Raw genomic sequence first — 72089 nt, 5'->3', positions numbered from 1 at the left:
GAATAGGTTGCGGACTCGTTCATGGCTTAGATGGAGTGAAGAAAAGAAACCAAGAAAGATCGAACACAATCAGCATAGTTTAATTGGTCGAAAAGTGGAAATTCCGTCAGAAATTCCAGACTGCTTGTTGTCTGATTTCTACCAGTTTGGACAAGTTGACAAATCTTGTTGACATGTCAAAATCCAATTTGACAGGTTGACAGATTGAGTTAACAGGTTGAAAATCACAGAATTTCTAGTTTTAAGTCTCTCTCTCTCTCTCTCTCTCTCTCTCTCTCTCTCTCTCTCTCTCTCTCTCTCTCTCTATATATATATATATATATATATATATATATATATTGTTTTGACCTATCGACAACAGGTCGACGAATGCAGAAAATTTGTGCGATTTTCTCAATTTGCTTCCGAGTTTGATCAGAACTCTTTGATTACGATTTTAGGATTTGTTTAGGGTTATTTAAAGGGTGTTAAACTCATTTTTATGGATCATTAATTCATTCAATAAATCAATTTCTTAGAAGTTTTCTTCTTTCTTCTCGTGGATTCGAGGGTTTTTTTTTATGGACTCAAGAGAGCCTTGTGGATTCAATTGAGGAAAATGGTTATCGACCTCATCAAATCCTTTCCTGCATCAACATGTTATGGATGGATGTCTTAAATCTGTTTGTTAGTCTGTCGATGACATCGACCAAGTTTCGATGACATCGAAGCCAGTTGTTGATGACATCGAAGGTTGCTCGATGTCATCGATAATTTTCAAAAATTTTCACCCCTGGTCGCTGGACAGTTTTGCTCCGTTTTTTATTACATCAATGGACCTTCGATGACATCAAAGATTTTAAGCAGATTTTCTGTGGAAACGCAGATTTTGCAATTTTGTTTCCTATTCCAATTCTACTTCTTTCTAAACTTATATAAAGGGGTGTATGTGGGATTTGGAGGTATTCAAGAATATTCTAAAGCTTTCTAAAGGGGTTCTATGGTTATCAAAGGGTGTGGCAAGAGTGAGATTCGAGATTGTTCGAATCGGGTAAGTCCTCTCTCTTGTAATTTCTATTTCATAGTGGATTTCTATCGCTTTGTGCCGTGGTTTTTTTCCAAAAGGGTTTTTCCACGTTAAATCTTTGTGTTCTCCTGTGATTGCTTGTTATTATTGAATTGCTATCCTAGATCTAGATCTGTGTGATTCTGTAGTCCAAATCCCCAACAAGTGGTATCAAAGCGATCGTTGGGGCACAGATCTGAATCTGCAGGATTAGTAATAATGGAAAATAGCAAGTTTGACATTGATAAGTACTCGGGCAAAAATAATTTTGAGTTATGGAAGGTTAAGATGATTAGTCTGTTAACCAAGCAAGGCGAAATTAAGGCTCTTGAGGAGCGAAAATCTACCATAAAAGATGATGAATGGGAAAACCTTGATAGTAATGTTTTAGCCTCTATTCGTTTATGTCTCATGGATGAGGTTCTCTATAATGTTTTGAGGGAGAAAATTGCGGCTAGTTTGTGGGCGAAGTTAGAGAACATTTATGCAAAGCAGTCTTCTGAAAATTGCCTACACTTGAAGCTACAGTGTTATGCCTTCAAGATGGCAGAGGGTGAAGATCTAGAAGCCCATATCAGCAACTTTAATAAATTGATGTGCAAATTGCTAGATATAGAGGAAGTGGTCAAAGATGAGGAACAGATATGTATATTGTTGAATTCTCTTCCTACATCATATGAGTCTTTCAAGGACACGATGTGCACTGTAAATAAAACTCTAAGTATTAACACTGTTATCTCAGCCCTTCAAGGAAAGGCTATGAGAAAGCTAAACGGTGACATGGGGGCATCTTCTGATGCACTGATTAGGAGGGGCAGAGATTTTGAGTGAGGTACAGGGTCCTCAAGACCTAGATCCAAATCCAAGAGCAAGGGCAAAGGAAAATTAAATTGTTGGAATTATAGCTTGTCTGGACACATGAAGAAGGATTGTAGAAATCCTAAAATGAAGAAAGAAAATTTAATGGCTTCTTCCAAGGAGGGCAATGTGGTCACATCTGATGAAGAATCAAGTAGTGGTGATGTTCTGTCTGTTTCAATGATTGGTCACTTACACGACAATCATAAAGACGAGTGGATACTTGACACAAGAGCATCTTATCACATAACTCATCATCGGAGATTTACCAGTTATAAGGAATGTGATGGTTGATAGGTTTTTATGGGCAATGACAATGCCTGCAATGTTGTGGCTATATGGTATGGTGAGCATCAGGATTTTGATGGGATGGAGCGTACCTTGACTGACATCAAGCACGTTCCTGAGATGAAGAAAAGTCTGATTTTTCTCAGTGCACTCGAGGCTATAGGGTGCAAGTTCACCGGTACTGATGGTATCCTTAAAGTTTCAAAAGGGGCACTCGTGGTTATGAGAGCGTAGATACACAGAAACCTTTAAAGGTTGATTGGGAACACTTCAACAGGTGGAGCGGCAGCAACTATTGCAGAGTACACGTCTCTACGTATGTGGCATGCTCGTCTGGGCCACATGAGCGAGCGAGGCATGAAAGTACTTTCTTATCGATGTTTGATTCCAGCTTTTAAAAATTATGATTTACATATATGTGAGCATTGTATATATGGTAAACAATCTAAATTTTCTTTTAAATCTGGAAAATATGTTTGCAAGGGAGTGCTTGATTATGTGCACTCTGACATATGGGGGCCATCGCCAAAAGTTTTCATTGGGGGGTCGTCGTGGTTTGTTTCATTCATTGATGACTGCTCCAGAAAAGTTTGGGTTTACTTCATGAAACGTAAATTCAAAGTTTTCACTATATTCAAACAATAGAAAGCAATTGTGGAAAAACAATCAGGGTGAAAAATAAAGATTTTAAGGACTGACAACGGCAAAGAATTTACTTCCACTGAGTTTAATGAGTATTGTAAGGATGAAGGGATCATTAGGCACAACACAGTGTGCCACACGCCTGAGCAAAATGGTATGGCTGAGCGAATGAATCGGACTCTCCTGGAGAGGGCCAGATGCATGTTAAGTAATGTTGCGTTTGGCAAGGACCTATGGACAGAGGCCGTTAACACAGCCTGTTATTTGGTGAACCGATCTCCTTCAACAGCAATTGAATGTAAAATTTCAGAGAAAATATGGAGTGGTCAGAAAATCGACTACTTAGATGTACGCATATTTGGTTATGACGCTTACTCTCATGTACCGTCAGTTGAGAGAGATAAGCTAGACCATATGTAACATCCTGAATTTTCACTGTTTTGGATTTCCAAAAATCCTTGAAATTTCTTTTTTTGTAATTAACTTATATTGTTACTTACTGACCATTAGCACTCAATGTTAGTTTACGCACGAGTAGAACTAGTAAAGAACCACACAAGTCCAATTAATCAACCGTAGGAAGCCAACAAATTTGCCCGATCACTTGAACACCAAGTTTAGCCCTATAATTTACTCACATAGGGCCCAAATCTAACCGACCCACCGCTAATTAATTAAGACAATCATAACTAAAGTAAATATCTAACCGTAGCCGAGTCAGATAAAGCCCAGATCTTAACTAATAGATCAAATCAACTCCGTTACTCTTTTAGCCTAAAATCGAGGGTTTAGAGTAATCTTGACATAATCTCCACTTTCACTAGTTATAAATAGACCACATTATGAACATAGTTAATCCAAATCCTAATCATTGCCATGAGAAATCTCACTACCAAATTCATTCCAGAAATGCCCCGATTCTCCGAACGAGCTCTAAACTGCTTGTTGGTGGGCAACTGGTTCCAAAACTATAGAATAATGTCTGTCTTACTGGGCTTGACGTCCATCGCAGGAGTCGGACCTGTGTACTGTCTAGAACCGCTCAACTTGAGCCGAAGGACGAGTGCATGAGAAGTGCATATACCCTAAAGAAATGAGCTAGAACTTAAGTGAATTGAGTCGTCCACTCTTATGTAAAGTTGAGGATTTCGGACCGTCGATTTATGACCAAACTTTACCCATGGAGTAAGGATATTTCCCTACTCATATCCATATAGCCGTGGCCCTGATCGACTATCGGTGACCTTTGAACAGACTTCTAATCATATATATCGATTGGCGCATCCAAATGGCGGGCCGATCATATACATACGTAGATCATCATTAGGGCTAACTATCCTGCAGTGTATATCGACTTGTACACCCCAAAGTGGGCCCTAGAGGATAGAAAAACCCTCCCATAGGGTTAGTATAGTAAAAACCCAACACTTGAGGCCAAGTGCACCGAATCTGGCATTATAAAATGAGCTTCTTTAGGGCACCTTCTCCCCATAGGAATTTGCCCTAGGAGGAAAGGGAAAAAAGGGAGAAGAGAAAGAGGAGAAAGAAGGAGTAAGAAGAAAGGAAGAAGAGAGGAAGGGAGAGTGAAGAAGAGGGAAGGTGGGTTATAGCTCTAGTGGGGCCCAAAGGAGACTGATTCTTGCAACTCCTCATCTCTTCCTCAACAATCCATCATCCACAACCGGGAAGAACCTTTCCGTTGATCGTTTAGGTAAATCCCTCATCTCTTTTACTTGAAACCCTTGTGTTGCGAAGGGAGTGGCATGGATTTCTAACATACAAGTGCTTGCTTTAAGGATTCCAGTCGGTCGACCCCAAAGCCCTCATTCCTAGGTCATTTTTCAAGTCTCCAACCATCTATAGGTGTAGACTATTGTTCTTAGGTGGCCTAGTACCAATTTTAGTATGAGTTTAATGATTTTGCTTGCTTGGATAATGCGTTTGGAGAATCTAGACAAACCTAGGGAAGACCTTACCCTTGATCCTATCAATTCACATGGAATGGTTATGGAATGTTGTTGCCTTTCGTATGATTTGGTTTAAATGGATGATTGCATGTACTTGTCTTATTTGGTTCTCATATAATGTTGCCTCATAGCATGTATGATCCATTAACTCTTGTGTAATTTGGTTCTATTAGGTACAGGAAGTGCTTAGCTTCCTCACTAACTCACACAAAACACATGCATTCTTATTTCATGATATTGTTAGCTTTGCTTGATAGGAAAATCTAAATTTTATGTTGAGAAAATATGAAACATGATATTGCTTTATGCTAGATGATAACCGTGCTAGTTAGCATGCTATAGATTACCATAAAATCCTTGAGTTGGCTAGGAATATGACGAGAGTGAAGGTGGTCTCGTTGGTAGGACTGTCTTGAGGTTAAACCCATGGATTTGGGCGGGTGTGTGTGGGCGACGGTAGTTAGGCTACATGGGTCACTCATACCCGATGTCAAATGTCCCGTACTCGCCTAAACTCGTACGGTCTAGCCTACTTACCGACCAACCTTGTTCGTTAACCATGTTTGCTCACATATGCATGGAACCTGGAATACCTTTCAACCATTGGAGCTTATTGCCAACCATTTGAAATCGATCCACTGACTCGAGAGTCAAGCATGGTGGAATGGGACACTGTGTTCGAGCTGTCGGCCTACGCTGGGGTGACGCGTCTCCCCCTAGTGATCACGAGAAATCCCACATTTCAGCACTCCCCATGTGCTTAAAGTCGGGGATTGGGAGAACCCAACGGGATTAAGGATCGCGGGACTTTGGCCTCACATGTTGGGGGGCCTTGGCCTCGCAACCAATTCAGGGCATTGATACGTAGGGTGTATCAGATTTCTCAACCTGCTGGATGAATGGACCTAACTAAGAAATCGGCTAACATGATCACATTGTAACACACTAACTAGGGTGGCAACTTGGCAGTCGAGGTCGCTTTGAGGGAGTGTTGGTCATAAGCGATCGTTAGATGGAGTTACTTGAGGGAGTGTTGTGGCGAGGGCATGCATCATATCATCTATCATGCATACGCATTAATATGATTAATTAGGTGTTTATGAATGATTGTCTTTTATTAAACGCATAATATAATTGATACCTCTTACAACTTAAGACTAATAGCACCCACTGAGTTGATCACTCACTCCCACTCTGGGATGGTGTTTTAAAATACCAACCAGACTCTCCTATAGATGCAGGTGACACAGATCACGAGGAGCTTGACGACGCGAGTCATGACGAGGAGGACGAGTTGTCCTACTTCCAGTTGATGGGTGGTTCTCCATCGGCCAAGCAGACGGATTTTTAGATTACTGGGTGTTGGTCTCAGCATATTATTCTTTTTGGACATGTGATTTTTTTTGATGATTTTGTTGGACAACGCATTGTGCGACCCGCTTATATTCTTTTGGACTTGTATATGTTTGCCTTTTTCATTTTAGTAGACTAGTTGTGATTGTGCTTCATGTTCCAAGTAATTCCTTGCTGCGCATTTAAAACTGATTAAACGTAAATTAATAAAAATCGGTTATAAGTGATACTCGGGAACTTGGGAGTCGAGTGTGTGCACGACCCCCAATTTTCAGGGTGTTATACCATAGAGTCAAAAAGTACATCTTTATTGGCTATGGCATTGGTATGAAAGGTTATAGGTTATTCGACAAGGTCACACATAAGGTCATCACTAGTCGTGACGTCAGATTCGATGAAAGCTCCCTATTTCGCAAGAATGATCAAGAAGAGCAAGAGGAACCAGAAAGGTTGATCGTAGACGTCCAGATTGATTCAAATGATACTCAGGCAAAGACAGACATGCGGACAAAGGTATAGAATCAGGTGGAGTAACCACCTGTGAAAAGGAACCCACCACGTGATCGCAGGTTACCGATAAGATACAGGGACAACTCTAATATCGCATATGCTATAAGACCCGTATCCTAGTCCGTACCATTCCGTTGGCTTCCGTGGTTCTTCCGGTCGAATTTCGGCAACCCTTGACCCGTATCCAACGTTTCTGCGTGATCCTAAGCCGGGACCTGCATGCCGAAGTCTGCTCAACTCGAAACTTGTATCTTAGCGACCGCGTCGTCGCCGCGGTTCCAACGCCACAACTCGTGTATTAAACTAATACCCTGGCCAGGAGATGTAAGCCAGCATTTGTTTCGAAGAAACGCCGCGCGTTGCGAATATCGAGGGAATCTCTACGATATGTCTCATCAATCAATCAATCAATATCAAGTACAAGTCAAGTCACACCATACCCCAAGTACATCAACCCATCCCTTCCCATTCCCAAAGTCAACTCTCCCTCTCTCTCTACCCATTCCTTTCTTACCACCTATCACCCATCACACATCACTCCATCACCTCTTATCTTTCCCATCACCTCTCTCTCTCTCATTACTCAAATCTCTCAAGCAACCTAAAGCTTCACACGTCCAAGCATTCCCAAGTTTTTCCAAAAATATTAAGTGTGGCCCACCCTCTCATCTCTCATCTACACCATCAAAATCCCATCGACCACCACCAAAAGTGAAGGCAATGAGCATAGAAGGCTAAGGGAGCAAGGAGGAGGCCTAGAGGTGGGTGATCTTTGAGTTTCTACCGTTAATTTCATGATTTGTGAGCCCACTTGTTGGTGAGACCCATTTTGATGTATGTGATGTATCAATGGAGGGCCCATAGTGGCGGGGTCCCTCCTCTCTCTCTCTCTCTCTCTGTCTGAATGGTGTTGATGATGAAGGGGTGAGTGTGGCCCACCATGAATAATATTTTTCATATAGGACCCATCGGATGAATGTGTTGGATATCCAGCCCATTAGCGGGCCCAGATGGAAGGAAAAACATAAACATCAGGTGGATCAAACAGGTGGGCCACGTGCATGTGGGACCCACCATGATGTCCATTCTATGTGTGTCGTCCAGCGTCTCTAGACGCTGGACATGGTGGGGCTGGCTAACAGTGAAATGTAAACTGACATGGGAGTGTACTAACGAGCTAGCCAAAATAAAGGGAATAGTGGGCCACTCATGCAGGCTCCACCTCGATGTATGTATACAATCCACGCCGTCTATCCCATTGCTCAGCCTATTTTAAGCGTTGAGCCAGAAAATGGAGTCAATCCGATAATCGAGTGGGCCATACCATAGGGAATAGTGGGGTTAACCATTAAAACTCGCCTTGATGCTTTTATCCGCCACAACACGCTGCATATTGGACTCGATGAGTCTATCCCGAGATATGGAATTCAATGGCTGGGTCAGATTTGTCCAAGGCGAGCCCCACCTACTAAATACCATAGGAAAAAAAAACAAGCAGCAGCAAGCGCTGCCTGTGGCTGGCGGACGGACGGCGAGCTGGCCCTCACAGCTCCAGCTATGGGCCCCACCGTGATGCGTTTCGAACATCAACACCATGCATTTGATGGGTCCCCTCGGACCAGGAGGCCGCCCTAAAAATCAGCTGTATACAGAACTCAGGTGGGCCACACCATTTAAAATCATGTGAAGACATGCCTAAACATATAAAAACACTTGGTGGGGCCTACCTGAAATTTGGATGCGGCTGAAACTTGGTCTTAACCCTTAGCCAAGTAGGACACACATAATGGGTGGGCTGGATTTGCGAACCACATTGCGGTGGGCCCCTGACCGTGACCCTATGAACAGTTTGGGTGGCAAATAAACGTTCCAGTGGGCCCCCTGGTCCAGACCCTATCAACAGGTTGGATGCAAATAAATATTACAGTGAGCCCCCAGGTCCGCATGACCTTATGAATGGATTGGATGATAAATAAATATTACAATGGGCCCCCAGGTCCACGTGACCTTATGAATGGATTGAATGATAAATAAATATTACAGTGGGCCCTACCCTGATCCACGTGACCTTATGAACAGTTGGATTGAAAATAAACATTATGTTGGGCCCTAAGTTGGGTGGAAAATAAACATTATGGTGAGTCTTACTTAGAACCCACTTATGTATGTATTGTGTCCACACCTTTAATTAGTGTGGGCCTCCACCATGGGGTATGTGATTTATATATGCCTTCCATCCCTATGGGACCTACCATGATGCATATGTTTCATCCAAACCGTCCAACCATTTTGGAGGTTATTTTAAGGCCATGTGATAAGGCCCATCGTGGTGTATTTGTGGATCGTCCATTGAGGCCCACCTTGATACATACTAGGCCCACCTTGATTTGTATAAGGCCCATATTATGAGGCCCATTATAACGTATGCAAGGCTCATGTGATTAGGCCCAGCTTGATGTATTTGTGGCCCGCCCACTAAGGCCCACTTGAGATATATGAGTCCATGGTTTGAGGCTCATTTGGTGTATTTGGGCCCTTAGGTCAAGGCCCAACAAGATCTATATAAGGCTCATTGCAATATGTGATTCATGGCAGGCCGTGCCTTGGAAGCAATGATGGTTTGATGTCCACATTGTAAAGATGATGTTGGTTAAATGTCCTCATTGTCACTCTCTCCCTAGGGCCTATTAATAGGCTCATACTTGTAGCATATGGGCCGTTTAAGCCCATCTTCGTTTTGATCAGAGCTCATCACCACATAACATGTATAGTATAAATCCATGATTCATGATCATACGCATTATATGTATGCCTGATATGAGAAGTGACTAATCATAGCATATGCCTTCGGGCAGATCGTTTATGGGCTCCCTGACAGGCGGAGTTGCCCCACATGGGCGCTCGGTACGTACAGGATTGTTGCATGTCTGATAGCATGATTCATGCACTTGCATTAGTGTGATTGTGATTTCTGTATGCACTAGTGACATCAAGGCCATAGCCTCCACATACATATCGTGGGTGGCTGGATTGGATACTGAAAATATTGTTACTAAGCATCGGGGCGCCATAGATGTCCCTGGGTGAAAATTCCTAAACCCGATGGTACCAAAGGATGACTCCAACGTCGAGACCGAGTGGATATATGAGCTCACGAGGGCTGAATACCAGGAGGCCACATCTCCTACTGTGTCATTGTCGGTTGGAAAAGGGTGTGGCCTTACTCGCCCGAGGGTAGGGGGCAATACTAGGCTGAGTTTGACCAGCTCATGAATGAGTCCGCTATCGACGTTCTGGATAGGTATTGGTAGACTATTGGCCAGGCAGATAGTAAGATTTTTTATGCTCACTTGGACTGTGCGGCTAGGAGAGCGACAGTGCCATTTGGAGTATACTGAACTCCGGTAATTATCCAGAATGAGAACTGTACTGATATATGATGAGGATTGGCATGCTTGAGTTGCATCTCGCATCGCATGGCTGTGTTATGGCTAATAACATTCATATCTTGCACCGCATAGCCTTGGTACGGCTAATTGCATTCATGTACTCATCATCATGATTCTGCATTACTCTGACCTTGCATTCTGAGCACGCTTATAGTGCGCACACACTTACACTACCCTCTAAGCTTTCTATAAGCTTATGCACGATTAATGCGTGCAAGTGATGCCAGGACGCAGCAGGAGCGTGCAGTCGAGCTTTTGGAGTTTCTGTTATTTTCATTATATTGTATTTCTCTTTCATACGCCTTATACTTAAAAGTTTTTTATCATAGTGGATTTTGTGATGGTGTTCTTATGGTTATTGTTCGTGGGTTATGCTTTTGGTTGTGCTCATTACGAATTAAATTGATATTAAAAATCCTCCTTGTAGGATCCCAGGATCGGAACCTGGTAAATGGGTGCCGGGAGCTGAGAATGGGGTTCTACGGAGGCTGTCGACGCCAGATTCGGCGATCGAAAATTTTGTGAGACCGGTTTTCGAGTTCGAGGTGTGACATATGCGCTCATTACAGATGAAGGGGACCTGTCTACTATTCAGGAGGCTCTTGATGAACCTGATGTAGAAAATTAGAAGGCAACTATGGACGATGAGATGGACTCGTTGCACAAAAATCATGCATGGGAGTTGGTGGAACTTCTAGTGGGCCGAAAAGCGATCGGATGCAAGTGGTTATTCAAAAGAAAATCGGATATATACAAAGCAAGGTTGGTAGCGAATGGTTATGCTCAGAGAGAAGGAATTGACTTCATAGAGATATTCGCGCCGGTGATTAAGTAGGTATCTATCAGATTCATGTTGACATTGGTTGCCCAATACGATCTCGAGCAGAAATAGATAGATGTTAAGACTGTATTCCTACACGGGGAATTGGAAGAACATATATACATGAAGTAACCAAATGGCTACAAAGTTAAAGGAGCAGAGAAAAATGTTTGTAGGTTAATGAGGTCGTTGTACGGTCTGAAATAGTCGCCTAGGCAGTGGTATAAAAATTTTAATTCTTTCATGGTGAGTCAGAAATTTACTCGGAGTGAATACAATTACTGTGTCTATTACAAGACACTGAGTGACGGAAAATTCATCATCCTAGTACTTTATGTTGATGATATGTTGATCGCCTGTCATGATATGTTTGAAATCAATGTACTGAAGACTCAGTTATTAGGGACATTAGAGATGAAAGATCTGAGGGCTGCAAAGAGAATTCTCGGCATAGATATTCATAAAGACAGGAAGAAGAGCGGGCTTTGGTTATCACAGGTAGAATACCTTGAAAATGTGTTGATCAAATATGGGGTGGACCGAGCAAAGCCAGTGAGCATTCCACACGTGGCTCACTTCAAGCTTTCCTCAAAACAATGTCTTAAATCAAATGAGGAAAAGTAGGTTATATCTCATGTGTCTTATTCGAATGCGATTGGCAGTTTAATGTATGTCATGGTCTGTACAAGACCAGATATTTCACAAGCAGCTAGTGTTGTGAGCAGATAGATGTCAAACCTCAGCAAGCAACATTGGGAAGCGGTAAAATGGCTACTTCGATAAATTTGAGGTACGAAAGACTACGTCTTAAGTTTTGATAAAACAGGGATAAAGTTGGTAGGATATGTGGATTCCAACTACGCATGCAGTATAGATTCCAGGAAGTCTACTTCAGGATACTCGTTTGTACTATCGGGTGGAGCAATCAGTTGGATGTCGAAGCTTCAGTCCGCGGTGGCTCTTTCCACAACCAAAGCAGAATATATGTCAATGACGGAATCGTTTAAATAAGGTGTTTGGCTCAGGGACATGATAAATCAGTTGGGACTTCAGTAAGAGACCGTGCCGGTTAACTGTGATAGCGAGAGCGCTATCAATTTGGCTAAAAGTTATATTTATCACTCACGTACAAAACACATTGATGTTCGTCACCACTATATCCGACAGGTGCTTGAGGAAGGAGGTGTAACACTAGAGAATATTCACATCAGCACGAATCCAGCAGACATGCTCACCAAGGTCGTTCTTATAGAGAAGTTCAAGTTCTGTGCAACTTCTCTGAGTTTAGCGATGACATAAAAGAAGGACGGAGTATGCACGAGAAGCGTTGATGAAGCTATCATGAGATGCAGAGACAAGAGAATGGGACAAGAAGCTACACGGATGAAGATTGAAGACATGGTGGAGATTGTTATAGACAGATGTCGTAAATCTATCTGTTGGCCTGTCGATGACATCGAATGTTGCTTGATGCCATTGATAATTTTTGAAAATTTTCACCCTTGGTCGCTGGACTGTTTTGGTCCATTTTCAATGACATCGATGGACCTTCGATGACATCGAAGATTTTACGCAGATTTTCTACGGAAACGCAGATTTTACGATTTTTTTTTCCTATTCCAATTCTACTTCTTTCTAAACTTATATAAAGGGGTGTATGCGGGATTTGGAGGTATTCAAGGGTATTCTAAAGCTTTCTAAAGGGGTTCTAGGGTTATCAATGGGTATAGCAAGGGTGAAATTCGAGATTGTTTGAATTGGGTATGTCCTCTCTCTTGTAATTTCTATTTCATAGTGGATTTCTGTCACTTTATGCCGTGGTTTTTTCCCGAAAGGGTTTTTCCACGTTAAATCTTTGTGTTCTCTTATATTACTTGTTACTATTGAATTGTTATCTTAGATCTAGATCTGTGTGATTCAACGGTCCAAATCCCCAACACAACAAGCATAAATATTTTCAACATAAATTTGAGTTTGAATCATAGTTCTTAAACTTGGTGACTCGACTATAAACTACATTGATTCAACTTGAAACCATTGGAATTTTTAGCTAAGTCACTAAGAAATTCTTTCTTGAGAGGACTCAGTCTTGTCTCAGAACAACTCATTAAGTCAACTCTCTTACTGGGTTGACTCGAGATGATTCAAACTGATTCATTTAGATTAGAAAACTGACTTTGTGAAAAATTAGGAGAGGTTTTGGACCTTTTAAGTTTCTGGGGGAGAAGACGCTGCCAACATCCAGAACCTCGCTCCAAAGACTTGTTGAAGTCTTCAAGTCAACCCAAACTACGCATTGAGTTGAGACAAGCATCGGGCTATTGAACTATTGCTTGCATCCTCAAAATTCTAGATTTTATTAAATTGAAAATTATCTCTACAAGGATAATAAAATCCTTTTATGGTGGGTTCCTCTAATGCTTGATCTTGAATTATTAGCCAATTTTAATATCTGAACAAGAACAAGTTCAGGTCCTAGACTCTCCTACGGTTCTAACCACCTATTCGTTCACTAAAAATATTTCATTTGGACATGAGGCCTGTCTAGAATTTTTATTTAAAAAAAAAAAAAAAAAAGTATTTATCCATTGTTTGTCAATAATCATTATTTGAACATGTCACTAATTTAAAAAATAAATAAATAAATAATCATACATAGATATAATTATTTTTTAAAAAAAAAAGTGCTATTATTATTGGTTGTACAATCCGAATATAGAATTGGTTTTAGCTCTTTTTAAATAGCAAACTTTTGCATACACGCATAACACATGTGCCACATTTGTCATATAAGCCATACATATAAGTGAGTCGAGTGAGATTACTTATATTCAAGAACCCCAACTGTGCCATACAGTGCATGTGCCACATGCTAATAATACGCATTTTCAAAAAATTGATACGTGCTATCATACATCTTCAAGTATTCATATACCTCATATATATACTATATGTCCACACCTGTCAATGTACTGAAAACATGCAAGAACCACATACATATACCCCGAGTATTTGACAAATAAACAGACAAACATTATAGTTATTTCACACAAGTATATTCGAACACCATTGGGTTCGGTAGACGCGTTTAAAAGGTTTTTATCCCCAGGCAACTTTGATAATAACCAAATGGACCCTAAGACTCTAGTACAATGAAAGGAATTAAAGAATAGTGGAGAAAGAAAGTACTCGTAAGGTGTTTATATGTATTAGATGTCTTGCATGTCCTAAAATTGATGACTTGTTGCTCTTCTTTAATCGTTCTCCTTTTTACGGGCAACGGAAGTAGTTGGAAGTGATTATTGGGCCGTTCTCCATTTCAGGCGACAGTTGTAAGTTGGAAGCGGATTGGCTGGTGTACCCCATATTAGCTATATTGCTGCTGTATTGGTGTTAGTAAGTTCTGTGATTCTTATCACAAGGTATGTATTATATCCAAACCGTACATCTATTTTCCAAGCTCGTATTAAGGCTTGAGAAGAAAAATAAGACAGATCTAACTATCAACTGGACCACATTGCAAAAAGCAGTGGGGGATTGAACGTCTACCATTGAAACCTTTTTTGGGGTCACAAAAGTTTTAGATCAATATGAAATTTGTTTTCCCTCTTCATTTAGATCTTTGTGAACTTATGAACAGATTGGATGGAAAATAAACGTTATGGTGGGCTCTACAAATTTTTTAACCGCAAAAATCATTATCTCCACTGCTATTTATGGTGTGGTACAGATTATCTTTGGATATGATTCGATTTTTGGATAATGGTCTAAAATTATCTCTAAAAATAAACGAACGGTGTAGATATAATAAATACATCACTGTGGGGCCATACAACTTTGATCTCCTTTGAACCGTTTGTACAACTCGGAGCTCGAGGAGAGTCGGTGCTCGTCTTCGCACGACGTACCTACAGTAGCTATATAGCTGGTGCGTGGTACACCTGCCAATCCGCTTCCCAGTTGTAATTATATTACGGGACATGTTGCAGGCTACCCAAACACGCCCTATTGCGATGGGTCATAACTTGCAGGCCTTGAAATCGGATTGCGTACTGAGCTACTGGTACGCTCTTATCGTACATCGTGCTGAGTAAACGCAGTTGAGCCCACCTTGAATGTATGTACTCTAGCCACGCCGTCCATTCATTTTTCCATCTAATTTAAAGGGTTGAGCCTAAAATTGAAGCATATCGAAAGATCAAGTGGATCATACCACAGGAAACAGTGGGGGTAATGATTTCCACCGTTGAAACCTTGAAAGGCTCCATAGTGATGTTTATTTGTCATCCAAACTGTTCATAAGATCATACAGACATGGATGAAGGGAAAAAACAATATAAGGTTGATCCAAAACTTCCGTGGCCCCCAAGAATTTTTCAATGGTAGACATTCAATTCAACTGTTTCCAGTGGTGTGGTCCATGTGGACATTGTATATGTTTCAATTTTGGTCTCAAGCCTAAAATTATCTGTTAAAATGAATGGACATGGTGGATAAAATAAATAAATCAGGTAGACCTCACAGAATTTACTAAGTAGGCTAAGGGCAATGAGTTACTACGCAATCCGCTTCCGCAGGCCTTGATATGTCATCGCAGATGTTAAGATGTTTGATTTTGTGCTTCGGAGGGTGTCGATAGTGAACCGTTGGGATTGACCACATGAGTGTTATAGGACTTGGAACCGTTGATCGTAGGCTCTAAAACTTGATTTGGTACTATAAGAGTACTTGCAAGTAAATTAAGATGATCTGGACACTTTTAAAAGCCTGGATGAATGACCTAAAATCTTCTTCATTGCCATAATACAAATGCCATGAGAGAGAGGGAAAAGAAATTTAGAGCCAAAAAAAAGATAAAATCCCATTTTGGAACCACAGGCTTAAGTAAAATACATACATAAATACACACACACACACACCTGTAAAACAAAGAGAAGAAGAATATTGTCTTCCTTAGGTAATCAAGACCATGAATCTACAAGGTAAGGTCTTAAATCTAAAAGTAGTGAGATAGAAAATTTTAATATTTTATTACATAATAATTTAAAATTATTCAATTATATCACTTATATAAGTGACCCAAAATCGTACATCGATTAAAAATTATCCAAAATAGTAAAATCTCTCTACTTGACTAAATTTGCAAAAAAAATAGAAACGACAATTGGACTTTATTAAAGCATTCCCCGCATTCTTACAAGCAACTTCTAAAAAAGATGAACATCCTAAAAATCAAAAAATAGAAACATCCGACAAATATAAAAATTACCAAAAATATTAAAATTTTACTAAAATTTTGATTTTAATATCGAAGAATGTATTTTCTCGCGAAATGGGCATCTTTGATCGACATAGTGAGTTGGTTGACCCCAGACGTGTTCTTACATAAATATCAATAGGTCGTACGTTTCATGACTATGTTAGGATCAAAAGTTACAGTTATTTGAATTCTTACTATTGCTTCGGTGGTAAACTCTCAGGAGTATCAAAACCCGATCAAGGTAGTGAAATTCCACTACAACGTAAGTGTGTGGGGGTGTGTGTGCGTGAGTTAAAAAAAGAAGTTACCATTAGTTTACCATCAATACTTTGAATGGCAATTTTTTCATATCCAAAATGAATATCTTTAAAATAAATATGCTTGGACTAATTACATCATGTCTTACATAGAATTGGATCCAACTTGGATGGACAACTTCCACCTTGATTGAAGCTTCTTTTGGTCCAGCTTCGATGGACAACTTCCACTTTGGTTGAAGATTCTTTTGGTCTAGGGTGCCGGTTAGGTACTTCCCTCCCTCGCCTGTTCTGAGCTCGGTACAGGTAAGGCTGTAAGGGCCACTAAATGGCCACCATGATATATGACTTTTATCCACATCATCTATGAAAATATTTATATCATTTTAAAATACCGAACCAAAAATAAGATATAGCCAAGGTCAAGTGGACCACACCACATGAAGCAGCTATGCTAATGATGCGCACCATTGAATCCTTATTAGGGTCCACCGTATCATTTATTTTCCATCCAACTTGTTGATATCGTCATATACACATGTATGAAGTGAAAAATCAAATATTATCTTGATCCAAAACTTTTGTAGTCCCTGGGAATTTTTCAACGGTAGGAATTTAATCTCCACTGAGTGGTCCATTTGAGCTTTGGTTCTGCTTTAATTTTGGTATGATATTTTAGAACGATATAAAAAAATGAATGAACGGTGTGGATAAAAACCATACATCACAGTGGCCCTCGGTGCATTTTAATCTTTTATTCTATTTTTAAAGTTGACACCAGTCGGCCACAAGAACGGCGATATTGCTACATGACACGTGGTAGGGTTATCTTTCATTTGGGCAATGACCCATATTAATGGATGGACAATGATTCAAGGGACGCATGGATCGGATGATACTATCCATCTAAATAGCCTTGAAATCAATGGCCACCATTAAGTACTGGATAGTACAGGAAAGTGATGGCTATGATCTTCTGATAAGTTTGATATTCCAATCATTGTCCATCCCCACTGGTTGGACGGTTCAGATTGATGGATAACCCGGGCAGGTATAGTGTATGGAGATGGCTCTTCCACATTCCGGTTCTTCTAGCTCGCGTGCTTGAGCAAAAGCAACCTGGCCCACAGCTACGTGATTAGGTGGGTCCCTTACTCGAGGAATCATATTACCCAAATTACACGTGCCGTATGTGGGGCCCACCTTGATGTCTGCGTGACATCTGGTCCATCCATTAATTTCACCAGCTAATGTTACGATATGGGTCTAAAAAATGAAGTAGATCCAAAAATCAAGTGGGATACGATACCTGAAACAGTGGGGATTGAATGCCCACCGTTGAAACCTTCGCGGGGCCGGCTAGAGAGGTTTTGATGAGGATAACATTGGTGTTTTCAGTTCACGTATGTGATAACCTTATATGAACGGTTGAGATGGCATGTAAACATAATGGTGGGCCCTGAGAAGGTGTCAATAGTCCATCGTAAGCTGGCGAAATGACGGACAGAAATTCTCACGGACATTGCAGTGGGCCCCACATAGCTCGTCCGTACAGTAAGATCCTGTAGGCGGGGGCCACAGGAAAGTCGCATCCGAATTATAGCAAACAGGCGACCCGAGGTTTTGCGCGGGTTTTCAGTTCTGACAATCGGGTCCATGGTTTGGTGATCATGACCACGCCCCATTAATCCCATATTAGAAGATCCTGGCCATTGATCTTTTCACTTTTTCCATTTGAATTATGAATGTGGACCTTTGCCATGTTTCTCTTGTCAACATGGACCGTCCATGGTTAGAGGCAACATTTCAACGGTTTGGATAAACCGAACCATGGGGCCCACTTGCCTGAACTGTAAAAAGCCCGGCGTATACAATGCAATCCTTCCTCTTAGGTGGGCCAACCAGTTGGATTGATTTTCAAAAGTGGTGGGCCCATCCTAGCCATGTGCACAACCTCTGACATTTCTGTTAGAAATCGTCGGATCTACGGCAGCCGTCCACGTGGCCCACTTATTGAGAGACAAACTCCCACATGAGGGTAATGCTATAATGTTGGCTGTTTATGATACTGTGGCAGGACCGGAGCCTTACATTGTCTGTGGGGCCCACCTGGCGACGTATGAAAGAGCAACTATTATGTCGAGGGGAAGGTTTTTTATACTCCTTCAGAGTATGACACTTGATACGCTGGCATTCAAAATTGTATACGTGGCATGTATTAACTCAATTTGAACATACTAAAGTGTGTAATCCACCGTCGCTAAGTCAGAACCGCTGATTTATAGATACTTGTTTATTGAAACAGGGCCATTGGATCATTTTCATTTTAACCGTCCAATAAATGTCCACCAAACCGATAGTCAGGTAATCAAATAAGCATAGTGTTTGATTCCTGATACATCTAATTTGAATTACTTGTATGCCACGTGGAATTTCTCAGTAGCTTTTAATGCTTGCATATCATCCATCACACTCTGGCAGAGTATCGTAGGTTTCGTCTGCTTCAAGGACGGAGTACCAAAAGCCAAGAGGAAAGGTTCTGTTCGTAGATAGATACTCGCGCACGCCTCCACCGTACACTGATCCAACGATCCTGGCGGTTCGGACTTTCTGACAGAATTTTCTGATTTATGAACTATTTTAAACGGTCCGTTTAATGGCCACAAATCAGACAGGAGAGCGTATCACATGCAGCTAGTGGTGGTGGAAAGGTCCGTTCGATGATTTATGTTTGGGGCCCACAGTAGAGTGTGTATGACATCCAAGCCGTCCAGTAGGGTCTATCCATAATCAAAATTGGACCCAACAGAAGTCATGATGAAACAACCATCAGGTGGGCCACACCACGAAAACATAAGAGAACAGCCCAAGAATCTCATATCCACTTCGGGCCCGTATGATGATTGGATCGACCAAATGTTTGGAGTGCCCCGTTCTCACGTTGGGATGACTCTTTTGGACGGGTTGGATGCCATATACACGCCATGGTGGGCCCTACACGCAGCTAGTTGCCTGAAATTTCATCTACAACTCGTGTGTAAAATGTTCTCATCGGACATTTTTTTAAAAAAATGAAAATAATAAAATAATAAAAAAGAAGCAACCGATCAGATGGAGGGGGGGCACTATTTGGACGGTCTAGATTGGAGTTCGTATATTCAATGTTTTTGAAGACAAGCATGTATGGTATGGTCCACTTTGATATAATTTCTCTGGTGTTGCAAAATGGGATTCTAAAGATGAGGCCGGATCCATTACAAAGCTTCGTAGGTTGAGCTTTTGTACAACAGAAGGTGTGGGTCCCACCGTGATGAATGCATGACATACATTCCGTCCCTCACGGGCCACACCACATGGATCAGTTGATAAGGGGACATTGAAAAGCAACCAGATGCTGTTTGGGGCCCACCATGGATTGTATATGCCATCCAATCCGTTCAGATGAGAGCCGCTGGGATGAACGGACACCCCAAGAAGCAGTTCATTCAAAATAACAGGTGGGCCACAGCACGCAATTATAAGCTTTTTAGACATGATTTCAAATGGTGTGGCCCACTTGAGTTTTGTATCTGGCTGATTTCATATTTCGTGGGAGAAAATGAAAAGATTCACACGATGGACGGATTGGATGTCATTCACAAAGCACTTTGAGCCCCACACACCACGTTCTAGCTTGAGGGGAACCCACAAAAGGTTTTAAGTGGATCCGGCCACCCCAAATATCCCATTTTGAAATGAGAGTCGGGATTCCCGCCAAAAGCCTGTTTGGACGGCCGAACATACGAGTACTCACACAATCTCTTTCCTATGAGAGAGAGAGAGAGGGAGGGAGAGAGAGAGATACTCTTATCACAGGCACGTAGTTAAAGCTTCTTTCAGAGAGATGCCTTGTCCCATGCAAATGTAGAACAGTAGAATCTCTGTGAAGCTTTTTCAATGGTAAAGAGGGGGGACAAGGTGGGCCACTTTGTTCCTTCTACAGTGCCAGTCCACCCAAAAGGAGGTTTCTTGAAATACGAGAGATAGGGAGAAAGGTGGGCCCTTTGATGGTTTCATCTTTACCTACCGTTGCTTTCAGGTTTACTCATCACCATCTGCTATTATGCCTACCCAGACTCTACACGTGACCCGAATCCACACTGCAAGATTTTGAGTCCCTGCTGTGGATAGAGTAAGGCCAGAAAGTCACATTGATTGTTGGCCGTGAAATAGAAATTGAAAAGCCAAAAAAATAAAAATCAACGGTCTGAATTCCATGCGTAAGAAGTCAGGATCGTACCCCATGACGCGAGTTTCTTGAGTTATATTCCATGTCAATATCGTCTTCCACGATTCGGACGGTCTCGATCGATTTGGAAATACACGACGGGTACGGTGTATACGTGCGTAAGCATGATTGAGCGTAGTTTGTCAGAGCATGTGAAATTTCTTTTTCGTAATTACCATACTGACTTCACCGACCTCCATGAGTACCCTAGAGAGATCATAGGCCATATGACGAGAAAACGAGCCGTTTGTAGATTGAGCTTAATCTACAACGCGGTCTATGGGTCCCCCCATGATGTACGGGACGCATCCAATCCGTCAATAAGGTGGGCCCTTTCAAGTTCAACACGTTTTCCGAAAATTAGGTCGATCATATTGGTCACACTCCAGAGAACAGTTGGGATAGGGTCAACAACCGTTAAAACATTCTAGATTGTGTGGGGCCCAACTTGTTTTTTACATGCTATCCAATCCATTCAGAAGATTACCCCCACCAAGAAGAATGGACGACCTAAATTTAAGACCATTAAATAACCAATTTGCGCCACCCTATGCGACTTTAGAGGTTTTCGGCAATATTTTATACTGTGGTCCATCTGAGTTTTAGATCGACCAGAATTTTGGCCTACAAGGAGAAAACGAGGGGGCTCACACGATTGATGGACTGGATGTACTGCAAAAATCACGGTGGATCGCACACACCGAATTGTAGAAGAGGCTTCTTCTACAAACGATGCAGAGGAACCAGCCCCTAGAACGAGGAGGCCCATGTCCAAAGCATCATCGAAAGTTGTTCTCTTCGTGGATTCGCTCCAAAAGGAACGGTGATCCTGCCTTTATTTCTAGGGATTGGAGTGACTTTGATTTCACTCTTTCTTTTCTTTGAGTTCCACTCAGTTTTTCAAAGATGGAACCGAATGTTCATACTTCATGACACGAAATCATCACATACATTGCACTGTATACGAACATTCACCCACGGCCCCCTCTTTCCCAACACGAGCCATGCGTGTGAGACAAGTGAACCGTCCAAGAGATGGGCCCCACCATGAAGATTAGCTTTCTGGGATATCAAGATGATCAGCTCATTTAGTGGGCCATACCATTGTGTTGAGTAAGACCACCGGCTGTTGCTTGATTTCGAGAGCTATGCAAAACGAGTATAGTAAAAGACGCAGTCACCTTCAAATGATCAGATACAGATGGTTGTATTAGAAGTTTTGAAAATCCAGTCCGTGCAATAGGTGGGCTGTACAATGGGAATCGCCTGATGTGAAAACCAAGCAGATTCACTCAATTGGGTGCCACTCCAGTGCACTGAGTCATACCATTAGCAGTCCATTGATTGACCTGATTTTCATATCAGGCGATGATAGTAGCGTGGCCCACCTTTGCAACGGAATGGATGTTCTATTCATGCCACATGTTAGCATGAAAAATTGATGGAATGTATCTAATCATCTCTCTTTAGAAAAGACCCACCAACTCAGTACGCCCACAATGAATAACCACTTTGGGCCCACCACACTTAATGAATCGTACAATTAGAAACCTACCAACGGACAGATGGGAAGAATATTTGGAGTGGTAAGCATTGAACGTAGTTCCAGTAAAGAAGCAACATTGTCAGGTAAGATCACCTATCTGCGCAATTTGCGGATAGTGGGCCCATCCATCATTGAGAAGATAATGCCTGATCACAGCATGAAGATGGTCATTTTGCTGAACTCGTCTAAAGCAACATAAGCCGATTTCATCTAAATGCCTCCATTTGGGTCGGTTTGTTTCCACAAGCAGAGACGGGTCTCTGAATAATTCCATGGAAACATTCATCTTGACTTTTGGATCTATGGTGTTTCTTTCCAATCTCCCATCCACTCGTTTCTCACCCACTGTAGTTTTCTCGCTGCTAATACAGCTAAAACCATCACTTTTTAACAGAATCGCGAACCGTGTCCATCACTATCCCCTACGGTGCTGAAAGAACCTCCTTTAATGCAATAGGAGCCATGCCCGAGATCAGGGAGTGCCTATGGCCTTGCCAGGGTATGCCCAAGATTTGCCCATTCATTCATCTGGCCTAAAATTCAATCATCAGCCTAGCCCATTTACTTTTGGGACCTAATTACAGGCCACAAGGTCCATGTCAGCCATTAACTAGACTGGATCCAAAGTTTAAAAGTATCATCTGAAACCCGTACACATCACCTGATACGATACGCACCTGTATCATTCATAAAAGATATTGGTTTCACCGCTGGATACAGGACGATCTGACCCCATATTGCTGGTGAACAACGTGACATGCACAAACAGATTTTTAAACCAGAACTCAAAACAAGCCCATTTGTTGTTTCAATTAAAAGGGCCCAAATAATCATAAATGAAATGTGAACCAGGTCCAGGCGGATGCTATGGCCGGAAGCTAGACTGGCCAACCCAGTTCATTGGAGTAACTAACCAGCACTGTAAACAGGGTAACTGAAATGGAGAAACTTAAGTCAAATCGATATCCTTCTACTAATTTCCGGCTTGGAAATTTCTCAAGCTTTGGGAGGGCAGGCAGAGTTCTGATTCGTCCGTGGAAGATGTACAGAATACACTGGTGAAACAGTTTGGGCTTTCAAATTTTTTACAAAACCAGTATACTACATAACAAGAAGGCTATAGAGACTTTATCATGATGATACACAATCAATGAATAGATTGAGAGAGATTGTACCCCAAAATGAGAATCATTCATTCTTACCGGAGATCCATGACGTCGAATTTCAGGCTTGGATTCATATAAACATCTGAACAGCTGTCATAGATGGGACCGCCGCCGGCCGGTTCATCGTGATGATGAAAACCACGTTGCGGGCATTGCCTTATGACTGACATGCCACCTGGAGTCGTGAGTCGGAAGATGCCATGTTTTCTGAATACATAGGATTAACAGTCAGTTGGCAGGCAAATGCCACCTGCAGATATGAATCTGCAAGAACTGAAACAAGTACCGCACATGCTGACACATCATACGTGTGCAGGATCCAGGCCGGTCGTTGGGCAGTACCCACAGCAAATGCATCCTATAGCCCAAAACACGGGCTGGTCAGCTTATTGGGCCGGCAACTCGTGTTCATTGTCATCCCTTTTCGACTGTACTTTTGGGCTGTGGGAAAATATAATGATGGGCCCACCCAATTGACGGCCTGGATCTCACTCGTGTTGTTCTATGGACACATGTGGTATGCATGTTGATGAGCATCTGCATGTAGGATTCCCCTAGGCTACTGTTGTCAATGGATACCTGGATCCATGGATGCCCAAACTATCCAATCCAATTTAGCCAGACTCAGATTCGGTTCCAACAAGCAGGGCATGTTTCTAGTATGGATCTGAATCCAAATCCAGATCCAACCTAAAATCTAGACCAAAACCTGATTCTGGCTCCAAACCCCATTCCCAAATCCTAATTCATGCTTGGAACAGATCCCAACAGTAAAGGACGAGTTGCTGAATTCGATCAGATTTAGGATTAGCATCTGGTACCTCAAATAAGGTACCCATATCCAAGCAGAACAGGACCAAATCAAGTCCCTTGGGAGTTCAGATACATGTACATTATCTGAGCCATTGACAACACTATTCTAATCACAGAATTTCAATCACAAAGTTTGTAGTACATGAAGATAAAATCAGGGGCAATAGGGAGATTCTGACCTTGATGAATCCGTCGGAGCCATAACAATTGCAATTGCTTCGGGTAACATAATCTGATTATTGTGCATTTTGTTTAAAAAATGAAAAAAGAAGACCATTGTATCCAGTGAATGGGGGTAAAGTTGAAGATAAAATCAAGCAGCAATCAATGAGAAAATAACAAAGAGAAAAGGACATAACCACCCATGGTTTCAAGTATCAACGATACTATCGATAATATCGCCAATATTATTGGCATTGCCAGCTCGGCGATACCGATAACACTGGTAGTATCAGAAATTCCACGAATCAGCAGTATATCGCCAATACATTGTTGAGTATTGCCAATGTATTGATATCGTCAATGTCTTCGACTGTAAATTTCAGGTGTCGGCAATATTTCGATAATATAACGTCAATGAATCGATATCTCCAAAATTCTGTTTAATAGAAAAAATTCCACTTCAATTTTTTTTATGGGTGCATGGTTGTGTATATGTACATGCAGGGATGGATGGATGTATGCATGCATGGATGGGTGGATGTATGTATGTGTGCGTGCGCATGCATGCATGGATGGATGGATGGGTGGATCATGCATGTGTCTATACGTGTGTGTCAATGTATGTATGTATGAATGTAAGCATGGATGGTTGGATGGATGGGATGGATATGCATGCGTGTTTGTATGTATGTATATGCATGCGTGGGTGGATGGTTGGATGGATGGATCTACCATTTTCTCCATGTTTCCCTGAGCCAATGGTAGATGCTTTTAGGCCCCCATTAAAGGGAAACTTATTATTTGATTCCTAAACATGCAAATATGCTTCTTTTTTGCTATTATTTGATTCTTAAATATGCAAATATGTGTATTTCAGCATCTCCTGAAGTATCATTAAAAATTCCACCATTATCCCCATATTCCCCCAATGTTTCCCAACGTCAAGTTACATGCCTTTAGCCCCCTATTAAAGGGAAACTTACTACGTATTTGTCTTTTTTGGAATTACTTAGATTCCTAAATATGCAAATACTTGTATTTTAGCATCTCTTGTAGTTTCATTGAGAAATTCCACCATTTTCCCCTCATCTCCCCAATGTTTCCCCCTCAACCAGCAATACATTTCAGGGCATCGGCAAATCGATAAAAGTTTCCATATCCCCCTGCCAGCGATACATGACGATAAACGATACTACAAACAATGTAACCCCCTGAATGCGAAATGGGTATTAGTAATTATGAATGACATGGTAAGTGGGCGCACCTGATACGAATAATGAGTGTGCACGTCGATCGATGACATGAAACAAGATTGAGAAGGATGCGTCTGTACATTGAACAAAATGAGATGTTCAGCAGTTGTATCATATACAACAATACAAGTCATCATAGTAGTGGAAGATCACTCCGTAAATATCTTGGACAAGGCTATGATGACGGTGACAACGATGACATTGATGAAGACAATGACAAAATGAAAAATCATTCTGGCCGAATTTTGCATCATGGTGATGATGAGGTTCAAGGTTCTACATGGCTGTACATCCAGACCCTCCACACGTAGCCACAATGCCAGCATGGCAGTGACACACAGGTGCAAGATTATCAGACATAAGTAAGCCACACGAGAATAATTGAGGTTTGTGAGTTGCATGTGCATAATGTACTCAGTCCCTCTTCATATGGACACACATGCCAATGTGGCACATGTACAAGAGCCAAACTGTCCATTAGAGAAGCCTATTGTGTATGTGCCTGACCCAAAAATCAGCCCAGTTGACTCATCAGGTGGGCCACCTTACAAAGATGGCAGTTAAAGATAGGTCACAAAAAATTCACATTCGAAAGTTCACATGTGCCCACCTAATCAGCGAACTTGCCTAAATTTTGGGTTGGAACGCCCATGTGATGGGATCCAACTAATGGATGGCTTTGTGGACCTTTGCCACACGATGGCATGTGAAAAGGCCTAGAGGGGTGAGATCCAAATCTGCAATGACAATGATCAGAGAGAAAAAGGTAGGTGCACCAAATGTTTATAAAACAGCCCACACGTGAACATGATTCAACTGAGAAACACAAGCTTCTTCAAATGCCCATTGACACAGTAAGAAAGCAATCTCACCAAAAAATAATAATAATAATAATAATAATAAAGAAAGATCTGTATCTAATTTCATTCAAACTCAAAACATGATTTAGGAGCAATATCCATGAAGAAAGAAAAAAGAGCTATCAACTCATCAGGTGGGCAATGGGCATTTGAAGAAGCTTGTGTAGTGGATAGAGCAACTCCTCGAACACTATCAGGTGGGCATGTTCAAATGGAGTTTTCTCATGGAGATTGGGTAGTGGATAGAGAAAATTATGAAGGAACATTTTCTCAGTGTGATTTGCTGATGTTTGAAGGGAACCTTGTAGCTGACGATGTTTCCAAAAGAGGGTCTCTTTTCCAACATTTTTCTTCTCTCGGAATACTCTCCCTTTGTAATTTCTATTTATTTTTTTAAACAAACCCCTTCTCACACTTCAAATTTAAAAATAATAAAAAAATAAAAATAAAAAAATAAAAATTTGCGAAGGAAAAGAATGGGAAAAAAATCCACATAACTAGATCCCCACATTCATTTTGTGAGGTCTATATACCCTTCTAAGCTTCACAAGCCTGAACGTAAACCAGCACATAAACACAATCATTCAACCTTTTTACTTGAACAATGACAATTTGCTACTTCTTTCCAAACAAAGAGGTTTCTACTTTATGTTCTTGGGGTTGCAAAAGGGTCAGGTTTGATCTGCTCTAGTGGATTCTTGGGGCCCACCGATTTAATAATCAGGTCTGTTTTTTGGCCCCAGATCCAACCTGTTAAAAATCTGGGTCAGGTCCAAGTGAAAAATAAGCCATTTATTTAAGGTATACCCCTCTATTAGAGAGGTTAAAAGGAATTTGAACTAAATGACAAAAATTCCCTCTTTTTGATGAGTTTGTTTTCCATGCATGTGGGAATCATTGTGATGGGGAGGAGGGCCCCACCATCGATCTGGATCGATGACGATCTAGTTAGAGGATTGCGTTTTCGTTCGTTGGAGTGGACCCGATAGTCATGTAAAGCCCACTATAGGTTCTCATAATCGTGGCCTACTATTCTAATTAATCTAGTATTTTACGTTTTGCTTATTATTGTTATTAAGAGTATCATAGAAGTTTTAGATTGCTTTGATTAGTTGTTATTTTTTATTACTTTATCGCCAAGTAATATGTTGCGCACATGGCGCGAGTTTTGGAGGTATAGGGTTTTATTATAAATAGGCACCCCTTGTAGTCTTTTTGGTCATTGAATATTAATAAAAATTCCTACGTTTTTCTACTCCTCTAAGTTTCTGAGTTGTGGAAATCCAATTGGGTGTGAAACCCTCCCTCTTCCTCGAAGGGCTGATTACCATGGTGAGAAATCACACCTATCCTGATTCACCCCCATCTTCTACCATCCACACTTCTCTTCTCCCACAACCATCTATGCTTCAAATCCGTCCTTTATTGTAGCAATTTTTCTCTCTAGAGCAGAATTCCAGAATCTGGCCCTGCAGGAGGGCTGAAACTTCGGTAGAGCTGAAACTTCGATAGAGCACCAGGCATAGACCACACATCGCATCGGCCCGGGCCAACCAGACTCAAGGAGTCGGTTTCCAGATTTGGGGCCCCATCGCAAGTGCGGTCAGGCCCTTGCGCACGTGCGTCAAGTCTGGCCCGTTGTCCGCGCACATGGACTGTCGCCAAGTTTAGATTTCCCACCTCTTTCATCCCTCTTGTACTTGCTTTCCATAATCCTAACCCTAGATTGCATTATTTTCAATTTGTTTGCCCCTTTTTCTAATCATAGGGTTCTCTTAACTGAAACTTGTGAATCCCTTGGATTAGGGACAGATTGTTGTGCATGTGTGGATAAATTTACTTCCCTTTGAGTATCATTTGGTTCATAATTTTTATTGATCCAGCCCTAACATGTGTATGTCTGGACCTGCATAGATTCTGTTTGAGCTTTTGTGTGGGATATGGAATTTGTGTAATTATTTCTGAACTAACGTGATCTTATGCCTGAAAATCTTGCACATCATATTTGAATTTCATGTCCTGCATCACGCTGTTATGTATAAATGGCATCTAACACAACTACAAGGGTCACTTCATAAAAATTCCGTGCCAAAAATACGGGTTATCCAATCATAAGGTGGGTGGAACATGCAATAGAAAACAATCCCAAAAACCTCTGAATTATCATGGTGGGCCACCTGATGGTTGAATCAATTTGATTTTTGGGGTGTTCCATTTTTCATGGTGGGGGACCATACTGAAAGGGTTAGGTGCAAGGTGTTCCATAATGTAACGATGGCTGTAACAGCTACTGCCATTACCGTTACGATACAGGCTATAACAGTCGTTATGGCATTTTTTTTAATTTTTTTGAAAAAACCTATTTCGGGACCGTTACGAGTCCATACGGGGCCATTACATGCAATTTTTCCTATAACAGCCATTACAGCCGCATAACGCGTAACGATTATGGTCATTACTGGCTGTTACGTAACCATTTTTGTATACCTTTGTTAGATGACATGCACACTTTTGTGGGGCCGCCCAACTACAAGTAGTTGCATACGATAGGGTTAAAACTTTCAACTGCTTAAAGATAAAAGCGTCGCTTCGTTGCATGGGAATCTAATAGGAATCTTCAAAACAAAGGGGAGGTATGTGTAATACTCCAAAACAGTGGGGAGGTGTTTATAATTGTCATAAAACAGAGGGAAGGTGTTCACAATTATCATCGTCGCCCTACATCATACAAGCTTCATCCCAACTAATCGACAATTTGGCATCAGCTACAAAAATCTTGTTCTGCCATTCCACTCTATCAAGGACCATATCCTTAGCTGAACCATAGCATCAAGTCTTTTCTCAGTACCTTCACCCTTGTCCTTTTGGGCCTTCCCCTTGCCCCTTTCAGAGCCTTCAACTTGAACCACCTCTCTCCTAACCAATGAAGTTCTTTATCTCCATTGCACATGGTCAAACAATCAGAAGTCCAATCCTCGTCTTACAGCCCATTGGTGCCACTCAGTTCCCTCCAATGCATTTGTGTCTAATTTGATCATTCCTTGTCTCTTTCTTCTTCTTCTTCTTCTTCTTCTTCTTCTTCTTCTTTGTAGGGTAAACAAAATTCTTATTAATAAACCGCTCAACTAAGCGGAAAAAAATGCAACCCAAGATCATTACAAACGAAGCAAGGACAACAATGCATCAACAATTACATTTTTCACCTAGATAACCATTCTAACACATCTCTTTTGGATTTCCAAACTGCCCCTTCACATGATCCTTGCTTGTTAAGAAAGCACCGCCTATTAGGTTTGCCCTATATTATTCCATATGACTGCCATGATGACCAAGTGCCATCCCACTGACCATCCTTGTAGATAGCTTGCTGCCGTGCCAGGCTCTTAATAAGTCTTTGATTACTTGTGGCATAACCCAGTCCACTCCAAAGCATGCTAGAAAAGTAGACCAAACTTGCCTCACAAAGGAGCAATGAATGAAGAGGTGATCTATCGATTCCCCATCACTCATACACAAGGCAAAAATTGGGAAGAATCATAGCACTTTTCTGAAGGTTGTCAATAGTTAGTTAACATTCTCTTTCTCCCCAAAAACCAATCAAAAGTAGCACCTTAGAAGGGGAGCTCTGTAAAACTAGAAACTGAGAAAGAATTCGTCTGAAAGATATTGAAGATTTCTGAATCAGCTTGTAGGACCAAACTAAGAATTTTCCCAATGGACCAACATTCCGTACCAAGGAATCCTTTGAATAGAGGCATGGGTGAAAATTGTGGAGATGCTTCAACAACTTTGCAAAATCGGCCACCTCTTCTTCTGTGAGATCTCTACAGCACGGAGGACACCAAACACCGCTCTCCCAACTGAATGAGAAACAACTAGCTACTGGTCGTGAAACTCATCCATCTCAACTCAGCTACATGCTCACCCAATGAACATGTGATTCCTTAATTGCCCAACATTCTGTCCCATAAAGCATAGTTGGTCTGGTAGTTATCCTACAAGAAATTTCACCTTCATGGGTCCAGATTCGCCCCAGGGTCCCCTTCTGTCCCATAAATCTCATGGGACAGATCTGAGCCGGGTGTGGGCCAGGCCAAGGCATTACCATAGTGATCCCTATGTGATGGATGGCCCAGATCTCGTACAAGTGTGCACTGGGGAAATGTGTGTTGTGAAAGTCCCTGTTCAATGAATAACTAGGCCTATCAATAACATTCCTCGCAACGGTCTTCTTTCCCTTTTCTTCTGGCGCATTCAGTAGATAGATGAGAAATGGTCACATAAAACGGTTGTATGCAAATTTTCACATATTTTTATTTCTTTTCCACCAATGTATCACATGCCTAAACACTCGATCCTGCCAATTTTACATCCACTCACTAACTACTATTTATAATTTCTCAATTACTACTTTCTCTAGTTAGTATCAAATAATAATCAACAGCTTTCTAATTCCCACTTCCCCTAGACTAGTGATTTACTATTTTCCTGAGCCTGGTCCAGATCTAGATTGGATCCATTTTAGGATGGCCCAAATTGGTAATTTAAAAATCGAGCCCATGTCAGGTCAGGTCAGGTTGATTTTGGGAGGTCCCAGACTCAACGCATTTGGTAATCGCATCAAACTTTCAGATCCAACTTAACCCATTTAGTACTCAGGTCAAACTTAAGGACCTAGACGTTCTCTAATTTTTGACCCAGAGCTATTTAATTTCAGGTTGGGTCCAATAACCCATCCAGTTGACCCAACCCATTCGCACCTCTATTTGCAGGCCACAATTTGAAAGGTTAAGGTTTTCCAGTTGCACATATTTTCTGCCATGGACCATCCAATTCCATGGTAAGGACCAACACCAGCGGTCTACATCACTGAACCATGGGCCCTGCTTGTACAAACTGAAAATCCAAGAACATTGTGCAAATACTTGGGTCAAGGATCATATAAACTCCTTTCAAGAAAAATCCTGTTGAAACACTACTGTTGTGCACCAAGGTCATGCTTAGATATTCCATATTTAACCTACGAACTATGAGTGGTTTATTCCATCTGCAAACCAAGAGAAGAAATCCAGTAAGCAGTTAACAATATTATTGAGAAGTGCAATTATGATTCACATTCCACAGTTCTATGAAGTGCATGCATGATGATCATGACCGTGTATGGGCCATAGGCTGCCACTGAAAATAGAGTGATTGGACAATTCTGATGATCCAATTATTATGGGTTTTGACTGTTGAATGTGGATCATTGCCAACTATTTGAATTAATGGTGGCTGTTTCAAGCCACTAATCAAATGGCTACCACAGTTCAATAACCCATGCGGTGCCCCCACAATCAAATGGCTACCACAGTTCAATAACCCATGCGGTGCCCCCACAAAATTGCTACTCATGATCAATGTTGTCAAAATTGTTATTGTATCGTAAATCGTAATAGGGGGTTGAATCATATCGAATTGCAAATCATATAGTAAATTGTAAGATTTTTTCTAAGCTTCTTAAAAATATAAATAAAATCAGAAAAAAATAATAATAATAAAAACTCAGCAATCATCCTTTTGCCATCAATATGCACCAAGTAATACCATGTCATGATAGTGTTTAAGGATTCTTATCTTTCAAATCTTTCAAGAAATTTTCCTCAAAAACAAACAAGGATCCTTTAATAATTTATGTTCTTGTTAACTTTCTTAAATGCAAAATCACGTTGAAAAAGTAGCATTTGACTCTGTAGACCAACGAAAACAGATATTTTGATTTCCAACCATCATTCCACAATACATATAAGTCAACATGATCGTAACCATCCATAAAAACATTCCAGATGAGCCATACATCAATTTGGTGTTTTGGGCAGTTAAAAAATAAGAAATCATTGGGGGGGGGAAGCCCTATGATTTAACGTTAAAGAGAATGTATATCACTTAATCTCTTATCAAAAAAACAAAAAACAAAATAAAATAATTTACCTTTTCTAAACGATTCTTTTTTTCTCTTTTTAAAGGTCCTTTTTTTTTTCTAAATGATTCGCCCCCACCAATTCAAAAACATGAAATGAAAGCCCAGAGAAACTTAAAATAGAAGACAACAAGTATAATTTGAATCATAAATCGGGATTTGAATCGTAAATCGCACAATTCAAATCATAAAATCGTAAAATTCATGTAAAAAGGGATTCAATAAAATAGAAGAGAACAAGTGTAATTTCAATCGTAAATCAGGATTTGAATCGTAAATCGTAGGATTCAAATCATAAAATCGTAAAATTCATGTATAAAGGGATTCAAAGGTGGGATTCAAATCGTTTTTCTTAAGATTCAACTCAAATTGTAAATCGTAAATTGTGAATTGTAGAATTTTAACAACACTGCTCCTGATCATCATCCATAAATAGCATGCATACAGCATAATGAACATGAAGACTGCCATAAACTAAAACAAGGGTAAGATCATGCCAAAACATTTAATACTCACATGAATCCACCCCAGGGGGAAAAGAGATTGCTTATCCTGAACCTCGAATATTTCCTCTTCATTCGTAGTCTGACACTGATCAGGCAATAACAAATAGCAACCTCAATAGAAGAACAGCAAGGTTGCTTTCAACACAACAGAAAGAAAGTAACTTAGAACAGCATGAGATAACAATATCATACCGAATCAGAGGTTGACTCCTGCTTTGGGATAATGAGGGCCGTTACGAAGAATTTTCTGTTTTTCTACAACAGCAGAAAAGCAAGAATTGTTGATCATACAAAAAGGACTTCGAGGTCGAACAAAGTAATGCTGAAATTTTTTGCTCTTACAAGTGAACCTGCAAGAACACCACAGGTTTCTAAATTCCTATCTGTGTTTGACTTGGCCATCCTCATGAAGCTGTCCATCATTTTAGTTGACTGCAAAGATAATACAAGAATAGTGGTGGAAAAAGACCAAAGTGAACATCTTCAAAGTTGTTGCCAATATAAAAATAAAATAGAAAGAACGTTCGGAAACACATCAGAAACTTCTCACCGGAAAAAGCGTATTTCAAATAGCTAAATCATCCTGGAACAAGAGGTATTATGAAGTGCTCAGGCCTGGAGTTTGTGCTTGGATTTGCAGTGTCTACAATTGGGGGCATATATTGCCTATAGAGTTCAAGCAGGATGGAAGAAATGGAGATGTGCCTCTGGAGTTTTATCTGATCATCATGTACCACTCGAACTAAAAGGAAAACTTTATGGGATGGCTATAAGACCACCCATGCTTTATGGGATAGAATGTTGGGCAGTTAAGGAACAATATGCCCACGGGATGATTGAAGCTGAAATGATTGAGATGGATGAGTGGCAAGACAAGGATAGAATTAGCAATGAACGCATTCAAGGGAATTTAGTAGTAGCACCAATAGGTAATAAGAAGAGGGAAGTAGATTTGGATGGTTTGATCATGTGCAACGGATACCAAGAACTGCCCATTAGAAGGAGTCGGTACACATTGAAGGCCCTAAATGGACAAGGGGAAGGCCCAAAAGGATGTGGGTGGAAGTAGTAAGAAAAGACTTGATGACCTATGGTGTTAACTGAAGTTATAACCCATGATAGAATCGAATGGTAAAAAAGGATTCATTTAGCCGACCCCAAATAGTTGGGATAAGGCTTAGATGATGATGATGACAAGTAGGGTGCCAATGATCCCGATCATTTATATTACAGACCCAACAACGGATGGCTAGTGCTCCAAAAATGTACGTGGCAAAATTTTAAACTTTCACTTGGTGACCAGAAGCAAAGGGTTAAGAAGGAAAATACATATGGTCCACACTCAACCAGAAAAAGCCAAATATTCGATGGCTACAATCGTTTGATCTGGAAGACTTTTGTTACATGGATGGACCATCCAATGTGAAGCCCAACTTGTCAACAGTTTGGATCACTGAAATGCTGTCCCTAAGCATGACCCTACTTGTAGAAACAGAAAACCCAAGCATACCATGCAAATTCTTGGCTCTAGCGTTTTATAATACCTCCTAGAATAGTTCTGGCAGAGACAGTGTAGTGTGTGTGAGCGATCCAGGGTTGAATCCATGGTAGTGTAACCTTCCCAAAAAAAAAAAAAAATAAATAGTACACTTATAAACTGGAATATACAGAATAATACAATGTGCACTTGCAGAGGAGATTCGGAGTGGGCAAGCTCGTCCTGCAGGCATTTTGCAGGTCCCGATCTTGAATCAGTAACCTGGGATGAATCGATGGGGATCAGATCTTGTACATCGGCAAGAACAGGTGGAGGCGAAGGTTGTCTGATAATATCAATTTGAATAGGAGCCTCTATTGTGTCTGAGGTAGTCGTTGTACAAGGTTCCTCAGCAGGAAGAGACCATCTACCGTCATTCAGTGAAAGGACTGATTCAAGGGTAGATCTTTCAGATTCTGAATCACCACTATCTTTTACAGCCACGACCCCATCTTCAGCAGGCTGAATCAAGCTGTTTGCAATGAAAACACAGGATAAACTGGATATGTCACCATGACTTCAAAGATAATAAGCATAGCAACAAAAGAATTAGCCGCAAAGATGGCCCCCTTTGAAGTGATATCAACAAAGGCTCAATGTAATAAAAACATGACAGTTGTAAGGGATATCTTTAGTGTTACGTTCCCTTCTTCAACTTTAAGCCCAAACTGAAAGCGAGAAACTACCGAATGTGGCGTACTAAGGAGAAAAATAAAACATTTAGAACTCTAACCTTGGCATCTCGACTGGAGTTAAGTCTAGGTTGCTTGGATATTGGACCTGCATCCACAAGAGAGAAGTCAAGATAGTTTACAGCACATATGAGATAAATGTATTAGATAGATTAGACTATACCCCTGTATCAGTGGAAGGTGGCTGCCACTGACCACGAAGCCCATTTGGACCTAAGATGGAGTGTCTTGATAGTGTCTCCTCCTTTGGACGTGGAACACTTAAAGAGCTGTAAAAGAGCATCAGAAAAGCATGGATGAATATAAAAAAGGATAACACAAGAATATAGTATGAGAATAAATTGATGTAACTCAATAACTTTTGTCAAATGCCTACCATTTCATGTTATAAACAAACTGCATAAAGGAACCAAAACACTAAAGACTAGTCAGAACCAGTTTGTGAAATATCGGTATCGCGTAACGTATCGCGCCCTTGGGATACTAATATGTATCGGTTATCGCATGGGAAGGGATATATCAGTTGTATCGTGTAATGCATCGCAGTTGTTAGAAACATGGGGAAACATTGGGAAATTGGTCGAATTTTTCAATGTAACTTCAGTGCTTGTTAAAAAAGTCATCAACACACTTATAAATCAAAACATTACAAAAAACAAGTGCACATAATAGGTTTTCTTTGTATGAGGTCCTAAACTATGTGTTGTTTAACTGAATTGATGCAAGTGTAATTAAAGTCCATTCATATAAATTATAAATGTAAGAAGACTTGTGGAAACACAAACAATACATTCAAAAGCAAAAGAAGAATCACTAGAACAAGTTACATGCATGTTTGATTTTATGTTTGGATATTGAGAATTTTTTATTTTTTTTTCATTTTTCCGCAACTCAGCCCATCTCCTCCAAATCTCGAAATCGAATCTCCCAAATCCCAATCCATAATTTTTCATGCAAAACATAAAAAATCATGGATTTGTGACAATTTGACACTGATTTAACATGATTTATGGAAGAAAAAAATAAAAATAAAAGGATCAAAAGTCAAAAATGCTCACCAAATCGAACATGTGCGTTTCGTATCGCACAGGTTAGATACAAGATATATCGTGGGATATATCGGCCGATGTCGTCAATACTTAAAACACTGGTCGAAACCATTGATCCAAATATGGGTGATATTATCAGTATCACTCGGTTAGCGATACTGAAACTGTTGGCAGCTTAAAATTTTCCAAATATCATTGATATTTTCAATAATACTGGCGATATAATTGATATCAGTGATATTTTGGGAAGAATCGCATATAAAAGTTCCCTAGTATTAGCGATACCCGGTGTTGTCATGTGCGATCGCACATTCACATATGCAATCGCATATGCGCACACATGTGCACAAATCGCATATGCAACAGTGGCATATGCGATCACTGCACATATGCAATCGCATATGCCACATGTGCAATAATATGCGATCGCATATGCGATGTATGCAATCGCATACTTGCCAACGATCAGAAATCTAACCGTTGGAATTTTTATTTTTATTTTAAATCGTGATTTTTTTTTCTCTATAAAAAGGGATTCTAAGCACTCCTACAAGCACTCAAAGCTTAAACACTCTCTCTATTTCTATTTTGCTCTCTTACACTCTCTCTTACATAATTCCAAGCCCCAAGTTCTACTCCTCCATCCATATTTCTTTCAAGAATCAAGATTGAAATTTCAATCAACGGACAAGTACATCTACAAGGATTCAAGAAACAAGATTCAAGAGACAAAACAACCAAGCTTTTCATCCCTTGAACTCTCTTTCTAGTTTCTAATTTTTCCAAGTTATAATCATATTCACACAAGACACCCACCACTCTCTCTTTCTATCTCATTCTCTCTTAAAGTTTCATAATCATATCCAAGTTCTAACTTCTGACTTCTAACATTTTCTTTTAGTTTGTTACTTCGTTACAAGTTACAAGTTACAAGTTAGTGTTGTGTTAGTGACTTAGTCTTACAACTTACAACTTACAACAACACAACTTTACAAGCCTACATTCTACAATATTCTAGAATCAAGAGTCAAGACTCAAAGGTCAAGGCAAAAGTGAAGACAAGAAGTGAAGATTGAAGAATTTGTTTTTTTTTTTTTTTTATTTGTAATTGTAATTTTGTTTGTGTAAATCTCTCTCCCCTCTCTCTTTTACTACAAATGTAACTCTCTCTCTTTTTCTCCTTTTCTTTTCCGTCTTCTTCTCCCTTTCTACTACTATTGTAAGAGCCTGTTTGATTTTCTAATTACACAGGTAATTCAAGGTAAATGGGTAATAATTATTTACCCATGTATTTCTGGTTGGATTTCCATGATGATGTTGACCGCCACTTTTCATTTATAGCACTCCTCACGTCACCCGAGGAGAAAATTGTTAAATCGTGGGGCCCACCATGATGTGTGTGTCTTATCCACACCGTCCATCCCTTTAGCCAACTCATTTTAGGGCATGAGCCAAACAATGAGGCAAATCCAAAGATCAAGTGGACCACAACACAGAAAAAAATGGGAATTGAACTCCTACCATTGAAAGCTTCTTAAGGACCCCAAAAGTTTTGGATCAAACTGATATTTTTGTTTCCCCTTTATCTATGACTGTGTGACCTTATGAACAGGTTGGATGACAAATAAACATCAATGTGGGCCCTAGGGAGAAAACAGCTTTCAACTGTTGACGTCTTAATGATCATTGTTCCCTAAGGTGTGGTCCACTTGAGTTTTTTATTTTCCTCTTTTTTGGCTTCATGCCTTAAAATGTATTTTTTTTTTAAGATGAATGGTGTGGATAACTCACATATATCATGGTGGGGCCTACATATTTAAATCAGTAAAAACAGATATTGTATGGACCGCTTTTTGAAACGTAATTCCCGACGAATTTCAAACAGGAGGCGTAAGTAATAATTACTTATTTCCCTGTATTTACCAGGGAAATTAAAAATCAAACAGCCCCTAAGTGTAAGTGTGTAACTCTCTCTCTCTCTCTCTCTCTCTCTCTCTCTCTCTTTCTAGTTTCCTACTACTACTAGTGCAAGTGTGTGTAACTCTCTCCCTCCCCCCCCGCAAGTCCCATCTCTTTAGTCTCTCTTTACTCTCTCTTTACTCTTAGTCCCTTACTTTAGTTTTTTACTTTTTAGTACTAGTAATCAATACACACACCACCAACATAATGTCTTATTCACAATCTTCCTCTTTGAAACCCAAGCCGAATGACCCGGGTTAGAAGTATGGGCACTATCGTAGTGTTTTGAATAAGACTCACATAGTATGTGAGTTATGTGTGTATGTGGGTTCCGGTAGCATTACAAGGCACAAGCAACGCCTTGCACATTTATCGAGGTCAAATGCAAAAGCATGCAACAAAATTACTCCAGAAATCCAAAAGAAGATCATAGAGTATATGGAAAAACAGTCAAGAAATAGATGTGATAGCGCCCTACGTCAGGAGGAATATTTGGAATAAAATGCATATGAAGATATAACGTAGTTAATGTAGATGAAGCTAGTCTCACTCCCCCTACTTCGACAGGTCGGTCTAGATCACAAGTATAACCAACGGTCTTGAAAAGAGCCTTAGGGCATGGGCCCATGGATAAATGGTGTAAACCACACCCCTAGGATGTGATCGACCAAAGGGGTCGAGACAAACGGCCAACTCAAACAACTTTAGAGAACCGGTATAAACAAAAAGATAGAAAAACCACTATTCAACATATTGTTAAGTGGTTTTACCAAACTGGCATTGCTTTTAACGCCGTTAAATCGAGAAGCTTCAAAGTAATGGTTGAAGCTATAGGTCAATTTGGACCTGGGCTTAAACCTCCTTCATGACATGCCTGAAAATCGAAGTTGAATATACACGATCCTTCATAACTGAATATAAGGAATCGTGGAAAACATATTGGTGTTTACTAATGGCCTATGGATGAACTGATAAATCCAATCGGTCTCTCATTAACTTTTTCGTAAATCGTTCAGCTAAGACAATGTTCTTGAAGTTCGTGGATGCATCGGGCCAGTCCCACACAAGAGAATACTTGTTTAGTTTACTAGATAATATAATTGAGGAAATAGGTGAGAAATATGTTATACAAGTAATTACAGACAATGTAGCCTCGTATGTAATGGTCGGACGTCTTCTTATAGAGAAGAGGCGTCGTTTATTTTGGAGCCCCTGTGCAACCCATTATGTTGATCTTATGTTAGAAGATATAGGTAAGTTATTTGTAAGTATGATTGCAAAAGCTAGAAGAATCACAGTCTTTATGTACAAACACGCCCTTCTTCTCAGTCGAATGAGAAAACACATTGTGGGTAACTTACTACGTTCAGCAGTCACCCGTTTCGCTATAGCCTTTTTTTTACTACAAAGATTACATACAAAAAAATCAGAACTTAGAAGCTTTGTAGTGTCAACCGATTTTACAAGTGGGCCTTGGTCAAAGAAGGCTGAAGGGAAACAGGTTCGACAAATAATCATTTCGCAAAGTTTTTGAACAAAAGTTGTAAAGGCGCTAAAAGCATCCGAGCCCTTAGTCACTATGTTGCGATTGGTGGACGAGGATGAGAAGCCTGCAATGGGCTACATACATGATGTGATAGAGAAGGCAAGAAATAAGATCATGGACCATTTTAACTATGGAGACCAAGATTACAAGCCGATTATAGATATTATAGATAGAAGATGGAGCAGCCAAATGTTATCTCCATTGTCTTCGGCTGCTTCCATCCTTAACCCAACCTGTCTATTCACTCTTGTTGATCTAACAAAAGCACTTACTATGCATATGGTTGGATTTATTGATGTGTTGGAAAGAATGATTCCGGATAGAGAAGAACAGGACATGATCTCAACTTTATTAGACTTTTATACAAAGAGTGAGGGCATATTCTCAAGGAATATCGTAATCAAGCATCGAACAATGAAATTACTTAGTAAGGACTACTATGAATGTCAGTCTTAGTGTCTTACAAATAATTTTTCTACAAAGTGTCTCTAGCCTACTTAAACTATTTTTCTCAGCTGACTGGTGGGCTGCCTATGGAGTGGACTCGAACAGGAAGGATCCAGCTCTAAAGAAGCTGGCTATGAGGATTCTTGGACTCACGTATTATGTCAATGGTTGCAAGCACAATTAGAGCACGTTCGAGGCGGTAAGTTTAGTAATTGAAAACTTCAATTTTTTAGTGTAAGGCCTAAGCTAAATTAATTACCTAAATAGTTAATGCCAAATGCGCATTCTTTCATACAGAGTCATACCAAGAAAAGGAATCGCTTTGAGCGAAAAAAGCTCGACGACTTGGTTTTCGTTCATTACAATCAAAAATTGCGAGAACGATTCCAAACTAGGAAAGAAAAGCCTGATTTCTTTAATCCTATCTACTTAGATGAGCTGAATGCTGATAACGAGTGGTTCGTACAGACGGAGGACCCAGTATTTGCTGGAGAGGACTTGACATGGGCACAAGTTGAAGATACCACATACGGATCGACTCCTAGAGAAGGTACCACTCGAAGAGGAGGATGCGAGGGAGCAGGGGGGGTGAGTAGTAGCCATCAACCCATTGAAGAGAACGAGGAGATGGAAGAAGGAGATGGTGATAATGATCAAGCTGAAGATCCACCATTGGATGTTGATGAAGTATTAATACATACAGATGATGAAGAAACGGAAGAAGAAAAAGTGTATGTGGAAGAAAGAGATGACTCGGATGATGATGGTGGTGGTGATCTGCCACAATGGCAAATAGATCAATGTATATAGTATATGATTAAATGAATAATAAATAAATAACTTCATCATTTTGTTTACTAAGTGTGTTAATGTTGATTGTTGATGTGGTGTTGAATGTTGATATTTCATATTTGTTAAGTTAACTATATTGTAAAATGTAGGATTGTTGATGAATGATGAGTGACTTAATATTTAATTCATTATGTAATTGGTTTTATTTTACTTAAATTAAATGTATTGCAAGGGCCAAGGGCATATAATAATTTATTCATTTTTTTCTTAATTTCTCCCTATTTTTCTGATGTTTTTTAATTTTTTGAAAAATTTTATGTAAAAAAAAAAATGTGCGATCACATATGCAATCGCACACGATCGCATATTCGATTTGACAACATTGGCAATACCATTGATAATATCCCCAATACCAGCAATAACATCCTTGTTACAATACCAGAAATAACATCCTTGTTACCAAGGAAGTATCAATAAATAGGCAAATTTTGATGAAAATTGTTTTTTCTTTCCAAAAATTTTGGAGGGGGGGTTGGAATTTTGTTCCTTAGGTGATTTCAACCACTCTTGGCCCCCTTTGAAGTGACATCAACAAAAGCTCAATTTAATAAAAATATAAAATTTGTAAGGGATATCTTTAGTGTTACATTCCCTTCTTCAGCTTTAAGCCCAAACTGAAAACGAAAAACTACTGAATGTGGCATACTTAGGAGAAAAATAAACCAATTAGAACTCTAACCTTGGGATCTCGACTGGAGTTAACGCTAAGTTGCTTGGATATTGGACCTGCATCCACAAGCAAGAAGTCATGATAGTTTACAACACATGAAATAGATGTATTAGACAGATTAGACTATACCCCTCTATTAGTGGAAGGTGGCTGCCACTGACCACGAAGCCCATTTGGACCTAAGATAGAGTGTCTTGATAGTGTCTCCTCCTTTGGACGTGGGACACTTAAAGATCTGTAAAAGAGCATCAAAAAAGCATGGATGAATATAAAAAAGAATAACACAAGAATATAGTATGAGAATAAATTGATGTAACTTGCTAACTTTTGTCAAATGCCTACTATTTTATGTTATAAACAAACTGCATAAAGGAACATATTAATTGAAAGTTTTAAACTCAGTCTCAAAGTATGATTCTCCAGGGAACCAAAACACTAAAGACTGGTCAGAACCATTGATCCAAATATCCGCGATATTATCGGTATCACTAGGTCAGTGGTACCAAAACTGTTGGCAGCTTAAAATTTCCAAATATCGTTGATATTTTCGATAATACTGGCAATATAATTGATATCAGTGATTTTTTTAGAATAATCCCTTATAAAAGTTCCTATCAGCAATACTATCGATAATATTCAGCAATACCATCGATAATATATGCCCCCAAAAAAAAAAAAAAAAATCGATCCCTCTTGGTTTTTATTGAATCAAAGTTTGGATTTGGGGTGAAATCTCAACTTAAAACAAAGATAGGCCGAAACTCAAAGGTATTGAAAAATTCATAGAAACTTCTTCTTTTTCCCAAATGTTACAGCAATCGTAATGGAAATCCATGTCTATACATGATTCCCATGCATTGACATGGATTAGTGGTAAACAAGAATTAACATGTGAATGAAAAATGGGGGAAATTAATGAAATCTTTTTTTTTCTTTTTTATATTAGAAAAATATGTGCTTCTCACTATCAATTAATGTGATAATTTTATATATTAACGAGTGTTGGCTGATTATTAATTGGCTATGAATTTTATATGTTTATCTCATGTTGACTTTTTCAACAACGTGTTGTTAGGCCCCTATAGAATGGAAACTTATTGTGTATAGTTGTTTTTTGCAATATTTCAATTCCTACATGTGTAGACGTGTTTTTTAAAATCTCCTGTAAGTTCCACTGAAAAAATTCTACCTTTGTCCCAACATTTCCCCAATGTTTCCCTCAGACGACGATAATTTTTCGAGTATCAACCACAACATTGGCAATTCCGGTACATGTTTCCGTATCCCCAGTCATCAATACATGTTCATAACCAGTGTTTTAAGTATTGACGATATCGGCCGATATACTCAACAATATATTTTGCATCCCACTTGTGCGATATAAAACACACAAGTAGTGTTTGATCCGCTGAGCATTTTTTATTTTCGATCCTTTTTGTGTAAATCATGTTAAATCAGTGTCAAATTATTGGAATGGGAGCTTCGATTTTGAGATCTAGAGATGAGCCAAGTTGCAAAATTTTGAAAGAAGAAAAAAATCAAAATTTTCCAATTTCTCGCAAATCGGTTGCAATCTTTGTCCAAACATAAAATCAAACATGCAGATAATCTGATCTAGTGATTCTTCTTTTGCTTTTGAATGCATTGTTTGTGTTTCCACACTTCCTACATCTATAAATTATATGAATAGACTTTGAATATACTAGCATCAATCCAGCTAGACAGCGCATAGATTAGGGCCCCATACAATGAAAACTTATTATGTACACTTGTTTTTTGTAATGTTTTGATTTATAAGTGTGTATTCATCTGTTTTTTTAACAATAACTGAAGTTTCATAGTAAAATTCAACCAATTTCCCGAAGTTTCCCATGTTTCCAACAACAACGATTCATTATGCGATACAACCAATATATCCCATGCGATAACCGTTACGTATCCATATCCTAAGGGTGCGATACGTAACGCGATGCCGATATTTCAAACATTGGACATCCAATATGGATGTTTCGGGGAACTAACTCAAATAGTGACCAACAAAACCAACTGACACGGTTTGGTAAGTTTCGATTTCCACTCATGGACCCAATTTTCTATGTATCGATACCATTGGTATTGGTATCGCGCATGACCAAAAAGTCACCTACATTGACTGAAATATCACATGTATCGTGCGATATATTGTGATGTGTTAGTATCTTGATATATCACACAGGACCCTTTATAAAATGCACTGGATCAATGATGCATACCGAAAATCCCGCAAAATTACAAGAAAATCGGGAAAAAAAATTACTAAAAAACCTCCTTTTTTCTTCAAAATTTTTGGTGGAATGTGTGTATTTTGACAACTCCACTCGATGGTTTCATATTAAAACATCATTTTGATGAGGAAATCACAATCCTAGAGTGGAAACAAGCCCACACTCACTATATGAGGAAAGTTAGATTAAATACATTTAAATTCATTTCTTTAGCATAGATCAAGAAGAAACAATTGGCAAATCCAGGATATCATATGGCATGGAGGTGTCGACCAATAGCTGCAGACACAACCAAGCATCGTAATTAAGGTGTCTACATACCATCCACTCATGGGCATATAGGTGCAATTTGGAGAGGATGAGTACAAGAGATATGTCACAAAGTAAGCTTATGAATTGGGAACAACATTGTCATTATGTGGAGCAAAAAGGATTATGGTTACTGCAATGGAGATAAAAACTAATAGCCGCCTCATAAGTCCGAATTCCGTGTGGATATGAGTCTGAAGTATATTTTTGCTTCTTTTTTTTATTTTTGGATGTATTATTTGTGTTTTATTACTTGCATTGGATGTGAATTAAATGATATGAACTCCTTTTGGATATAATTACTTCATTTTTGTCAGACAAAGCATAGTTTGAGCCCTATACAATGGAAACCTACTAAGCATAGTTGTTTTTTGTAATTTTTTGAGTTATAAGTGTATAATTATGAATTTCAGGAATTCCTAAAGTTTCATTTCCATCATTTTCCCAAGGTTTCCCTAATACTGTAATATTTCCCATGCGACACCTCTCTCTCTCTCTCTCTCTCTCAATTATTTTCTGGACTTGGTGGTCAACTTACCCAGCCGGTTTTGGGGACTTGTGGTCAACTGGCCTGGCAGATTTTGGAAGGACTCAGGCCCAGCCTTCTGTAAGTCCAAACGAGGCTCAGGCCTTGGCCTCATAATGTGGTCTGGCCGGACCTGGACTGGGCTGGCTCAAACCCATGTAGTTGCCACCCCTACTTAATTCAAGAAGTTGAACAGTAACTAACCGGCCAGGGAAAAATGAGTTGCCACGAACTGCAATTTGAAGAAATTTTGACCATGTTCCAAGCTTTTTGTGATGGTTAAGATGACTTCCAAGCTAAATTCTTTTAGCATCAAACTCATTTTTTAGTCTAGGAGACACCTTAATTCAAGATGTTGAGCTGCAACTGATCGGCTTGGTGATAATGAATTGCAATGAACTGTGATTCAAGGAATTTTGACCATGTTCCAATCTTTTTGTGGGACTAGAGCTACGGCACCTCACTTTTGTTCTCCAGTGGGTTTAGAATAATGAATTTACCTTTGCAAGCACAATTCACTTGTCTACTAATTGATACCACAAACTCATGGCATACATCGTATGACAAGAATTGATAATCAAAGTTATTACATCATCTCTAAATGTCATATAAATCTACTGGACATGGTTAATGTTGTTTCATGTATTTTACTGCCCTGTATACACTTTTCTCTGCTTTCCTTGCCCATCAAGTTTTCAAATCCTTCTTTTTTCCTCGTTGCAGCAAAGGAGGGGGGATGAGTTTCCTATGCAAGGATTGCCATTCCTATACCTATGGGAAAGGTGTTGGCCATTTCATTGGTCTTTCTACCAACATGGGCAGGGAAATATTTAGACTACAGACTACATGAATCTTGTCAAAGACAGAAAGCTTGAGTGCACATCATCCGCTGCTTAAGAAATTATGTTACTAGAATCTCATCAATCATTAAGTTCCTACAAAAAGAGTTGGAGAAATCCCCAACCCTTCTTTAAGAGCCTTGGCTTCCATTTAGTTAAATCTTATCAGTCCAGAAAAAGTCACTTTGCAATAATCCTGGCTCTCCTCTTTGCCATCTGCAAATGATTGTCACTCTCTTAATAAATCTGACACTTCTACCCAATTTTGAAATGCAGTTTATCTCTTTCCATGAACCCAAATTAGAGCCATCAAGAGGATACAACATAGGATCTTCCCTCTATCTTTGCTAGGTCCTTTGTGGATAGATCATCAACCCATAATCAAACTTCCAAGACAATCTTAACCATCTGACTTCACCTATTGAATTTGACGCATGACTGTTTTCTCGTAAAATATCTACTGATGGATAGCAATTGTATGGTTAAAATCATTGGACCAGTATGAGTCTTTTCAGCTATATCCAGTCATGATTGGGTCCATGATTTGGACAATGAGGATTGAAACAGCTGCATGCCGCATGGATTGCTAAGTAGCTGATACAGCACACTCCTCTTCAAATAATTAACCATAGCTCAACAGCAAGAGTGCACTGGTTTCCAAGGGAGAGATTAAACTGGATTCGCAATTACCCATTACGAGAACACTTACAATACGCGGATCTGCCCTTCCATTGATGGAGAATGTGAGAACTTATCCACCTGACCCCATGAACCCTGAGATATGACATCTCGCCCAACAGGTCGTTGTACCTGCAAGAAGAACGTGGTACTGTGTGAGCCTAGAGATGCGAAACAGGGACGCTGATGAGTCCATGACCAAAAATACAGGAAAACCGTAACTATGTTAACTACAAAATCCAATTATCAACCACAAGTTACAATAACACACAAAAACCATCTTTTTACCTGCCTGATCTCATAATTCGTCTGAATCTGCTTTTTGACAGCAGGCCACTCCAAGGAAGACCCATTAGAAAAAATTTGGTGAACCTGATCTGACTTAGCTACTTTTTTCATGCGTTTTCTGTTTAGTTCCTCAATCAGACTTTGAACAGTAGGTTTCAGCGTCTCTAGTTCAGTCAGTGCATTCAATAATTTCTGCATGAAAGTATTTCGAAATCAAATGAATGGATGCTACTCACGATTAAGATTTTCAGATAAAGGTATGGAAAAAGGCATAGTAAAAAAAATACCTTTTTAAAAGAAAGCCTCTCTCTTTTTAAAGACACCTGGAAGTCTCGATGGCATGGTATAGTTTCAGAGATTAAACTGTAGCAAGCAGATAATAACTCCATTACTCTAACAGTACTTAGATACCATCAGAAAGAAAGAAAATACAACATCTTTGATCAAATAATAGTAGTCATGAGTCCAATTTCCAGATCTAATACCAGAAGTGTATGATAAGGTCCTGATGCATTAGAAAGTGAATAGTTTCTTGATGCATCAGTTCATGCATGTACAGGCCACAGCTCATGGATCACGGCCAGTGATCTAACAGATGCATGAAAGATCTGTGATGCCTAAAAATCTCCTAGAACAGAAGATTCTAAACCTTTCAAATGGAGGCCAATTAATTGACACTTAATAAGTTACTAGCTCTCAGATGAAATTCAGTAGTTTGGGCTTCCAAAATCACAAAACATTGATGAAAAACCAAAACCGAGTTATTAAAGAATTCAAGTTTGGGGTGGTGCTCCTCCTGGAATTCCCATCTACAAATTCCAGGGCCAACAAGGGATGTGACAGAGAAAATGTGAAGGGAGGGGGCAGGCCATCATAGTTCAAAATCATGTCTGGATTGACTCTCCCATGAAAGATTTTTTAGACTAACAAGAAGATACAACAAATATATGTATTGCCAATATGGCACTAAATTGAGGAAAGTTCACATGCATATCATTTAAGGAGTCATTTGATGCATGCACATGAGTTCATTTGGTTAGATCGCAAAAGGTTCATTCTCCAAAGCAAGAAATAGGTTTAGACTCTAGGGTTGGAAGTCTGTCTCCAACAGAAATGGTTGCTAGGTATTGAAGTATTTACAGGTAGCTCAGATTGCATCATCCTGGAAGTTTCAGGAATGCTCTAATACAGCAGGTAAGGATTGCAGCAGCACATCGAATGTCTCTGTAATCATAGAAGGGCACTTGATTCTTGTTAGAAACTGGATGAGGAATGGCCCTTCGTGTGGAGGCTCACAAATGAATTAGAGGAAGCCATTGACATCGCTGATTCGCTAAATGTCCAGTATTCCCAGGTTCTGCAATCTGCCAACTCTAAAGCAGGGGCAGAGGCGAAGGAGCCATATGCATCATCCCTTAACGATTCTAGTGGTTGGCCCCTATTTTATTCTAGGTCGGGGCAGGATTGTTTTCTTCTTGTAGCACTGCTGTGCACCTTTTGTTGGCTGTTCTTTTTTGCTCTTTTTGTTCTCTTTTTCTTCTAATAAAAAGATCTATTCATCCAAAAAAAAAAGTCTCTGGCCAAAATGTTTTGAGGGCTGTAAACGTGGACTCCCTGAATAAAGGCATTCAGACCACTGTAAAGCAGTGCTGAGCCTGTCAATTGGGAGATGAAAGCACATGCCTTTATACACCATTACCAGTGCCGGATGTCCCAAGAGAGGACGCCAAAATGTATTTTACCTTGCAAAATTGTAATTAACGAAGATTCAAGGCTACAACCCTAATGATGTAATTGATCAGTTCTCCAAGATCCCCTATTTCATTCCTTGTAGGAACGCATCTAACACGTTGCATTTAGTTATATCTTCTTCAAGGAAGTAGGTCATTTACATGGGATCCCAAGCCTACTGTATCAACTCAAAACACAAGTCATTACTTCTGAAAGATACTCTAGGAAAAAAAAGGGAACGAAGTTAAAGTTTTCTAGTGCATTTAATACTTAAATAGATGGTTGGATGGAAGTGGTAATCAAAAGCACTGGTGGACCCGACATATCACCCTACCATGTGGCCTGTGGAGAGATTGCTCTATTATATTATTGTTCTTCCTGCTCCACCAAATCATCTACCAAAGAGAGACAATCTCTCTTGTAATTTACTTGCGAGATGTAAGCCTCTACAAAATAAGAATACTGTGTGGGGCGCAACGTGATGCATGCATGAAATTCCAATCCGTCCATCATGTACGCCCCTTTATTTGACAATCCAAAACTCAAGTGGGCCACACCACATTATTTTACAGGCCATACTATGTACAATCATGCCTAAATCATACAAAGTAATGTGGTTTGGCCCACCTGAGTTTTGGAATGGACTGATTCTCTGGGTTCCTATTAATAGTAGTGGGGCACATATTATGGCATGGACTACATAGCATACAGGTGGGCCCCACAAACAGCTTTATAAAGTAGAATGATTATTCAACAAATTTTCTAGTGGACAGCCTCCTTACTTATTTCAAGTACCTTTTGAATCAAGTGTTATAAGCCCAATTTACTTGCAATTAAAAAATTATAACGATAAGAACAAAAACTAGTATTAATGACCTTCTGTTTTCCATTTTGTTACCAATACATAGGGGTTCTAAGCTTAGGAATGTGTTGTAAGAGGGAAAAAAAATGCATTGTAAGAGGATCTAGATAGATTCCTTCTTTTGTTAGTATATTATATGATTTTTTTATTTCTTTTTTCAGAAATAGAGATATACACCAAATTGACCACACACAACATCCGCCTCTAGCTTGGATGTTGACTGGGAGGGGTGACCTCATGACTGGACTAAGGAACCTACAGAGCAAGGCCTGTCTGATGAATGGCTTGGATAGTGCACATGCTCCCACACGCAAGCACATGCACACACGTGCCTCCGTAGACACGCTTATAAAAGGGTGCAGAGGTCTCAGTTCTTTTTCTTTTGAACCTTGCTAAGCCCACACACATTTCTAATAAAGCACACGAACACGCCGCACATGTACCAGCACAGCACAATAGGCCCGAGATCAAATCCACCCATGAGAATGGCACTGTTGTATTGAACCAAGAGGTCTCAACTGCGACAGCTTTGGGAGAAACTATCTGACAAGGTAAACAGCTACGAAGCTCCACGCCTCTCAACCACACAAGACCATGTCGTATGGATAACGGCTATCAACGCTTCAAGCAGCTAAAAGGACATGATAAATTGTTATTCTGACGTTGGGCTACATTAGCTATCTGATGTTGACCACACGATTATCTGAAGTCACTGCCTCTCTTTGTAAGTCCAGGACACCCTTCAGCTATACAAGACACCTGACACTTAATGGCCATATGAGACGCCTAACGCTTAATGGCTATGAAATGATTAAAGCCCAATTGCTAAATCCTTGACACTGTAAGGCTAAAGAGATTCTCTATGGCTACAAATGCAAAGCCTCTGAAACAAGCATCACCTAAGCTACAAATATACACACTCTAACACGAGCATCATAGCATTGTCGTCATGCATTGCATCATTTGCATTGATGATTAGAATACTTGTTTTTTCCCTTTGAAATTTCAATCAAGGGTTTTGCCCAAGTGGTGTAATTAAGGGCTCGTACCAGATCACAACCTGAAATGTATTTTGTTCCCAGATCAATAGAACCCCTTGTAAGGGATATTTGGGTGCACATCTTGTTTACAGTGGAGTTAATAATATCAAATGTAATTGAAGTTAGAAAATTTTCATAAACATCTTCATTTCAACCTTAGAAGAAGACTAGAGACTAATGTTATAATAAATATATGCATGCTTTACATATTATACAAATAATGTGTTGTCTTTTACGTTGTAAAATAGCCCCAATGAAACAAACATGCATATAATTACTTAGTAGCATGTTATTTATTATACTGCATTCACGATACATGTGATTATAATCATAGATGTTTTAATTCTGGATAACTTGCAGTGACTCCCATAATCCCATGATGTTTGGTTAAAATATGTAACGAAAACCTTTAAAAATAAAAATTAACAATCAATCAATGAGTTTCCAATTCCCAAATGCTTTAACACCAAATTTAGAAGTCAAAGAATAAGAAACTTAGTTTTCAGCACGTTAGGCCAATGGACAGCATTCTTACTAAGGAATGACCAACACAACATTAATGTAAAAAACACAGAAACGATTGATTCGTGGGCTCCGCATTTTACAATTTTCTGATATTTTCTGCATTTGGGTAAATATATCACACTAATATGATTCAATACACCCAGTACTGTATTGTGTATTGTATTGTTTTCCTACCCAGCAAATACACCCTCCCTACCAATATTTGGAACCTTAATAAGGGCACATAGGGCCATAATCAAGAACCATGCATTGATCATTGGACTAACTGAAAATTTCTTCAAGGTTTCATATCACTCATGAGATTCTGTGCTTTGCAATTTCTGGTTTCATGCCAAAAGGCTGGGTTTTTTTTTTTAATGAATGGTGGAATTTCATAAACAAAAGCAGCAAGAACAACAACCAACTATACAACGGCAATCGCCGGGTGACCCAGGACTCTAATTGTAGGGGCAAGCAAAAATTATCCACCTACAACAAGCTAGGCTGCCGTGGCAACTAGACAAATGCAGACTACCCTCCATCTGAGATTCAAAACCTGTCTTTAAAAGCCCCCTCCTTAGCCAGCATGTCTGCCCAATTGTTTGTAGAGGCATGGACATTTAAGAACACTTTCAAATTTTGCACAGATGTCTTTTACCTCCTTCAGAATATCAGCCAGCCACCAAAGGGGTCCTCCCAAAGGACATACAACCGATCACATTAACCTCCTTCCATCACTATCATGCTAAAATTTTGGTTCTCCAGAAGTATAATGCCACGCAGCAGGGCCGTTGCTTCATGGAAGCCAAATCTCTGAAGACCGTCCAACCAGTGTACAGAAATTTCGTCTTGCCTTTGCTGTTCCTTAGTATCCCCCCTGCACCCATTCGGCCAGGGTTTCCCATCGAACATCTGTACCAATCGGGAGAAGTGGGATTCCAGGGCCTGCCTGTCCTAGGACTAGGAAGCCAGCTACGAAGGACACTTTCCCAATTTGACAAGAGCAGAACCTTAGGAACGCCGGCCAGGATTTTGCTCTGATTGCCCCAGCTAATTGCCAAATTCAAAATCTAACCAAAAACTACCTCTGATTATTCAGATCCTAGGAAAATCCTGTCATTTATTTCAATCCACAAGCACCCAAATCCTGTTGTTTCATACTGAAAGGCTGTTGAGAATTTCTCATAGCCCATTACTGGCTTGATTACCAATCATATGGAATCAGAGATTGGGCCTTAATATAAGTTAGACAAGAGGAGGAATAACCTGAGGAAATGTTACTTGGAACATGGTACCAACCACAATAATATGGGGTAAATGGAAAGAGAGAAATAGCATAATCTTTGAAGACAAAGGAGAATAAGTCGAAACATTAAAACAAAATATACTTTTTATGAAGTTGGTCATGCCTAACCCCGAATTTAGAGGGATCTCGTTCTCTGATCATCTGAGGGATTGGAATAATATAATTCAGGATGCAATTTAATTCAGTGTCTAATTATGGCCACTTGTTATTTGACAACTATTGTCAAAGGGAATTTTTTATTTTTCTTGTGAGGGATGATTTCTCATCATCCTTTGTTGTTCTTTGTGGTCTATCTTTTCATTTTTCATTTTCAAGGGTAATAAAATTTGTATTGCCATTTAGAAAAAAAAAAAAAAATCTAGAGATGATTTTGATCTCCCAATTAGTATATATACATCCAATTTCCATTAAGCATCTAAGCTCAATTTCCTTTAAACTTACTACATCAAAAATGGTGAATCACCTCTTCATTCATTGCATGGTTGCAAATGTTATTTGGGATGCTTACCTTGCTTTTATTTGGAATCCTCCGGGTTTTCTAAGTAAGTTGGTGATATGTTCAAAAGTTGCTATTAGGGCCATTTAAGGAAAGGAAGAATTTTGTGGCAAATACTTCCATTTGTTTTATGTTAGGATATCCAGAAAGAAAGGAACAACTGCATCAGTAATGACGCAAGTGAGTCTCTGTTGAAAATTGTAGAAAGGATAGAAAGTAATCTCATCCAATAGTCTCCCACCAAAAGAAATTCTAGAGGATTGCCTTGTTGGATTTCCTTTGAGAAGTCATGATTGACATGGTCCTTTGAAAGAATCGATCACATTCCAATGGAAATGCCTGCCCATTGGTGTTTGGAAGCTTAACTTTGATGGGCCTTCATGTGGAAAGAAAGGAACAACTGTATCGGTAATGATGCGAGCAACTTTATGACAAAGATTGTACAAAGGATAAAAATAGTGTCATCTAGTGATCACCCATCACTAAGATTTCTAGAGGATTGCCATGTTGGATTTCCTTAAAGATTGATATGCCGTTACGGATCACATTTCAATGGAAATATATGCCCACTGGCGTCGGCAGCGTAACTTAGGTGGACCTTCATGTGGTAACTCGGGGAAACATAATTTTAGTGGCACCTTAGGAGACCACGAAGGAGTCATCCATATGCGTTTCTCCAACCCTTAGGTGGGGCACGCTAGTGATTCCAAATTCAAGGCCCTTGGAGAAGTTTCAAGAATCTTTTATAAGAAATTCTCCTTGGCAAACAATGTTCAAGCTGATTTCAAGAATGTCATAGCATGAGCATCATTACCAAATTCTAAGCCTTGGAAGTTGAATTATGTATTCTATGAGATCAGGCTTATTGCGTTAGGGCTAAACATTTCATTTGCTCATGTTGGGAGAGGCAAACTCAATAGCCAATGTTCCAAATAAGAGGGTGTTCGTCATGGTGCTCATTATGTTGTGACTTGCAAGTTAGTTCCTACTATAATTTCTTCTTAATGATTTTTCTTTTTCTTTTTTGATGACGTTAGGGTGTCCCCGCCCCATTTTGAGGTGAGATTATTCCCTGCCGATGCACGCAATCGCCCACAAACCACGTGCATCGGGTAATCCCGGGGAGGGGAATCAAACTTGCGTCTGTGGGGAGCACACCCACAACGCTTGCCATCCGCCCTAATCCTGTGCGGGTTCCTCTTAATGAATATTTGTTCACTCAAAAATAAAATATTTTGGCATGATGATTGGTGTTAGATCTGTTCCTCTTTTTTCTTTTTCTTTTTTTCTTTTTTTCTTTTTTTTTTTTGCAATGATAACTAAACTTTTTTTGTTTAAAAACAAAAACAAAAAAAAAAAAAGATAGAGAGAAAGAGAGGAACCAAAGGCGTGGCATGCAGTGAACCTTCAAAAGCAATTGAAGGTTGTGGAGACTATTTATTGGCCTCTCTCTGGGTGATTTTGGGAGAAAGAATTGGAAGATGCTTTCAGAATGAGAGCAAGGGGGTAGAATGGGTTGTTAAAGGGGCAAATCTTTTTCTTGTTAAATTGGTTTCATGTATAGCCTCTTTGAAAATTTGTAAGCTTTTGTTTTCTAAGCTATAGTTGTGCATCCTCTCAGTGCCTTTCTCGAAATATCGAGGTGTTCCGTATCCATTATGATACGCCCGTAAAGGCCGATACATATAGGCAACGGCCATGACCGTTACGCTATACAGGGGTGAAATGAGACAGTTGGTTTTTTAAGACCGTATCAGCCGTTACGATGGTCGCAAAGGCCATTACGGGGTATAACGACCGTTACTCTCGTAAAGGTCGAAAAACGACCACTTTTTTTCTATTTAAATAAAAAAAAATCATTTTTTCGCTTTTCTCATTCGAAAAACTCTCCTAGGTCATTTTACAACTGATTTCGACCACTCTTACTATAGTTTTTAATATTAAAACCGTAAATTGATGTGATTTGAGTGAATAGAGCCTCCAAGGGCCATTTTTTAAAATTGAAAAAGTAGTAGTTATGCCTTTTTTTTCTGATTTCTAGTTCTAGTGCTTGATTGTGATGTGTAAACATTAGAGACTTATAATCATGTTCACAATTTCACTAGACAGCCCGATACAACACTCTCACTAAAGAGTGGACTATTACACTACCACAAACATGTTCAAAACAAAAAATGAATACATATTTGGAATATTTACATTATTCTGGATTTTCTAGATATTTTTTCAAAATTTTCCAGACAAATCTAAATTTTCAACCGTTACGGGGTCATACCGGCCATTACGCCCCTGTATCGGGTATCGGCTGTTACAGCCGATACTCATATCGGTAATGGCGGTGACCATTACGGTCACCGTTACTGATATGGAATACCTTGCTCAATATGAGGGATCATCGGACAAAAAAGGGGCGAACCAAACCCCCACAAAGAGGAGAGGCCCAGTTATAAGTATGCCATGCTTTTAGAACCAGCGAAATAGCCCAATTTTGGAACCAAAAGCATGAACCCAATTTTGAAGGCCACCTACCATGAACCAAAAGCATTTCGGAAGATTATTGTTCCTCTCCTTCCAAATCGCCCATAAGCTAGAAGACTCCCTTGCTTCTCCCTTTACATATCCCCTTCAAAGCTAAAAAGAAAATTTTAAAGTTCCGATGGTCCCTGACATCATCCATTAAATCCCAAAGAGTAGAGTGAACCGCCACCAATTGCCAACCAAAAGTTTGCAATGAATGAATAGATGGTCTAGATTCACCGTCTCTAAGACAAAGGATGCACCCATTAGATACAACCAATTCCTGCCCCTTAAGTGATCAACTGTCAAAATTCTCTCCCTGCAAGCCAAACGAAAGCAATAACCTTGGGAGGGGAAAGGATGCTCCAAATGAAAGCCAAATGAGCCCGTCGCACTCATATTGGCCTTCACCCAAACATTTAAGAAAAACAATTTGACTAAGAAAGTCCCAATGCTATTTGAGAACCCACCTCTAGGAGTCTCGTCCCCACACCCCCCACAAGGGAGATAGGCTAAAAAGACAACTTAGCAATTTAGATACATCTGAAACTTCCTCATAGAATAATAGGCCTCTATAAAAACAAGGAGACCGAACACCTTAGTTGTCAGCACCGTAAAGAACATGAGAAATCGAACAATCCCTAGTAGTTGTAACCGAGTAAAGACGAGGGGAAAGTTGGCTAAAAAGCTCCTACCCATTCCAGGAGTCCTCCCAAAACCTCATTCATGCATCATCTTCCAAAATGTCAATCACCGATTTAGCAAAATCCTCTTTGACTTCCATGATACCTTTCCAAATATCCTCCCAAAACCTCATTCATGCATCATCTTCCAAAATGTCAATCACCGATTTAGCAAAATCCTCTTTGACTTCCATGATACCTTTCCAAATATCTGACAACCTATAGAGGGAGGAATTTTTGGATGACCAACCACCCTTATTTATACCTTAATTACACCTAATAGGACTCTTCAAGAGTGCTACATCTCCCATACCATAACACCAAAACCACTTTCATGGTAAAGTCATATTGATTAGCTTTAGTAATCTAATGCTTCTCTTCCCATACTTCGAGGTTTACACACTTTCAACCATTCCAAGAGATGATATTTATGGTTCTTGCTAGATCCATTCCACAAGAAATCTTGCTAGAGCTTCTCCAATCTTTTAATCACATCCAGCGAGCATTTGAAGAGGGACATAGTAAACTGAATAATTGGAATCGGCATGAGTGGTACACCCTCCAAACGACAAATATCTACACTTCCAACCCAATAGCTTCATTTTTTTTGTTCTTTCTGCTATTGAATTCCACAAATGAACAACAGGTTTATCCACACAAACAAACAACGGGTTTATCCACACAAAGGGATAGGCCAAGATAGAGGGAACCGGCCTTGCAACCAAATTGGCTAGCTAGTTCTGCCCATCATTTCGCTTTTGATAAGATTAATCCTCAACCCTGAGAGACCTTCAAAGTATCTGACAATAATCAACAAATTGTCTACCTGATGTCGATTAGCATTGCAAAATAATAAACTGTCATCTACAAATTGGAGGTGGGAGACTTGGAGAGTGTCATTATCCACACTAAAACCTGAGACGAGGGCAAACTCACTGGCTTGCAACAACATCTTTTGGGTAGCAATCAATGAGGAAAGGGTAAATGAACTCTTAGAAGGGAAGATGGAAATATAGCATGGTATGTTAAGTAGTAATCAATAGGGCGTAATGGGTAAGTGAGCTCCTTAAAAGGGAGATGAAAATATAGGCTGGTATTCATTGTTAAGAACTATGTTTCTCTTTCAATGAGCCCGTTGAAAGAACCTATGAGATGTTGGGCCAAGTTCTACGTCCTAAAAGTTTTCTTTACAAAAGAATCATTAGGTAGTAGAAAGCTCTAACTAGGACTATTGGTAAAGGAAGCTTTTAGCTAGAAAGTATGGCCTATAGGAACAAGGGTGGTTCTCTAAGAAATCCTCCTTACATAAGGCATCATCCATGTGGAAGGCCATTTTGTCCCTAATACCTAACCTCCTTGGAAGGGCTCTCTCTTGGCCTCAAAAATGGCCTCCACATCAGATTTTGGTTGGATCATTATGCCTCGGATAGGCCTCTTGCATCTCTTTTTCCTGCTCTGACCTCTATTGCTTCTAACATTAATGCCTCCATAGCTTCCAATTTTTCTAATGTTGGGTCTAGGTTATGGTGCCCCTCCTGTGAGAGAGCTCTCTCTAATGTCGAGCTAGGAAAGCTTGCTTCTAGAGCTTATGTCCAGCATGTGGCCCATCCATGATGATGTTGATTCTCCCGTCTTATCTTAGGAAAGCTCTGGTTCCTTCTTTGTTCGATCTCTGTTCAAGGCCCTTAGTTGTAGGTCCCCTGCGCCTCGTGATGCCTTCCCCTCCTTTCTCTAGGGTTATGGGGCTCCTCCTAAGGTGTTTCTATTTGTATGGCTCTGGGTTAGACGAAGGATCCTCACTGTCGACAACCTCCATCACCATGGGATGGTTCTTCCAAATGTCTGTCTTCTATGCCTTTCAACAGTTCGAACCATTGATCATCGGTTTGTGCTTTGCTCATTTGCGAGTGAAGTTTGGTCTGCCATCCTTAGTAGCTTCAGCACTTCCTAGGTCTCTCCTAGCTCGATCCACGACCTTCTGTTCGCCTAGCATGGAGTAGTGCTTTAGAAGTCCTACTGCGAAGTTAGAAGGAGGCTTTCCATTTTGGTCGCTTTCTGGGTCATTTGGCGTGAGGAATCGTTGCTGCTTCTAGAACTGTTGGGTGTTTGTGGCTTGGTGTGTTGCCTTGATCTTCGCTAACGTTGCAAACTAATCTTTGGCTCCTTAGGTGGCGGCTAGGTTCCTCCCTATTGGCGTATGTTTGGCCTTGGGCCTACTTGATCCGTGGGATTGTTTTTCTTTGGTTTGGGCCTCTAGCACAATTGAGTTGTATAGTTCCAGGCCTTTTCTGTTTGTGTTTTGTTTCTGTTTGCCTTGCTTTTGTTGTTTTCTTGCTTTTTTGTTCCCTTTGGCCTTTCAGACCTTTAATAAATTTTTGCATCCTTCAAAAAAAGCTCAAACTTCAATGGGAGCTACTTTGCAATCTAGAGGTCAAGGGAATTAGAGATCTACTAAGAAATATAGGTCTACTTTCATAGGGGTTTGTACGACCTTCAGTTTTGAATGATTCCTATGCAACCAATGTTTGTCTTTTGCATTTATGTATTATGGATATTTTGTCAATCACTTTTCTTTTTCTTTTATTTTCTTTTTTTCATTTTGGTTGAAGGCAATTCACTTTATGTGCATCCCCGTTGCTCTAGAAGTTTACCAATCTTCTACGGGAGATCCATGATTTGAAGTTAGAGCCATTTGATCATCCAAAATACTACAATTCTCAGACATGCATTCCTCACAACATTTGAAAACAACATCTTAATTAAGAAAGATGAAACAAGAAGTGGTGATAATAACAACCCCTAATTAGTTAGGATTAGTGTTCGAAATATTGGTAAGTGTTCGAAATATTGGTATCGCTACAAGTTTCATTGGCCGGGATACGAAAACAATATCAATATTGCCGATAACCGAAAACACAGAGAAACATTGGGGAAACAGTGACAATTTTTAGTGAAACTTCAAGAGATGCTAAAACACATATTCGCATATTTAGGAATCAAAAAATTGCAAAAAGAATGCATACATAATAAGTTTCCATTTAACGGGAGCCTAAAAGCATGTGTTGTCACAAAAAAGCAATCCAACCATTCCATTCATCCCATCTATCCATCCAACCATCCCAGTCATCCATCCAAACATCCATCGATATTTCAGGATATTTCGCAGAGAAATCGTCGACAACTGGAAAGGAAACGAAAGATTGTGGTCTCCATATCGCCCATGTTGCGATAACGATAATATTGCATTATGATTGATATTATTTTTGACAATTTGAACATTGTATAAACCATGCGCCAATAAAGAAAATTTTGAAATGAAATTTTTTTAATAAACAGATGTTTGGTGATATCGATACATTGGCGATATTATCGAAATATCACCAATACACTGGCAATACAGGCAACACCTGGAATTTACGCAGTCGAAAATATTGGCAATACAAGCGACACTTGAAATTTACAAAGTCGAAAATATTGGCGAAACATTGGCAACACTTAGCTATACATCGCCGATACGTGGAATATCTAAGACTACCAATGTTATAATGTTATTGGTATCGCCAAGTTGGAGATACAAATAATGTCATGGATATTTCAATAATATTGAGGATACTAGAAACAATGTTTGGGATAAGGCTTTGATGATGATGTGATGATGAAACAAGAAGTGATAATTATGTGGGATTTAGCACTGGAACAACGAGATAATGTGGTATATTACTCCTTAGCTCAAGGATAAACATCTTAACATTTTATTATTTTTTTGTGGAAGGAAGATACATCGTGGTATCCCACCTTCCACTAAACGCACCCCTATATTTCATCATTTACGAAGGGCTGCAAATAAAGCAACAAACTTGCTTGCTACAAATGGAGTATTTGGATTGTACATTTCTCCTTCCGAGCTTTTCTAACAAATTGTTACTTATCAAAAGGAAAAGGAATGACAAGAAAACAGAACAAAAGACAATTTCAGGCAGCCATGTTCTTTTCCGACCTTGAAAACCTCATGAGCATAATATACAGATCAATTATGTTCTTCTCCTCTCTGTAGATGTCCGCCTGCACAGTCAAAATTTCAGCCAAAAGACAATCATGAACATCAGCACACAATGGGAAAAAAAACAAAGTAAAACAAAACAAAAGCACAGGAAGACAAGCACAAGAAGACATGCAAACAACAACTGATAGGTTTAGGACTACCAAGCTAGGCCAATCAGAGCAATAGTTTGCAGACTTTTTTGAAATTTACACACTGAAAACACAGGGCAGTTGATGCAAGGGACCATTCAGTCCAAGCATACAAGAAGCCCAACAAGAATAATGGAGCACAAAACCATGTCTATTCATCATACAGTCCATATCATGAGGGATGATCATATAGACCAGATCACATAGGCTGATCCTGCGGTCCAGATTGCGTGGGCTGTAAGGTCCACTAAATCAAGTTGAACGGTCCAATCTACATACAACTTGGCTCCATGGCCACACACATGGTTATTATACATTTATTTTGGTCTTTTAATTCTTAGGTTTGCAAGGTCACTTGGTAAGTAAATTTACCATGGTTACTTGGTCTAGTTAGCAGCTTTGGTTATTTTGGAACACTCTTTCTATACAAGGAGCGATTGTAGAGAGTTTTTAAGTAGTTTTTTGTATTGTCTAGAAAACCTAGAGTTTTCTCTTTCTTTTCTTGATATTACAGAAAAGGTTTGTTAAGAGTGAGTATATCTCTCTTGAATTTGAGGATGTGGCCGTACTCCAGCAAGTTTGTGAGATTATCCATCACATATATCCATTCATTCCATTGGGTCCTCCGCTGTCCACCTCATGCGGCAGCATCATTTCTCTTACTACCATTGAAGTTCTATTCATTGATGCCATGCAAATCTGACACATGTAGTAGTGAATTCTAGACAATAATAACAAAGTATAAGATCACCCAAAACCCATTTCCTTCAATTCAAAACTTACCAATAATTTACCAAGCACAAGAACGCATACAAATGGAACCTATTTTTCTTGAAATCACCTCAACCGATACAGAACAACCTTGATTAGGTGGCAATAATATTTTTTTCTGCCAGACAGTAACATGTTTGGCTATCGTCCGTTGGCCGAATTCATATCCCCACCATGTTGCCATATGAAACTTTGTTTTTTGGGCCTGTTTGGGCACCCTGTTCGGAAGGATTGAAGTTAGGGATAGTTTAATCATTTCCATTGTATAGTTAGTTACGGATTGGATGCTAAGGTCGGTTATGATTAGCTGAGGGTTAGTTGTGGTTAGCAAATAGTGACCGAGATTAGTCGCATAGTATAAATACCCTGTTTTTTGTAATTTTAATAGCTTTGGAATTGGATTTTGAGAATTGAGGGAATTTGAGAAGAAGTTTGCTTAAGCTCTTGCCTTGCCTTCTTATATGGCTTTTGGGGGTGCTTGGACAACCCATCTCCTTGAATTCCCTTTTTCCCTTTCCCCCTTCCTTCCTCTTTCACTTGGGGGATTGCTTGGGTGGGTTTCTTTTAACAATTTAAGCAATCTGAATCTATATCATTAATTAAGAGGAAAACCATGATGATCATTGAACTTTTTCATTAAAAAACACCCATAATCTCTCCGTACTGTTCGCAAAAATCAAAATGAATATCAAAAAAAAAAAAAAAAACAGAGCAGAAAGTGAGTAAACAGTTTGGCAGACAGAAATCACAAAGACTGAATTGTTCAGTTCATCCAATAACTGCAGTTTTTGGGCCATGGCACATCTCTGTGATGACCAAAAAAACCATTGGTATCAACCACTTTAAATGTGTCCCGCTTATGCAGGGGGAACACACTTCATTAAGTTCCATGAAGTGCATCACATAGCATTTAATCATACAGCTAGAGAAATGGACAATCAAGCATCCACTTTCCCTTCTAAAAATGGAATCAAGATCTTCACCCACCCCGATTTATTTGCATGCACCCGCTTTCCATTTGGGAATTGAAATAGTACACAATTAAACATAGTACAAAGGAGTATTATTTTGATTCCCAAATGTATTTATAAAATTTATATATAAAATAAAATCCAAAAAAAAAAAAAAATGCAAATCAAAAGTAGGGTGTGCAAATAGAGATTGCAAGCAGGCTTGTGCACACAATATCGCACCGAGAGTCAGTGTGCAGATTATCTCCCATCATTAAAAGATGGATGACAAGAATACATCAAGCATTTCAAAATGCAAACTTTCAAATGCCCATTTTGAAATGCGCACTAAGATTCTTCCCAACATTATTGGATAGTATGAGATGCCGGTGCACACCTGCACTTGATGCACACACAATGTTTTCAAATATATTATGTATAATCAACTCAAAAATTTTTACAGAATTGCCGAAAGGTCCTTGATCAATCCAAACCAAAAGTAGGGACAACGTAACACATAGCAATAACACAAATTTCACTGCAATTTACATTCCATAACAATTGAATATTCAAATTTCCCATTTCGATCCAGTAAAGCATCAGAAATCCCAGAAAATGAAAAAGAGCGAAATGCCAATATCAAACAGAATCGCCAAAGAAAAGTACGAACAGAGAGATTTTTTTTCTGAAATTTAAAAACAAAATACCTGTCTGAGAAGATTATCAGCAATCCGATAGTAGTATCTGAGAGCAATCCGATTGTCGACATCGACCTTCTGCGCATTTGCAGAGATGCTGAACGCTCCTGAAGAAGATCTCATCTTTTTCTAAGGTTTTTTCTTTCTTTTTTTTCTTTTTTCTTTTTTTTTTCTTTCTTTTTTCAGGAAGAGAATCGCATTTTTTTCATTCTTACCACACTGAGAATGGAACCCCTGACCCCAATTTATAGGGTTGGAGCTCCGAGCAGAGTCGTTGAGAGAGGGAGAGACTTAGGAGGTTCTGAGGCGACGCGCGCGAGTGAGATGGAGAAAGGGCTTTTCTTGAAGTACTTGCACGAGCAGATCATCTATAAGGTGGGACCCACCGTGGAGATGCCTGAAGAAATGGCCAGGACAGTCTACTGAAAGTTAGGACACATGATAAAATGAACGTTTTCTAAAAAGGACAAACGGTCCATATTAAACACATTTTAATAGCTGAACTGATGAGAGGACCAATATTCTGTTCAATTCAGAATATTTACACGATTTTTTCCATTATCTGAACGGTTTAGATCATGCGCTTGTATATCTTTGCTACATATTGAGCGAGACTACTTCTCCATCTTACCCGCGCGAGTACCGCCTAAATTCCTATACGTGCCTCTCTCTTGGAGACTGGAGTTTTGAATCAGTCTGTTTCGTGTGGTGTGGCCCACATAAGTTTTGTCTCTTCCTGATTTTATTAATCCTGTCCTTTTGTGATCTTGAAAGACTGATGGACGGAGTGGATTTATGAAATTCATATACGTGGGCCCCAGTAGCCTCCGACAACTGTAACTTCCGCGTCCTTCCAGAGGCGAGAGGAAGAATCATGGTATTGTTTGGCACGCGAGCGGACCGTTTGCGGCACGGCCTCACCAACAACGGTGCGGCCCTCATCTTGAATCCCACCTTGATGTATTTATGCTACATCCACTCCGTCCATCCGTTTTTTCATATCATTTTATGGCATGAGTCAAAAACATAAGAAGATCTAAGTCTCAAGTAGACCATACTATAGGAAACAGTGTTGATTTAACGACTTACAATTAAAAACTTCCTATGGCCCACCGTAATGTCTCCGTAATGTTTATTTTCCATTAAAACCATTAGAAATGCCACATAAATATGGATGAAAGAGAAAAAACAAATCTCAACTTGATCCAAAACTTTTGTGGCCCATTAATGGACAGTTATCACTGCTTCGTATTGTATGGCCCACCTGAGAATTGGATCTCCTTCGTTTTTCAGTTAATGGCTAAAAATGATATGAAAAAACAGATGGACGACATGGATATAACATAATACATGAAGGTGAGAACCAAGATAAGGGCTGCACCATACTGGGTGCGACCGGGGCCGAACCTGTCAACGGGCCTGGTCTGAGGTGGGTCTAGCCCGGATTTTGCAGTTTTTCGGCCGGTTGATGAGCTGGGGCTATTTAAATATCTAATTTTTATGCCCGAGCCCGGCCCATTGACATCCCTGTTGGCACACCGGGTGAAAATATACCGCCGGCAATATCCGAAGATGTTAGAGCTATCTCTTCAAAGTACATGTGGCTGAGTGATCTATAAATCAGATCCGTTCATCTACTTGAACCATATACAGATAGATTATTTGTGAATAATTGCACCCATTAGACAATCTTATCCATCTGATCAGTGACCATCAAATCGATGGTAGAAACTAAAAATAGTTAACTTTCAAATATTCATCTGGTTAAATTGGAAAAAAAAAAAAAAAAAAAAAAGGATGATGGGTTTAAGTAATTGCCTAATAGCTTTCTGCATCATGAGCAATCCATCCTGGGCCGGCCAGATGGATGCACTTTGCCATCCCTGTAATGATTGCGCTACAATGATTTGTTTTATATAGATAGTTTCCACCGATCATATTTACTGCTTGGCTTATCTAATATGCTGGAATTTTGAAACATGAGCCATCCATCTTAGGGCGTACAGGATGTGTTGTAGTGATTGATGCATCACCGTCCGATTGGACCATCGAGAGATGGCTAGACCGTATTCCGGTTTCCTGTATTGTAGGTCTTTATTTTCCCAGGTCACCACACGAGATGTTAGTCTACAATCCCAGGTCAGCACATGAGAAGTTTCTCTACAACTAGGGTGGTAGACTGGTAGTTGACAGGTGCCCGACCTTGGGCTGTGTTTGGACTCATTAGCTAAGCCCATGGGCTCGGACTCAGGCCCTGCTTGTGAAGCCTACTCAATTTTTTAGTTGGACCAGGTTGGGCTTGAATCATTTTGGTCCGAAGGTATCCAAACATTTCTTCTTCTTTTTTGAAAAGTTTATAAAAAGAAACAACCTAATAAATATGAGATTTACATTTTGATACCTTTTTAATAATGTTTTTAAAAATTATCTCATTAATTAACATAATTATCATTCTAATACTATCAATTGCAGCCACTATGGGATCAAATGAGTTGGTGGTTTAAGTGGGCCACATTGTTATGCTTATGTAAAATCCATCCTGACTACCAGGCGCTTCACATCATATGAAGCCAAGGGCCCAAAAATAAGCTCCACCTATTATTTAGGTGGATCACGCGATTGGAAAGAGTATATATATCAATGCTCATCCTCTAAACTACTTCCATTATGTGCCTAAGTTAGTCATAGATGGGTATGATTTTTGGGCCAAATGTCCAAGTTTTATTTCAAATCTAATAGTTAGGGTGATTTCATATAATTATTATAGTGGGCTTATAATATATATATATATATATATATATATATATATATATATAGAGAGAGAGAGAGAGAGAGAGAGAGAGAGAGAGAGAGAGAGTCATGCTCACCTGCACGACTCACTTGCGTACCTTTGCACGTGTCATGGATGTCTAATTCGAACGGTCTATGTGATGTGAAATCCCATGAAACCTCAAGGGACATATTTTTACCCTAATCTAAAATTCCGGTGGGCCATAGCAAAGAGAAATACAAATCAAGGAACTATTTTCATTTTTCATAGCCCACCAAAGTTTTGGATCAAAGTAAAATTTGGGCCTGGGAGGTTTCATGAGGTGTTGTTTCACGCGGATTGTTCAGATTTTGGAGTTATCGTGTATGATGAGTTCTCAAAAAAGTTCCCACGAGTTCCGTGCGAGCTGGTGGGCAGTTAAGCATTCAGATATATGTGTCTGTCTGTGCATGTGATCACATGATTGGGAAGATGTAACACACCGGTTCCTAAAACCCGAATACACTACTCGTTTTCTAAAAACCTGAGTGTTAACCTTTAATGGTAGTTCAAATTTCACGTATATTTTTTTAATTATTTATCGGAGTTAAAAATATAGCAAAATATAAACAAATCAACTATAAGAGGGAGTCAAAATATTCGAGTGGTTGCCCGAAAACTTATATAAATCAATGTCTTTAGTTTTTAAGTTACATGATGGTACAAATTAAATACAAATGAAATTAGAAATAGAGAGTCACAAAATCATCTGGCTCCTCCTATTCCACATGATCATCAGCATGCGCATCATTTGCGTCTCCTACACACTGAATACGGTTTGATAACGTCAATGGCTATCCGAGTGAGATATAACCCCCAAGATTTATTAACAAACATCACAGTAGTTAAGCATAGTTGTGAAGAACAGTATAATAAATATTTCACAAGGACTATCATAGTAATCAGATACGCATTCATTAAATAAATTTCATAAAGATAATTTTGTTTAAATGCATAAATGCATGCACATGCTCACAGACCTAGATATGCACATCTAGCGGTAAAAAGTTGCCCAAGGAGAACTAGCCACCCAAAAAAGTACTTAAAGGTACCCTAAGGAGGACTAGCCACCCGGAAAAGACTATACAACGAGGACATTCAAAGTGAATTAGTCTCTCGAAAAGGTACAAGGAGGACTAAACACCCGAAAAAGTCCATGCAAAAAGGACAACCCAAATAATCGAATGCACGCGACGATAACTTAGGATCACTTAGTAAAGTAGTCTACGGTACGGCCTATAGTGACCCAAGAAACCCCTGCGCCTTATATCAACCATCCAATAGAGTCCGCATGCCATGAAATGTATAATTAGCCCAGTCATTATTATTTCAATACAATCAATCAATTTATGAAAAGCGTAAAGGTTACTACGAGGGTTTGTCACCTAACATAGGCCAACAACTTGGCATAATATTCTACGTCAACATCCTCAACTCATGTGAATCTAACAAATATAATGTTTTAAAGGTGACCTCGTCAACTAGTGGCCAATCGTTATTCAATAAGTGGAACTTACTATTACAAGGTTTTACGAATAAAATCCATAACAGTCACATAAGGTGATTATTTCATAAAAATCGCAATGCACAAAAATTCAATTCAAGGATACATTAGGAAGGGATTTTTCCTAGAAGACACATAGGCACAAGGTTCCACAAGATGGTAAGTCCACGATGAAGTTTTCATTTAATCTATTAAACAAAATTGCCAATAGTTTAAGGGTCTATAAAAGCATCATCAAGTAATCGCGGGTGGTAAAACAAGCCATGTACAATGTCAATAGCAGTTACACGTATGAAGTAATCTTTTAAAACCAGATTAGGGGTATTTGGAATCAAGAACATATTCAGATGCTTGAACTTAAATCCAACCATCAATCATTTATAAAGAATCACGTAAATGAAACCAACATTTATCATCATCTTTAATGGATATTAAATTATGAAATTAATAAAACAAATCAATTAAGATAACTATCACAATGTAATAAAGCTTGAAGGGTGATCCTCACCTTTCAGGAGTCGAATTGGGTTCCTATGTTGTTGGAATTGTTTATACATGTTCATGAATCTGATTTCAATTACAATTTGAACCGTTTGACCAGTTAGATCGCAACACCAATCCTTATGTGAGTCGTAATGCGACTCAACATTGAATCAAACCCAATCGAACTCTCCAACCCGACCTTGACTCACCTCAACTTGGATTCGACCCGAGCTCGGCTAAATAGACATAAAGTAGTGTTACGAAAAATTGACATTTATACAAGTAATCAATAATCCAGATAAATTTAACTAAATACTGATAAAATGCCTACAGAGAGTCGACTCACCTAGTTGTGCAACTTGAATCGATTTGACTCAGTTCCTCACCAAGTCAAACCAGAACTCAAATCGGCAAAATCTGGTAAAAGTTCAAGCTTCAAATGTCTCATGCAAATAGAGGTAACTGAACAACCAGCTGGACCATGCGCCTGACTCAGCATCTAGATGAGTTAACTTGTCATAACTCGCTAGTCAGCGAGTCAAACTCCGCCAACTGACTCGACAACAACTCTCCTCTCTGATCTTCTTCTTCTCTAGCTTCTCTTTTCTTCCTGCTGCTCTCTCTTTCCACCCGTTGGAACTCTAGCCGAGCATAGACCCAAGCCCAACACAACTCAAATTGTACGGATGGCCCTTGGCTCAACAGTGAGTCAACCATGGCTAACTGACTCGTCCCGAACTCAATCGAGAGTGCAACACCACCCCCACCTGATGATCCACATCATTTAGATGGTTTGGATGAGTTCACATATCGTTGTGGGACCCATTAAACGCTACCACATCCTCGCTTATCAATGAGGTCCCGATATTTTTAACCACAGGTAGATTTCTTGCAACAGGATGAGTTTCTCGTGAGATCTCTTCATTCTACAAGATAAGGCATTGCTTGTCATAAAACAAACGCTCCTGATGCATTCGGAGCGCCTTCTAGAAGTGTCCCAATGGTTGGAATTAGTTCTTCCCCTTTACAGAAAGATACTTTCCACCTTTTATTCTACTTAAAGAAAAGAATCCTAAAATAAAACAAACAAAAGTCTAGAATTTTTCTAAATGAGGGGTTGAGATGATATAAAGAATGATTGCCAGCATGGCAATAACGGAGAGTTTTCGTTTTTGAAAATGTGTCGTACACAACCTGATTGTGCATGTGCTTATGTATACAAGAACATCTTGAACACATGCGGACAGTCAAACTTGGTTGGATTTTCGTCCTCTGCGAGATAGACGGTTCAGATCGAGGATTGGATACCATATGGGGCCCACCTAATTGATCAGATGCACCATGTCCATTTAAACGGAGTGTTGGCGGGAAGACAGGAGAAAAGAGAGGAAAATCTCTCCCTTTTTTAAAAAATCGAGTCAACACGATTGATCGTGTTGACAAGTTTGGTGCACCACAGGTGTACATGCGCTACACACACCCACTGCCCAAAAGTGGGGTCCATTGTGATGCTTAGTGACATTCACTCCGTCCATTTCTTTCTACTTGTCTAGATAAGCCATTTGTTCGGCATTGGGAGAGATTCATCGGTTTAATGATGATTTTTTTATAATGGAATAGTCAAATCTATTCCAAATCTGATTCACACTGAAACATAGGGTTTCTGGACTTGTTTGAGGCTAGTTAGCAGTGAGTTTAATTATTGGATGATTTAATTAAGATGGTCGATGTTGAATCCCTGCATTGAGTGTTGTTAGCCTAACAATAAGTGAAACTAATGATTTAAACCGCCAAAATTTATGAAGAATGTTTAATTACATTCGTTCAAGGGTCCTTATGGTATGAAAATTTAGTTTTAAGTAGTGATGCTATGTGATCAAACCATTGGACTGCTTCACGATTTGATTATCAATAGTGGAGTTTTCTAGTTTACTCAGGGTTGAGTTTTGTAATTGATTTGGAATCAGATAGTTTACTTACATAAATGATAATCAAGTGCAATTTATAACTTTCGAGTGTTGTGGCCCGATGATTGGCAGGTTAGATGATCCAGGGTTCGACATTAATAGTAGTGAACAACATAGTTTAGGTGCAAACCTTTACACAATTATACTTATTTATATTATAATAGTAGTACCCGAGTACTGAAAAGTACGGGGTAACAGAAGAGTATACGGATCAATGCTCATCCTCTAAACAATTTTCATTATGTGCATAAGTTAATTATAAATGGGTATGATTTTTGAGCCACCGGTCTAATTTTTTGTTTCAAATCTAATAGTTGGAGTGATTTCATATATTAGGCCTAATATGAGACTACGTATCTAATGGTAAGATTGGACCTTCTATAAATATCATGGTAGCCCCCCTTAAAATTAGGAGCGGTGTCCCATACAATTTCTTTTCTTTTGATAATCTATTTGTACAGTCAATTTAGGCTCACAATTAAAAAAATTAGGCAACCCTATGATTCAAATGGGCCGCACCAAAAAGAACAGTTATGAGAGAGACATCCACTCTTTATTTTTATAGGCCCACCATGATGATAATATGAAATCCACTCCACCACTAGATGTCACGCCAAAATTCTGGTTGTAAGGCTCACCTAAGCAGCTTATCCATTTGCTTGCATGCCCACCCAGTTAACATTAAATAAATGTAATGTATTGATGTGTTATAATGATAGTTAATGAGTTCGAATTTTTAATACCTTTTTGAAAAAGGTATAAGAATGTAAATTCTATATTAATTATTTAGGTCTCTTTTTCTTAGCGATAATGACCCAAAACACATTTATTTATGCTTTTGATCAAACCCACCTTCGATTTATTCAAGCCTAACCCTTTTGTTTATTAGACAGCCCATTTATCCCTTGCATTTATAAGTAAATTTTTCTTTTTTTAAAGAAACAAAGTAATTCCATTGCCATAAATGTTTTACCATGGTAATAAATGACTTTCAAATATTTATATTTTAATACTAAAATAGTGAATTTGAAATTCGCAAGATTCAAATCTAATGTAAATCTATGAATTTGTAAATTGGGCGAAGCTCATGAATTTACTAAAAGAGTCATTGACATCAAGACTATAGCTGTTGGAATTGGATCATGTCTAATGGACCACAAAGCAATGGTTAATGCCAAAGTCAGATGATCAAAAGCGTTGAAATATTTAACTTTGATAATTTTGTTTTGGGTATTCCCTGTCCATCACGAAGATCACATAAATGTTACAAAAATCCAACACTTCCTCCTAACATAAAAATATTAATGTTATGGGAAGATCCGAGCCCCTTACAATTCCAAGGGCTGACATCATGCTGGACTGATCTGACAGACAACTACTCTATGTGATGCCTACAACTGAAGGATTCACCGATGAGCCTCAGAGTTGCTTCGACTCTGAGATTAATGACCGATTCGACTCAAGACGATCTAAGACCAAAATAGGAGGAAACTCAACTTGATAGAATAGGCCTGGCACTTCACCTCAGACCTCATGAAAAAGTCGTTTAGAACGTTCGACTGGCAAGAAGCTAAGGCCATCAGCTCGGCTCGGACTGTCGGACTGTAAATGCGGCCACTATTCGACGAAGGCTTGTAACCGCTTTGATTGAGACCTTATCTGTCAGAAGGATCGAGCCGAGGCCAGATCCTGAGGTGAACATTCCATGAGCTAAGCTTAGAAACTACCATAAGTAGACGTGGCCGGTTACGTCGCTCACCGATACGCATGATGTGCATAATATCCTACACGATCCTTGAATTACGTGTTATCCTCACGATCTAAAAATCCTTTTAATTAAGTGAATCGTGCTGAGATTAACAGACTCAGATCATCTGTTAGTCATGTATAAATACGTGAAGACCCCATTGTTATAGGTACGCAAGATCTTGCACTCTCCCTCTTCCTTTCAACTTAGACCCAGATTCCCTTGACCTAATTTAGGCATCGGAGGTTCCCCCGGCTTAGCCAGGGTCTCCTTTGCTCACCTTTTGTGCAGGGTCAGGGTTTGTTGAGGGTTCCTCTCACGGAGTGGAGGGTGGTCCAGATTTTGACCTCAACATTTTTGTCGCCATCTGTGGGAAACTGATACAAAAGGTCAGGTCCTTGTTCTTGAGCATAATGGCTAGAGGAAAGAAGAAAGCAATAGCCATGGAGCTAGAGCCAAATGAACAGACTCGCTCCTCCTCACTGCTTCATGCAGAATCGGCCCTGGGGCCCTCCAAGCCTTCTCGCAATCGGGCAAGTAAGTATCGAGCCATGCAAAACGAGATACAGGCCCTGTGTGACAAAGTAAACCGGATGGAGCAACAACAGGAGCCGCAACTGCGCCCAACTCAGGAAAACCCTGCTCCCGAGCCGATCGGCCTTATTGTGGAAGCTCACTCCGCACCAAGGAGTATGAGGCATGAAGCGCCTTAACATCCCCAGACGTGGGTTTCGGGTCAGAATCCTCTCCCGACCCAAATCCAAGTCTCGGCTCGGAACACAGCCACTAGAGCTCCAACCAATGCTTTGGTCACTTCGGCCCTAGCACCAACGGACCTTCGTCATCGGTTAGAACAGAGGAGGGAAAGGAGAACTCCAGAGAGAGAAGACGCCCAACAGATCGTGGCGGAAAACAATGACCATTGGGAAAAACGGTTCGTGGAGCTCAGCGATAAGTTCCTAGCACTGGAAAAGAAACAACAGCCTACGTCAGTTCCCGCTGCCATTCAAGCGATGATGGAAAAGATCGAACCTCCCTTCACCTCGGACATTATGAACGAGGTGATGCCCTAGAGATTCTGGATTCTTCCTGTCATCCAATACTCTGGGTCCGGAGACCCATCTGAGCACGTGAAAGTTTATCGATCATGGATGCAGATCCAGATGGCAACAGATGCAATGATGTGCCGTGGG

The 72089-nt window shown here is 39.6% G+C and overlaps 1 protein-coding gene across 4 annotated transcripts; it reads right to left on the bottom strand.

The window, feature by feature from the left end:
• Window positions 1–23306: 23306 nt before the first annotated feature.
• LOC131237631 (AMSH-like ubiquitin thioesterase 1) lies at window positions 23307–62621 on the bottom strand. 4 transcript variants are annotated; one of them, XM_058235512.1, is made up of 16 exons: window positions 62396–62621; window positions 59774–59838; window positions 46925–47000; window positions 46638–46829; window positions 46381–46481; window positions 41863–41968; window positions 41743–41789; window positions 35374–35479; window positions 35252–35298; window positions 34660–34990; window positions 33324–33413; window positions 33174–33236; window positions 32992–33066; window positions 25668–25730; window positions 24421–24473; window positions 23307–23635 (listed from the first exon to the last, which is right to left on the bottom strand). In XM_058235512.1, exons 1-16 carry the CDS (start codon window positions 62507–62509, stop codon window positions 23461–23463), a joined length of 1704 nt encoding a protein of 567 aa, XP_058091495.1. In that variant the 5' UTR covers window positions 62510–62621; the 3' UTR covers window positions 23307–23460. The 4 variants fall into 4 exon arrangements, with proteins under 4 accessions (XP_058091495.1, XP_058091496.1, XP_058091497.1 ...); XM_058235513.1 differs by lacking the exon at window positions 25668–25730; XM_058235514.1 differs by lacking the exons at window positions 35252–35298; window positions 35374–35479.
• Window positions 62622–72089: the final 9468 nt, after the last annotated feature.

Source organism: Magnolia sinica, chromosome 2, assembly GCF_029962835.1.
Source record: "Magnolia sinica isolate HGM2019 chromosome 2, MsV1, whole genome shotgun sequence".
In the NCBI taxonomy this organism is placed as follows: Eukaryota; Viridiplantae; Streptophyta; class Magnoliopsida; order Magnoliales; family Magnoliaceae; genus Magnolia; species Magnolia sinica.
Note: the sequence above shows the minus strand (reverse complement) of the source record. Positions and strands in the feature narration are given on the sequence as shown.

What these genes read in the sequence shown, in the direction of transcription:
- LOC131237631 (XM_058235512.1), bottom strand. Translation starts at nt 62,509, where the DNA reads ATGAGATCTTCTTCAGGAGCGTTCAGCATCTCTGCAAATGCGCAGAAG. An exon ending in CACCTTCCACTGATACAGGG is followed by an intron (nt 35,299 to 35,373) that starts GTATAGTCTAAT and finishes TTGTGGATGCAG; the next exon opens with GTCCAATATCCAAGCAACCT. An exon ending in GTGTTCTTGCAGGTTCACTT is followed by an intron (nt 33,237 to 33,323) that starts GTAAGAGCAAAA and finishes CTGCTGTTGTAG; the next exon opens with AAAAACAGAAAATTCTTCGT.